Raw genomic sequence first — 72089 nt, 5'->3', positions numbered from 1 at the left:
AATGGATGACCACAACAAAAGTAACAATGATTGCAATTACCAAACACGAAACACACTCATACTATGTCATAATATTGAATGAATGAAGTTTTGAATGTGGATTCTCTCCAGAGATGGCTGAGGGTGGCAGTAATGAGGTAGATGAGGTAATGGATGGATGGATGGATGGATGTCTGGGAGTTGGGTCTCTGTTTAGGGTTGTATAGCTATACGCTGTGCTCCTCTAGAGGATACTGTTCACATAGTCTAGGATATAAATCTCACTGCCCAGAGCTGTTCACTAGACAACCTGCATGACAGTGCATGGTGGCCATGGCATAGACAATTGCTACAAAGTCTTATACCATTCAAGTTACCAGACACAAGTTTAGCTAGCAACAGAGGTGGGGACCAGGAGAGGACTATTCCTGGACAGCCCAGGGAGAGAAGACCAGCCTGAACTAAGACTAAAAGCAGATTGGAACTTTAAAAGGAAACAGACATCTCCAGAAGAAAGAGGCACCTGGGCCAGAAATAACTGAGGTAGGTGGATGGCAGCAGAGTGCACACTAAGTCCTCGGCACAGCTGCTGCTCCAGCCTTCGGGGTATTTATAAATCAGAGGAGAAGGTGTGCTGCTTAAGTTTATGTGTCAACTTGGTTAGGCTACAATACACACTTACTTAATCAAATGCTAACCTGGGTGTTGCTGTGAAGGTATTTTTGTAGATGTGGTTAACATCTATAATCAGTTGACTTTAAGTGAAGAAGTTACCCCTCAATAAGGTAGGTGGGCTTCAGGCAATCAGTTGAAGGCCTTCAGAGCAAAAACTGAGGTTTCCTGGAGAAGAAGAAATTCTGCCTTAAGACTAGAGCTTCAGCTTAGAGTTTCAAACCTGCCAACCTGCCCTACAGATTTCAGACTCGCCAGATATTGCAATCATGTGGGCCAGTTCCTTAAAATTTCTCTCTCTCTCTCTCGATTGGTTTTGTTTGTTTTCTTTTTTTAATTTAGAATCTTGTTAGCAATACAGTAGCGTCATTAATAGAAAAAAAAAAAAACACGCCATTTACACAGTAACTCAAAACTAGCATTTTAAGAAAATAATGTAGTAATCAACCACTACCAGAGAAAATAGTTCCTCTCATTTGATTCTGCGGGCAAGTCCAGGTGATACCGTATATGTGTATCCCAAATATCTATCTATCATCACCTATCTATCTCATCTATCTATCTACCTACCTATATCTATCTATCTATCTATCTATCTATCTATCTATCTATCATCTATCTATCTATCTATCTAATCTCCTAGAGATACATCTTTACCTCTCCCTTCAGGAGGGCCCTAGAGAGTTCTCCTTGCTGAGCGAGGCCCCCCCTAGCCCAGCCCCGGAGCCTGGAGCCCCGCAAGAAACCGCTGCGGAGCTCCCTGCCACGCTGGACCCCCAGCGCAGGGTCTCCCGGCCTTCTCCCCGCCTCCCAGTTCAACCTCCCCTGCACTTCTTCAGCCTTACGGCGGAGGAGGTCAAGCAGGCGCAGAGACTCAGGTCCGTCCCGGAGGCTAAGGCCTGGAGCTGGAGGAGAAGCAGAGAGAAACGTTGCGTCCAACTGCGCAGCGCTGCCGCCCGCTAGGGACCTGTGCCTCGTGGAGGAGGGTGCTGCAGGCTCATCAGGGGCTCCTGCACAGCTGCCTTCTGAGCTACCAGCCTCGGGAGAACAGAAGCTGTCAGAGGAAGAGAAGCTGGCCTTCAGTGAGCGCGGGCTGGTACATTTCCGCCCCTGGTACATATCCACAGGAAACCACGTAGAACCCATGAATAGCCTTCGTTCAAGTCAGCACGTCTTTATTGAGAGCCTGGACACTGGATGCCGCCTTGTGAGTGATGCTGCGGAGAAGGAAAGCAGTATGAGATGGATTATGAACCACGAGGACGTGGAGCTGTCCCTGCTCTGAAAGGAATAACAAGATTGAGATAGGCAGCTGAGGCAGACCCGCTTTTGCTTCAGCCCAGGAGGCAGCCATGCCAAGTTTGCAGAAAATTTACTTGTAGGTGGAGCGAATCTACACCAAGGAATGTGCTGAATCACAAGACTAACCATCGTACCTTGTGCAAACTCATTTCCTTTTCACTTGTTCACCCATTATGTTAAACATACGTGTGAAGAAAATTTCTTTCATGGTTGCTGAAATCTGGAGTTCGATTGGGTTTATTTCAAGTTACTAACCGCTTTCTTTTCTGATTCGAATTACTGAAGCAGCTGAGAATCACTGGTTTCCTTTGATCTTTGCAAGAGAGAAGCTATTTGAAATGGTTGGGATCCCAGGAAGGTTGACCCACCTTCTTGATGCATTCAAGAATGAGTCAAATACCAAATGTAAAATAGATAGCTAGTGGGAAGCAGCCGCATAGCACAGGGAGATCAGCTCAGTGCTTTGTGACCACCTAGAGGGGTGGGATAGGAGGGTGGGAGGGAGGGAGACGCAAGAGGGAAGAGACATGGGGATATAGGTATATGTATAACTGATTCACTTTGTTATAAAGCAGAAACTAACACACCATTGTACAGCAATTATACTCCAATAAAGATGTTTAAAAAAAAAAGAATGAGTCAAAGATTAGGTTTGGAGGATCCTATGACAAATTCTGAAGACTGTAGGAGCAGATGTCCTATTTGTTACCCTCTCTTCCTACTCACTTTCCAAAATGGATAAAATGCTGAAATGGCAAGGATTAGGGTTTCTAGCCTGCAGAATCTCAGCCACTATCAGCAACCCCAAATAGCTCCTGTAGTAAGGAGCAGGCCATGGGAGGTGCATAGACGAGAAAAAGCACAAGGAAATTCATCATCTTACATTTGCATCCTGGTAGGGGATTTTGCTTTGGGGTCATTTGGATCTTTTAAGCTTTTAATGAAATGCAGGACTGATTATTGAGGTTGGAAATAAAGTGAGGAAAGTGCTGAACTTTTGCTTTCTTTTTTCCCCCAGCTTTATTGAGATACAATTGACATATAACTTTGTGTGAGTTTAAGGTTTACAGTGTGTTGATTTGATACACACATACTGCAAAATGATTACCACCATAGCGGTAGCTAACAACTCCATCAAAAGGGTTATAATTTGTTTTCAGAGGCTGAATGATATTAAGTGGGTCTCCAGAAGAATGAGTGCTTTCATAGCGGTGGACCTGCAGTTATAAAAGAGGAGGACCATCTCTATGTGTTGATCTGGGGAGATCTCCAGGGTACATATATTGTTAACTTAAAGAACAAAGTAAAGATTAGTATATATAACATGATTGATTTTATTGGGGGAAAAGATATCTATAAGAATGTATATGAGGGGCTTCCCTGGTGGCACGGTGGTTAAGAGTCCGCCTGCCAATGCAGGGGACATGGGTTCGAGCCCTGGTCCGGGAAGATCCCACATGCCACGGAGCAACTGAGCCCGTTCTCTGCAACTAGAGAAGCCACCTCAATGAGAAGCCCGCGCACCGCAACGAAGTGTAGCCCCTGCTCGCCGCAATTAGAGAGAGCCCGCGTGCAGCAACGAAGACCCAACATAGCCACAAAATAAAAAAAAATTAAAAAAAAAGAATGTATATGTGAATTTGCTTGTATTTCATAAATATGTAAGAAAAAAGTAAACAATAAACTTCTTAAGTGTTTACCCCTAAGAGTCATTGTGGAATCAGGTGGAGGGTATAGACATGGGATCAAGGCATTTCTCTCAATGTGCCTTTTCACATTTGACTCTTTTTTGGTGGTAAAATACCCATAGCATAAAATCTACCATTTAAACCATTTTTAAGTATACAATTCAATGACATTAAGTACATTCATGATATTTACAACCATCATATCTATCTAGTTTCAGAACTTGTATCACCACAATAGGAAGCCCCATATCTACCTCTCTTCCCTGGAAACCACAAATCTGTTTTCTATCTCTATGAATTTGCCTATTCTGGACATTTCATATAAATAGAATCCTATACTGTGTGGCCTTTTGGGTCTGGCTTCCATAATGTTTTCAAGGTTTATCCACCTTGTACATTGCTTTGGTATTTCATTTCTTTTCATGGCTGAATAATAGTCTATTGTATGGATGTAACACATTGTCTTTATTCATTCATCCATTGATGGACATTTGTGTTGTTTCCATCTCTTGCCTATTGTGAATAGTGCTGCTATGAATATTTGTGTATAAGTTTTTGTTTGAACACTTATTTTCAGTTCTTTTGGGTTTATACCTAGGAGTAGAATTTCTGGGTCATATAGAAATTCTATGTTTAACTTGTTGCGTAACCACAAACTTCTTTCCACAGAGGCTACACCATTTTTCATTCCCTCCGGCAATGGCAATGTATGAGGGTTCCAGTTCTTCCACATCCTTGCCAAACCTTGTTAATTTCCTTTTTTTAAACTAAATTATGGCCATCCTTATTGAGTTTGAAGTGGTATAGCACTATGATTTTGATTTGTATTTCCCTAATGACTATGTTGAGTATCTTTTCATGTGCTCATTGACCATTTATATACTTGCTTTGGAGAAATGTCTATTCAGATTCTTTGCACACTTTTAATTTGGTTGTCCTTTTATTGCTGAATTGTAGAAGATCTTTATAGATTCTAGATACTAGACTCATCAGGTATATGGTTTGCAAGTATTTTCTCCCATTTTGTGGGCTGTCTTTTCACTCTTTTGATAGTATCCTTTGGCACACAAAAATTTTTAATCTAAATGAAGTCCAATATACCTATTTTTTGCTTTTGTTACTTGTGCTTTTGATGTCACTTCTAAGAATGCATTGCCAAATCCAAGGTAATGAAGATTATTCCTGTGTTTTCTGCTAAGAGTTTTATAGTTTTGGCTCTTATGCTTAGTTCTTTTATTTTGAGTTTATTTTTTTTTATGCTTACATAAGGATCCAATTTCATTCATTTGCATGTGGATATCCAGTTCTCAGCATCATTTGTTAAAGAGACTGTTCTTTCCCCATTGAATGGTTCTATCACCCTTGTTGGAAATCAGCTGATCATAAATATTTGGGTTTACTTACGGACTCTCAATACTATTTCATTGATATCTTATGTCTATTTTTATGCTAGTAAGTATGTTTTGAGATCAGGAAATGTTAGTCCTCCAACTTTGTTCTCTTTTTCAAGATTTTGTTTTAGCTATTTAGGGCCCCTTGCAATTCCATATATCTTAGGATCAGCATTTCTATTTCTTCAAAAAAACTGGGATATTGATAGGGATCACATTGAATCTGTACCTCACTTTGGTGAGTACTGCCATCTTAACAATATTAAGTCTTCCAATCCACGAATAGCAAAAGTCTGTTTAATTAGATCCTCTTAAATTTCTTTCAGCAATGTTTTAGTTTTCAGTGTACAAGTATTTTGTCTCCTTGTTACATTTATTCTTAAGTATTTTGCTAGTTTTGATGCTTTGTAAATAGAGTTGTTTTAGTTTCATTTTTGGATTGTTCATTGCTGGCATATAGAAATACAACTGATTTTTTGGTATTGATCTTGTTTCCTGCTGAATTCATTTATTACCTTTAATAGTTTTTTAATGAAAATTTTAAGATTTTCTATATATAAGATCATGTCATCTGTGAATAGGGATAGTTATACCTATTCCTTTCTTCTTTAGATGTCCTTTATATCTTTTTCTTGTCTAATTGTTCTGGCTAGAACTTTCATTATCATGTTTAACAGAAGTGGTAAGAGTGAGCATCCTTGTCTTGTTCCTGATCTAAGGGGGAGGGACATTTTTCAGCATTGATTATAATGTTAGCTGTGGGTTTTCCATGTATGACTTTTGTCATTTTGAGGAAATTCTCTACTATTTCTGAGTTGTTGAGTGTTTTTATCATGAAGGAGTTTTTGGTTTTCTTAAAGGCTTTTTCTGCTTCAATTGAGATGGTCATGTGTGTGTATGTGTTGTGTGTTTCCCTCATTTTATTACTGTAGTGTATTACTGTAGTATAGCCACCCTAGCTCTCTGTTGGTTGCTATTTGCATGTGATATCTTTTCTTTTTACTTTCAACTACTGTGTGTCTTTGACTCTAAACTGGATCTCTTTTAGACAGCAAATAGTTGCATCCTGTTGTTACTTTTTAAAATCTGTTCTACCAATCTCTGCTCTTAAACTGGAGAGTTTAATCTGTTTACATTTAAAGTAATTTCTGATAAGGAAGGGCTTCTGCCATTTTGCTATTTGTCTTCAATAAGTCATATCTTTTTCTTCCTCAATTCCTCCATTGCTGTCTTTTTAATTTGATTTTTTGGTAGTGTACCATTTTGATTCCTTTATCATTACCTTTTCCATATATTTTTAAATTATGTTCTTAGTGGTTATCTTGGGGATTACAATTAACATAACAACCTAGTTTGAGTTACTTCAAACTTTGCTTCAATAGTATACAAAATTCTACTCCTATACATCGCTATCCTTCACCTTTATGTTGTTATTGTTGCAAATTACATCTTACAAAATACGTGTGCACCTGTTACATGTATTTATAATTATTGTGTTATACCTTTGAATTATAAGTCATATAATTAAAAAAGAGGTGTTACAAGTGAAAACACAATAATACTGGCCTTTATATTTATCTATGTAGCTACCTTTTCCACTGTTCTTTATTTCTCATATGGCTTTGAGGTACTGTCTAATGACTTTTCATTTCAACTGGAAGGACTCCCTTTAGCATTTCTTGTAGGGCAGGTCTGCTAGCAATGAACTCCCTCATCTTTTGTTTTTTTGGGAATGTCTCAATTTCTCCTTCATGTTTTAAGTATAGTTTTGCCAGATATAAAATTCTTGGTTGACAGTTTTTTCCTTTCAGTGCTTTAAAATATGTTGTTCCACTGCCTCCATGGTTCCTGTTGAGAAATTTGCTGTTAATCTTACTGAGGATCCTTTGTATGTAGTGCATTGTTTTTCTCTTGCTGCTTTCAAAGCTCTCACTTTATCCTTCTCTTTCAACAGTTTGATATTATGTGCCTCAGTATGGATCTTTTTGTGTTCATCTTGTGTATTTAGGGATTTGTTGAGCTTCTTAGATGATTCGTGTTTTTTACTAAATTTAGGGAGTTTTCGAGCATACTTCTTCAAATATTCTTTCTGCCTCTTTCTCTCCTGTCTCTCTGGGATTCTCATTATTCATATGTTGCTACAATTGATGGGGTCCCACAGTTACCTTAGGCCCTGTTTGGTTTCGTTCTTGTTGTTCTTCTTCTCCTTTTTTCTTTCGACTCCACAGACTTGATAATTTCATTTCACCAATCTTCAAATTTACTGATTCTTTCTGTCTGCTCAAAAATCTGTTGTTAAAACTCTAATGAATTTTTAATTTCAATTATTGTACTTTTCAACTCCAAAATTTCTATTTGGGTTTTCTTTATAATTCCCATCTCTTTCTTGATATTCTTTGTTTGGTGAGAATTTATTGTCCTGGTTTCCTTGTATTCTTCATCCTTGGTTCCCTTTGAGCATATGTAATGCAGTTGATCTAAAATCTTTGTCTAGTATTCCCAATGTCTATGCTTCCTCTTGGGCAGTTTCTGTTAATTAATTTTTTTCTTTTGAATGGGCCATAATTTCTTGTTTCTGTGCATGCCTCATAAGTTTGAATTGAAAACTGGCCATTCTGAGTATTATGATGTGCTAACTCTGGAAATCAAATTCTTTCACCTTTCTAGGATATTTTGTTATTGCTTACTGTGGGTTGCAGGTTGTTGTTTGCTTGGTGGCTTTTCTAAACTATTTTTGTAAAGTGTATTTCTTGTCATGGGAAGCTCTGAAGTCTCTATTCTTTTAGCTTACTTCTCAGCTAGTGGTTTATTTGACAGACATATCCTTAAATATCTGAAGCCAAGAAAAAGAAGAAAACCTGGAAAATCAAAGAAAAAATTCTCCAGGTCTTTTTAGATTGGCTCTGTGTTAGGGCACTTCTTCCTTAGGCCATTTTTTAACTCTGCTTTAGCCTTCACCTCCTGCTTGCACTGAGCATAAAGGTCATCTAGAGATGAAAGCCTCTGACTTTTTCTATTTTTTCTGAGCATGTGTCCTGCCCTGGGCATACACATGTCTTTCTAGATTCCCTAGTATACATGGGAACTTTTCAGAATGTATTCCCCTCAAAAATCTCACTCTTCAACTTTTCCTCCTGTATTTTTTCTGTGTCTATTGCTTTCCAAACTGTTACTTTTTACCCCAGACAGCAGTGGCTTGTTCTTTATCTTTCAGTGTTTTGGGGGATGTCCTCCATGTAGCCACTCAGCCCTGGTAGAGTTCCAAGTGAGGCAAAAAAAAAGGTGGGGGAAGCCCCTTGCACCAGTTCTCCAGAGAAACCCTAACCAGGTCAAAACAGACAAACACAATTCCTCAGGAACAAGATGTTCTCTGCTCCCTCTGAAACCTGGCTCCTGTACTGGGACTATGGGCTGTTATCTTTAAGACTACTGCACTGCCACACTGGGGACAATGGCGGGGCTAAGGTAAGTGAAAATGTCACCAAAATTTCCTACCATGTTTCAGCGGCCTTTTCTTGGTTAAGCACTCAATGATTACTATAAACCTCTGGTTAACTCCCAGAGTTCAGTAAGGTTAATTCTGATATTTTTTTCCCCAGATTTTTGTGTTTCTCGTGAGCGACAGATCCCAAGAGCTCCCTACTCCACAATTTTTACTGATTTCCCGTGGACTTTTGAATCATGTGACTGTATTACTTATAAAGAAGAGTCATTTATTTAAAAAATTTTTAATGAACATTTTTATAGTTAGAGTCTTATCATCTAATATCTTAGCAGGCTTAAAATTTGGTCCCACCTAATAAATTTTGCAACTAGTCTTTCTCATTTTCTTTCATTTTAGACAAACACAAGGAGAGTACTCAAGTGAGAGCCCAGATTAGTTTGTTAGTCAAGGGTTCACTCTGGTCAAAACTTTGAAGTACTGAGTCCACCTCCCATAGACACCCTCTCTCCCATCCTTCTTCACCTTTATTCTTTTTTAAATAACTTTATTGAAGTATAGTTAATTTACAGTGTTGTGCCAATCTCTGCTGTATAGCTAAGTGACTCAGCTATACATATATATACATTCTTTTTTTAAATATTCTTTTCCATTATGATTTATCACAGGATAAATATAGTTCCCTGTGCTATACAGTAGGACCTTGCTGTTTATCCATTCTAAAGGTAATAGTTTGCATCTACTAACCCCAAACTCCCAGTCCATCCTCCTCCCTCCCCCCACCCTCTTGGCACCCACAAGTCTGATCTCTATGTCGTGATTCTGTTTCTGTTTCGTAGATAGGTTCATTTGTGCCATATTTTAGATTCCACATATAAGTGATATCATATGGTATTTGTCTTTCTCTTTCTGACTTACTTCACTTAGTATGATCATCTCTAGTTGCATCCATCACCTTTGTTCTTTTTTATTTTCCAAACTAAGCTGCTATTTCACATTCCTTCATACCACCTTCCATGACAGAACAATATTTACTGGTTAAAACTTGGTAACCCTTTAAGGAGATGAGCAAGTTTCTGTTCCACAATTTGTTTTAAAGTTTTGGTATTACAAGATGAAGTAGGGTGCAGGTGTCAACTTATTCACAAATATGAATGAATGATGCTAATTTTTTTCTTTCTAGAAAGCTGGTTCTGAAGCTTGGAGAAGGTAAAGGGAATTAAAAGAGGAACTGAGATGCCTTGGGAGAGGGAAAAGGGCAGCAAAATATGTTGCTGTTGGTTAAGCATCACATCGTAATTTTGTCTAAGTCAGTGCTACATAACGTATAGTCTACAGATGTGCTGACTCAGCATCTGAGTGGGGCCCAGAATCATGTTAACCAGCTCTCCAGAGGATTCTTATATGTGCTAAAGTTTGAGAACTACTGGTCAAAGTTACATTTCCTGGGTTTTTCTTGCTAGTATAGTAAAATAATAATATTCCCTTACATTTCTATAACAGTAATCTTAATTGTTATCACAAAAGCCACAGGATCATTTTCCTCTTTTAATATATAATAAAACTGAGTTTCAACGAGCTTATCTGACTTTTCCACAGTGGATATTCAAACACAATTCTCTTGACTTCAAATCCATGGATCTTCTAATTTTGCCCCAATGCAAAAAAATTAAAAATAAATAAAAGCAAAAAGGATGCACTTTTCCCAATGCTCAGCTGTGTCATTCTTTTGTTTCTTCACTGATTCACCCACCATTCAATCTCTTTATATATTCAGCCATTATTAGTTACTCACTTTAATAAATAGGTCATGCTGTGTGTATATGCAGGGCTATCTAAAGTCATACTCAAAGATGATGAAAATTTCTCTTCATTGGTTTGGCTAGAGTGATGCACTTTTGATCATGTATAATTCTATTACATACATTCTCTTTAGTAATTTAGTCACTAGTCTCCTTATGGGCAGTTAGCCTAGTGGTGCTCTAACACTGATTCTATTAACATCATCAAGATCTTTTAAAAATCCCCAAGGCCAAGCCTACCTACAGACCAGTTACGTTAGAATCTCTGGGGGTAGCCTTTGAATGACTGCTTAAGGAAGTGACTTCAGGACCAGGAAGAACAAGGTTTGAAAACTGGCTTTCTCAGTTACTGGCAGAGGGCCCCAGGGCTTGTTTCTGCATCTCTCTGAGCCTCAGTTTCCTGTCTGTAAAACAAGGGTAATAATGCTTTCCAAGGTTGCTGTGAGCATCAGAGGCAAAATATGTAAACTACCCAGTGCCTGGCACACTGGCTCTCAACAAATGGAGTTATATTGATGATGCTTCCTCTGTCCCACTGGTCTTAAGCTCCTTTATCCTTTTTCAAAGCATCTTTGCCTTCATTATCTCATGTAATCTTCTCCACAAGGGAGATAGATAGGCTAGAAGTTATCTCTGGGTCACAGAAGAGCAAGCTGAAGTGCCAGACAGTTAATGGAATGAATTCAGGAGACGATTATGCATTCTCTTCATAAAACATGCTTATAAAGGGAAAAATCCTAAGCAGCAATCTAATTGGGGAAAAGAAACCAAAAAAACCCAACAACAACAACACAGGGCTAAATGCAGTCATCTGCTTTGGTAGATATGAGAATGGATCCAGGGTGAGCAAAGTCAACAGGAAAATATGCATTTAGCATAAAACTTGCATTGTTAAGTGAAGGGGGCTGCTGTGCTTGGGTGGCAGGATGGGGAGAGATAGGTCTTTTTCTTTTCTCTGTTCTTTAATTTTAATCTTCTTGTCTTATCCCTTTCCTTATTAGATAAAACTTGTAATGCCAGAGAGGAGATGGCATACGTATATATAAATATATATGATTTTTCTGTAAATCGAATGCCATGTTTTTTTTCTAAATGGCAATTGTAAACCATCCTTGATTTGGACATTCACCATGGAAGAGAAGCAGGGATCCCAACCCCAAGCCTAGCTTGATGACTCAGTTTCTCCCAATTCAGATCACCCAAAGAGTGATTGATTGGTATCTTGAGTCAGCAACATAGGGTTATCATAGTTCATTGTACATAAAATCACCTAGAGAGATTTTAAAATCCCTGTGTCCAGTTCTAACACCAGACCAAATGAATCAACATTTCCAGGGATGGAATTCAATTATCGGTATTTTTTAAAGTTTGCCAAGTAATTCCTATGTGCAGCCGAATCTAAGAACCAGTGTTCTAGAATCGTGCTTCTGATGTCGTAGGTTTGGGAGGGAGACTGGGGATTCTGCATTTCTAACAAACTTGCTTCCCAGGGATGCTAATTCTGTTGGTCCTTGGACCACACTGACTGCGTACCAAGGCTGTAGAGAAATTCCTTTGCCTCTGTTTTAGAAATATTCACACATGGGCTATACAATCATTTGAGGAGCCTGCTTCATTTATTATGAAAATGAGCACATGGGCTTGATCGGCTCTGAGTTGCCTTTGCCCTTCCAAACTCACCTGTGTTGTTTCCAGCCAGGCCAGGCATCTCCTATGTTACTCAAGGGGCCAGAAAACTTCTGCTTCCACCCACGGTCTCTTGAGCACATGGCTGTCAGGCTGGAGAAGACTGAATTCTGCTCCCCACAGAGCAGACTGAGGCAGGGCTGCTCGCACCTCTGTGTGCATCAGAATCACATGGGATGCTGTTTTAAATGCTCTCGGGCCGGACTTGCAGAGGCTGATTTCACAGGTCTTGGTTGGAGCCTAGAAAGTCGTGGTATTAACAGTAATAACAGTTCACATTTATTGAATATTTGCTTTATACCAGGTACTGTTCTGGTAATTTTATAACCTAAGTCCATTGAATCTTCACAGTGATCCTATGAGATAGGGATGAGTATTTATTATCTCCAGTTTACAGATGAGAAAACTGATAAAGAAAGTCTATAATTGACCAAGCCCATACATTTAGGAAATTGCAGACATGGGACATTCAACACAGTTAGATATTGGGGCCCTTTCCTCAAAGAGTTCCGGATTAGAAAAAGAAAATTAAAGAAAAAAAAGGAAGCAGTCATATTGAGAGTGGGCAGTGGAGTCAGGGTTCACAGCTCAGGAGGCTGTTTCACATCTGGATCCAGCTGGTACTGGTGCAGATGGCTCCCAGGTCACAACTTAAGTTCCCATTTACAATGTTGCTGAGCCATCGGGCGAGCTGTGTAGGGCTTTCTGGGGACCTTTTAGAGTAGAGTTTCCTAAATTCCCCTCCCCCATACTTTGATTCCTTGAAGGCCCAGGAATCTGCATTTTCTCAAGCATACTCCACTCCCAAGTGATTCTGATGCTCAGCTAAGTTTGAGAACAGTTAGGAGAGCAAGATTTTGAGGCAGGTAGACTGGATGTGTATCCTAGCTCTGCCACTTAGTATCTCTGTGTCCTCACTCATTCATTCGCTTAACAATGAACAAATATTCCAGTAGTGGATGCTAGAAATTGAATAACCAACAAAACAGGCAAAAATCCCTTCCTTCATGGAGCTTACACTCTGGTTTATCAGAAGGAGATAAATGCAAAGAAGGAAAATTTAGCAGTGAAGTGGGTCAGGAGGGTTACAACTTTAAATAGAATGGCCAGCAAAGGCCTCTTTGGGAAGATGACTTTTGAGTAAAGATTTGAGGAGGGAGAGGGTTGTGTGGGATCTGTGGGCACAGTGTTCCTGGCACAGGGAACAACCAGCGCAAAGGCTCTGAAGCAGGAGCGCGCTTGGTGGGTTGAGAAGAGCAAGGCCAGGGCAGAGGAAACAGTAAGTGAGGGGGGTAGAAAGAAACAAAGTCAGGGAAGTGACAGAGGACACATCGTCTAGAACTCTGCAGGCCACTAAAGGACTCTGGATTTTACTCTGCGTGAGATGGGAAGCCTTCGGAAGGCTTTGAGTGGAGTAGCCTGAACTGTCCTAAAGGCTTCCCTGGCTGCTGGGTTGATAAGAGATAACATAGCAGGATGAGGGCAGAAGTGCAGACACGTCAGGAGATGACTGCAATCATCCAGGTGAGACATCGTGCTGGCCTGGGTCAGGGTGGTGTTAATTAAGGTAGTGAGAAATGAACATATTCTGGATATACGGGGAATGTAGAGAAAACGGGATTTGCCGAAAGATCGGGTTTGGGTTATAAAAGAGAGAGGTCAAAAATCTTCCATAAAGTGTATTCAGGGACTTCCCTGGTGGTCCAGTGGTAAAGAATCCACCTTACAATGCAGGGGATGTGGGTTCGATCCCTGGTCAGGGAACTAAGATCCCACATGCCGCGGGGCAACTAAGCCCGTGAGCCACAACTATGGGGCTCGCGCACCTCAACTAGAGTCCGCGTGCCTCAAACTACAGAGACTACGTGCTCTGGACCCCGCACGCCACAACTACAGAGCCCACATGCCCTGGAGCCTGCACGCCACAACTAGAGAAGAGAAAACCTGCATGCCACAACTAGAGAGAAGCCTGCGTGCCACAAAGAAAGATCCTGCATGCCTCAATGAAGATCCTGTGGGCCGCAACTAAGACCTGATGCAGCCAAAAATAAATTAAATAAATAAGTAAATAATAAATAAATCTTTTTTTAAAAAAAAATGTATTCAGTGGTTGCCAAGGGAGGGGTGAGGGAGGGATGGATTGGGAGTTTGGGATGAGCAGATGCAAACTATGATGTATAGAATGGATAAACAACAAGGTCTAACTGTATAAGCACAGGGAACTGTATTCAATATCCTGTGATAAACCATAATGGAAAGGAATATGAAAAAGAATATATATATATATATATATATATATATATATATATATATATATATATATATATAAAACTGAATCAATTTGCTATACAGCAGAAATTAACACAACATTGTAAATCAACTATACTTCAATTAAAAAATAAAAAGTAAAAAGTATTCATTGATGCCTTTTAAGGAATCTTTGCTGGGCACTGTGACGCAAGCCATCATATCCTGGCCCCTGTGGAAAGCCTTGGAGTGTGTTGGTAACTAGAAGGATGGTTCCAGCCCTTGTGCAGCTCACATTCTAGTGACACGAGGATAACTTGTGCCCAACTCTCCAGGTGGTTGTGACAAGATATGGTGCATAACACAGAACCTGACACACAGCAGGGCTCAGTACATGATAGGTGTTATTATTATACTGGATGCTCAGCAAAACAGTAATACATTTAGGTATAGAGAATGTAGGTTTGTGCTAGTGAAATACAGATGAGAGGAGTGAGCAAAAGGGAGTGGGATAAAGAATTAAATTGGTTCATATTCCTATAATTTCCCAAATAATCCAACGTTCTTGGTTTTTGATTTTCATTTCAAGATGGTAGATGGTCCAGTAGACTAATACCAAGAAGGTCAGGAAGCCAAAACCATGGGGCTTGTGCTCTGGGAAAGGCCTTGATGCCTTTTGGGATTAGAAGAGCACAGTGGGGGCTTCCCTGGTGGTGCAGTGGTTGAGAGTCTGCCTGCCAATGCAGGGGACGCGGGTTTGAGCCCTGGTCTGGGAGGATCCCACATGCCGCAGAGCAGCTGGGCCTGTGAGCCACAATTACTGAGCCTGTACATCTGGAGCCTGTGCTCCGCAACAAGAGAGGCCGCGATAGTGAGAGGCCCACGCACCGTGATGAAGAGTGGCCCCCACTTGCCGCAACTAGAGAAAGCCCTCGCACAGAAACGAAGACCCAACACAGCCAGAAATAAATAAAAATAAATAAATAAAAATTAAAAAAAAAAATAAAAGAAGAGCACAGTGATGTGTTTGCTAGGACTAGATCTCAACCAGGGACATTTGGAAATGTCTGGAGATATTTTCAGTTGTCATGAACAGGGCGATAGGGGAGGAGGAGGCTACTTGCCTCTAGTGGGTAGAAGCCAGGGATGCTGCTAATGTATGCTGGACAGCCTGCCCTCCCCTCCACAAAACAATTAGCTGGTCCAAAATGTAGACAGTCCCCAAGACTGAGAAACCATGAGATGAAGAACAGAAAGGTAAAATTATCATCCAAAACCCCAACGATGTGGTCATAAACAAAGTTGGTGGTTTGAGAAGAAAAGTGTCCACACTCTAATAAATGTGATGGACTCTTGAAGGACATCATGATGTCGCTAATAAAAAGGGATGCTCAGAAGAACAAGTGTGTGCTGCTTTTAGCCTTATTTCCCAAAATGGCTTTCCTTGCAGGCAATGATCAGTTCATCCTTCGTCTTCCCAAAAGGTGTGGGAATGCATTTTCTTCTGTTTTAAGGTCCTGTTTGCCTAGACTGGGATGGGGAGTTCTAGGAGCGAGGAAAGTCTGCTTGAAGATGTTTTATTCTGGGAAAATTAATGGGCCAGACAATGCAAAGGAAAGGAGACAAATTGTCCTTTTGGTTCCAAATAAATGCTTGTTTTCTGACACTGCCTGAATTTCAATGGTCCTCAGTTTGACGGTGAAATTAACACTTCTTTGAGGTTAGCTGTGGGGATGGGGTGGGTGCCATTCATACCCCTTTCAGAGCTATTGTCTGTCTGGAATGCCAGGCGCAGCTCTGGCACGTGGTCCACTTCACCAGCGCTTGCTCCTGCATCTCCTCAGCCTCATCCAAATATCCCAACCCAAAGAGGCAGGCATGACTCATACTGCTACCGGTTTCCCACACTCGTCTCTCATACACAAAGCACTTAAGGCAAGTCCATTGACCTTGAGCAGGTCACTTCACCTCTCTGCACCTCCATTTCTTCTTCTCTTAAATGCAGATGTTGGACAAGCTCCCTGAGGTCCTCGGCATTGATCTCGGGTGGCCTCAGCCTGCAGCAGCTTGAAGCAGGGTTTCTGTTCCTGGCCAGAGATTGAGGTCAGGTCACAGTGGTGAGAGCACCAAATCCTAGCCACTAGACCAGTGGTCAGTGACAAGGCCCTGGCCCTACGGCTTTGCAGAAAAAGAACTCCCATAAAGACGGAAAGTAGTGACACAAGTAAAGTATTTATTAGGAGAAAAAAGAGTACAGTACGTGTGGATAGACACACGGGGGGGCCCAGAGAGAAAGTCACACCCTTGTGACGGTTTAAATCACTTATATGGGGGCATTTCTTCCGTGTTTTCTTTGGCCAATCATTTTGATTTGCCTGGTTCAAAATCCGTATTTGGTATATCTCAGGATCTTCCCATGTGTGCGTGCGCATCTCTTAGCCAGGATGGATTCTACCAAAGAGGCCTATGGGTAGACTTAGCCACTTAACATCACTCCCCTTTAGCCTCCAAGGAGTCTTTCTGAGCATGTGTAGTCGGGGAGGTCTCCTGACTTCAAGAATGAGGAATATGTGTTCTCTTATCTTCTATCTGGGCAGGGCCAAGCCTCCTCTCTCAATTGTCCTGTTATTCTTGTCTCAGAGTATGCGTCCACAGGGAACAAACTCCAACTGTTTGCCCCAGGGACCCATCGATCTCCTGTCTCAGCATGACCAAACAACCCATTTTCACGGGGAGCTACCTCATTACTGAGTGCACTGGTTTCGTGTGAAAGATGCTAACTCATAATTACAGAACCATCAACCACAAAACGGCTTCTTCAGTTATTACCTGGAGGACCATGGGACAATCTTCTAAACTCTTTAAGCCCATCTACTTAGACTTTTCAGTTTCCTTCCTACTCTAAAATGCTGTGATTTTATGGATCCGAGAATCATTGGAAGGGATCTGGAACTCCAGTGCAGTGGCTCTGAAGTTATGTCATGAAAGGATAGTAAACAAATGGGCTTTTGTCCATTTTTGTGCAAATCATTTTTTGTTTTCTTTTGAGTTTTCACTCAAAAGAATGAAAACTCTTTTGATCATTCTTACATATCGTTAGGATTCTTTCCATAAAAATGGAACCCATTTTAAGTCCATCATCAGTAGGTACATATGCCAGTTTTTCCATATCCTATAAACCAAATAGCATTTGATTTTATCATTTTAATAGTTTTGGTAAGAGTAACTTTAGAATATTTAAATTTGAGTATCTTCAGCTGTTAAGGAGCCTGTCTACAGACCCCTGTATTCACTTCATGGACACTGACACTTGAACATTTTGAAGCTGATAAGGAACTCACAGCTTCTTGCCTTGATTTTTTCCCCACAGTGAAGATTCAAGGAAGGGATATTGAAGCTACAAAGAGAATGTTATTCTAGAGGAGAATTTGGTCTCCTCCCAACTAAATTAAGAAAAAAAAGGAAACTAAAGGAAATATTAGATACCTTTCTTAAATTTATTATCAAAGACAGCTATCAAATCTACTCTGCAGGTCTTTACTGGGAGCATAAATTCTCCGCCTACAGTGAAGGAGTAAGTGCAGAAGTCTTTAAAAACAGAAGAAGGACCGAATTACTCACTGCAAGACACCAGCCATCTCTGCTTAGACTCCTTTAAAAAGTTTGGAGAACAAGGATAAAGAAAATGCACAAGAAAAATTCAAAATTGTTCCCAGATAATGTTTTACTAAACTTATTTCCCTTCCTCATCTTGCTCCTAAATTCTCTTACCAACTTACACATCTCCCATGTCTATTCTCAACACAAAACCATGACCCAAGCAAACGAAATCCTAGCTCATTTTTTAAATTGTTTTGGTTACAAAAATATTATATGTTCATTGTATAAAAATTAGAAAGACAGATGATGAAAAGAAGAAAATAGGACCCACCCATCATTCCATATCCCAGAGATAGCCACTGTTATACCTCAGTTATATCCTTCCAGATATTTTTCTGTGAATACATTCTTTAAAAGAAGTCATACTCTTCAAAATATCTTTTACCCCATTTTCTTCATTTAATATGTTATGTGCACTTTCTGGGACAATTTTTTGTTCATAGAAACCCACCCTGATTTATTTATAAATCAGGTTACTTCTATTGTAGAATCCTAACAATGCTTCTTACTTTCTACTGTTATAAACTTACCTGTAGTTCAAACCTTGTCATTTCTTTTTTTGTGTGCTTCTTTAATTACTTCCTTATAGTAAATTCCTGGCACTGTTGGATGGAATGAAAATGCCCACCTTAGGCCCTTAACACACACTGCTGTGTCTTTAAAATTCATATTATGGTTATTGCATCTCTCCAGCTCCAGGTGATTGACAAAGGTGCCTGAGAGGTCTGTGTGGCCTTTCAAACACAGAAGGTCTTTGGAAATACAGTGATGATTTAGGAAGTGTGTGTGCCTCAGTTGACCGATGGCCCACAAACCATCACAAAAGAAGTTTCAAAGGTGATATTTATGGAGAGTGACTTTATCACTGTACTATTACAATTTCTGGTAAAGAAGTGGGTGAAAGGCAAAACAGCAAGGGCTTTCCTTTGAGGAGAAAAAACCAAGCCTCACACAATAACAAATCCAGATTTCATTCATAAGGCTAAAAGCACACTAAGTGCAGGCTGAATTAAATTACAGATACATTGAAAATTGAAAATGTACACATCGTACAACTTGGAAATTCCATTCCTAAATGTAGATTATTAAATTCTAAATATTAGAGAATTCTTGCTTATAATAATATGAAACTGAAAAAATGAATTGGGAACAAACTAAATGTCCATCAGTAAGAGAATGGATAAATTAATTGCAGTTTATTCATGCAATAGAGTATGATATAGGAGATAAAATAAATATCTCTATATAAATCAACATGGATTGATATTAAAATATAATTGTAAGTAAAAAAAAAAAGAAAAGATAGATGCAAGTAGAGCAATAACACAGAGAACAATACTATATATTAAGAAAATATATATAATTATGGCCTGAAACACACACTAAATTTATGATAGTCTTTGCCTCTGAAGAGTGAAGGAAAATGAGACTGGCAGGGGTGAGGGTAGGGGCAGGGGAGAAAAAAAGTCTTTCAATTGTATCTGTAATGTCATATTATTTTAATAGTAAAAAAGCATGCTGTTATATAAAATCTAAGATGATATCAATTATAAAACCCATTATTATTTTTTGAATCACTCAGGAAAGAAAGTTGCCACAATATGCCATTAATTTTAAAGTGTACCCAATTTTAGAGATGCTAAGATGAGAGGGAAGAGTGTGTAAAATTATATATAAGGCAAAAATGCAAAAGATTCAGGTCTGCTAATTCACGAAATCGTTGGGGTATATGGTTATAGGTTATGTAAATCTGTGAACTTTTAAAAACTTTTCCAAAGGAAAAAAAACACATTAAATATTATAGGGAATGGAATTACTCCAAAATATGTAGCATTTTAAATATATACTGCTCATGTAACAAGTATACAGCTCTAAAGCTTAGCTGCCTTCTTACGCATATTCCCCAAATGAACTAGAATATGGTGAAGGTGGGAGAGAGATCCTTGAAGCTTTGTAACTCGAGAAGCATCTGGTTCATGACTTACATACTTAACATTGACTCGAGAAAGCCTTGTTCCCTAAATTGACGTTCTCCCAGTTTAAAAGAACAATCTCAGAAAACAAATCTTTTGTCTGTTCTATAACCCACGTGCTAAGAATTTGATGCTGCAGAATTGAGTATCCTGCTTCACAGCTCATCTCATCAGCTGAGAAAGCTATGAATGTTCATCATAAGGTTATTCCTTGGGAGAAGCAAACTGAAAACAGCTCTATTCACCCTACCTTTAACCAGCAAACTGAAACCATCCTAGCTCCTCGGTTCAATATGAATTCATCGTCGTAGGTCGCAGGATGGGAACTAACGTGCCTGTACTCCTTTATTTCTCCCTGTGGCTTCAAGAAAGTCTTTCTCTGGAAAGTATACAGAAGAGGAGAGGAAAAAAGATCTACAGTTAGCATTGCCAGATGAAATACAGATCCAGTTAAATTTGAATTTCACATAAACAATGAATAATTTTTAGTGTGAGTCTGTTCCATTGAATTTCAGATAAGTAACATGTCACTTTTTGCTATGCACATGTGCAAATGTTACATTGAACGTACTAAAATTTTTTCACTGTTTATCTGAAATTCAAATTTAAATGTATTATTTTCTAAATATGGCAAACTTATTAAGAGAAGTAATCTGACCTAAAGAAAAGAAGAAAAATAGAACTGGAAGCTAAGTCGGGGGACAAAAGATAGAGAATTAGTTGAAAGTGGCTGCTAGGGAAAAAACAAGACACCCAGGAGCTGCCCTGAAGGACATATATTTAATTTGGAGACTACATATGTTTTCTATTGTCTATTTGCACACAGGGTTTCATTCTAAATGATGTACATGTCAGGACGGCTGAGTGATGACTGTGGTCCAGCAGCCTGGGGTATCACCGTGTCCCCGTGGAGCCCCCTGGTAACACAGACTCATCTCAAACCTGAGCTCTGTTGCCACCTTCCCCTTCCCCGAGAAGTAAAAGTGTCTTGGGGTCTTTTTGGAACTTGGGCTTTGATTGTCATATGCAGTGTGAGTTAGCGCTTCCTTGTGCAGCTGGAGAGGAGGTGGCAAATGTCCCCCAACCTTCTAGGGGATGACTTGTAGGACAGAAGCCCTTGCCCTAGGTCAGAACCATTTTCTGTGACAAGCTCACAACCATACCAGCTTCTAGAACACAGACAGACCCCAAGTGCTGAAAAACACTTAAAAATGTTAAAAAAAATACCCCTTCCTGTTCTTCTCTAAGTTATAAAAATAGAAGGAAGGGGGTGGGGAGGCAGAGAGCGAGGTGTGGGGCAGGCAACCCCTGGTCTGAAGGAGGCAGGGGCGAGTCTGTGCGGGTCTCACACCTTCCCTGGGTCTGTGCAGACAGCGGGGCTGCTGGCTTGTGCTGCCTGGAGAGCGTCCTAGCTTCTCGTTCCTCTTTGGTTTTACTTACAATGGTTGTCGAGGTGAGAATTTAGTTACTGGGTTTTTTTCACCTTAGGTTTTGATCTCATGGGGTTTAAAGTTACTTTCACTTTTGCAAACCGTCAATCTGGGCCTCCTGATGAAGTAGGCCTTGGGAGAAGGCGTCTCCACTGTGCTCAGGGTTGAGTGGCAGCTCTGACCATTCGCCTCCTTTAACTTCCTGTCACAGTGATGCGGTGGGGGAGGCAGTGTTAGCCCCATTTTACGGATGAGGAGACTGAGGCAGGAAAAAAAGAGTGGGTCATCTGGCCATTTACACTTAAAAGATATTAAAATCTCTGCAAGCGTAATGAGAGGGAGAAAACAGTATTTTCCAAAATTTCCTTCAGAGAAAGCCATTCAGGGGGATGAGAATGTTGCTTTAATAAGCTGCTTAGGTCATGCAGCTCTATGTCAAAAAAACAAACAACCCAATCAAAAAATGGGTGGAAGATCTAAATAGGCATTTCCCCAAAAAAGACATACAGATGGCCAACAAGCACATGAAAAGATGCTCAACAACACTAATTATCAGAGAAATGCAAATCAAAACTACAATGGGGTATCACCTCACACTGTTCAGAATGGCCATCATTAAAAAGTGTATAGATAACAAATGCTAAAGAGGGTGTGGAGAAAAGGGAACCCTCTTGCACTGTTGGTGGAAATGTAAATTGGTACAGCCACTATGGAAAACAGTATGGAGGTTCCTTAAAAAACTAAAAATAGAATTACCATATGACCCAACAATCCCACTCCTGGGCATATATCTGGAGAAAACAATAATTCAGAAAGATATATGCACCCCAATATTCATTGCAGCACTATTTGCAATAGCCAAGACATGGAAACAACCTAAAAGCCCATCGACAGAGGAATGGATAAAGAAGATGTGGTACATATATACAATGGAATATTACTCAGCTATAAAAAGAATGAAATAATGCCATTTGCAGCAACTTGGATGGACCTAGAAATTATCATACTAAGTGAAGTAAGTCAGACAAAGACAAATATATGGTATCACTCATAAGTGGAATCTAATTTTTAAAAAAATGATACAAATGAACATATTTACAAAACAGACTTACAGATATCCAAAACAAACTTATGGTTACCAAAGGGGAAACGTGCGGGGAGGGATAAATCAGGGGCTTGGGATGAACATATATACACTACTATATATAAAATAGATAAACAACAAGGACCTACTGTATAGCACAGGGAACTCTACTCAATACTCTGTAATAACCTATATGAGAAAAGAATCTGAAAAAGAATGAATATATGTACATGTATAACTGAATCACTTAGCTGTACACTTGAAACAAACACAACATTGTAAATCAACTATACTTCAATAAAATTAAAATTTAAAAAAAAAAAAGCTGCTTAAGGAAGAAAAGGGTTGGGGAAGGAGGGATACCCAGGAGCTTGCAGTAGGTGGGGCTCAAGCTGCCTGCTAAGAGAGATGGAAAGTTTGGGCTTTCTGACTGGGGTTTGTAAGTTTCAGATCAGCACAGAATTGCTCTGGACCACAGAGCAAGGGTCCTGTCCTGCCCTCCTAGCACCCTGCCCTCCTGGCCTCTTCTCCAAAGAGCATCTTTTATCAATAAGGAGAGCAAGAAAGAAAATTATCTACCTTCCCATTGACAGTATTCTCTTTTTTGAAGAATATCTCTTCTTTGACTAACACAACATTGTAAGTCAGCTATACTCCAATAAATTTTTTTTTTAAAAGTCCATCAGCTGATGAATACATACATGAAAAATGGTGTCTCCATAAAATGGAATAGTGTTCAGGAAAAAAAAGGAATAAAGCACTGATATGTACTACAACATGAATGAACCTTGAAAATTATGCTAAGTGAAAGAAGAAAGACACAAAAGACCACATCTTGTATGATTCCATTTATATGGACTATCCAGAGAGAGAAAAAGTAGATTAGTAGTTGCCAGGGGCTAGAAGGACATAGGGAAAATGGAAAATGACTGCTAAAAGGTATGGGGTTTATTTTGGGGGTGATGAAAATGTTCTAAAATTTATTGTGGTGATGATTGCACAACTCTGAGAATATACTAAAAACCATTGAATTATATACTTCAAATGGGTGACTTGTATATGAATTATACCTCTATAAAGCTGTTACATTAAAAACAATTTTTAAAGAATCTCTCCTCTTTTGATAGTGGTAAAATTTTGGACGCTGGAAGGCAGGAGGACATGTAGTGACTGACTTAATACATCCAAGAAAGCTAAGTTCTTCAATACAAGCACTGTACTGGGTGAGCTAAGGATCACCAGACACCTGAGGAACAAACACCACAACGTGAGAGTCAGTCTAAGCAAGGCAGCAACAGTGAACAAAACTATTAATATTCTCTGAGAGAAAAGATACTGCATAAATGAAGTAAGACAGGATTCTACTCTTTAAAAAATGATCACGCAGATAATAAGAGTGGGTTTTAGAAAATAAAAATCCGAAAGCAGAAATAAATATCTCAAAGAAGTGCTAGAAGATAATTTTGAGGAAATTTCTTAGAAAGTAGAGTGAAAAGATTAAAAGATGGAATATAAGAGAGAAAAGATTCATAAATTAGAAATTAGAGAGTGTCCAGAAAGCTAAACCTCCAAATGAAAGGAATTCTAGAAAGACAGAACAGGGAAAACAATCAATTAAATAGCTAAAGAAAAACTTCCAGAATTAAAAGTCTCATCAAGTTTCACCACAATAAATTAAAATAGATCTTTATCAAGGCTATAGAATCATAGAATACTGGAGTCAAAGAAAAAATCCCAAAAGCTTCCAGAAAAGAGCAAAAGTTTACTTACAAAGGACCAAAATTCAGAATGGTTTCAGATTTCTCAATAACAGTGGAAACTAAAAGACAATGGAGAAATTCTGAGGGAAAATGATTTCCAATTTCCAATACTATGCCCATTACAATTAAGTTTCAGTGTAGATTAGACACATTTTTAGATGTACAATTTCTTAAAATTTTAAAATCTCCTACATACTTCCTTCTCAGGAAGTAATTATAGGAGGAGCCATCAAAACCAGGGATGAAGCCAAGAGAAAGATGGATGCGGGGACCTGACTCAGAGAGGCAAACAGAAAACCTGAGCGATGCAGCTAAGCCAGGCTAGAATCCACGGCCACCAGCTCAGATTTAGAGCCCTTTTTATTTTATTTTCACTTTTATCAAATGATCATGCACATGACTTAACAACAATTCAACAAGATTTATTATGAAAGTTATGGGCTCCCTGAATCATCTTTTTTCTCTCACTACTTCCTACTCCCCAGAAACAACCACCTTCATCTCATTTTTTTGCTGTATTTTTGGCATTTGCCTTCAAATCATTAAATAACATACTCATAGTCCTATGAGTTTTCCATTTTAGTCATTTCCTATTTTTTTCTCTGCTCTGGAAGCTAAGGCTGTATTCCCCTTTCACCCCCCCAACAATCACATGTCCCCCACTTTTTGGATGGGTCTGCTTATTCTGAAAGCTGTTTCTTGCCTTAATTTCCACAGCTTTGGTTTTTGTTCCCTATCACCCGGGATAGTATTCTGTGTGGTGTGTGTGTGTCTGACGTGTGTGTGTGTGTGTGTGTGTGTGTGTGAGAGAGAGAGAGAGAGAGAGAGGGAAAGACCTCTCTTGAGATGATTGAATCAATGGGTTTGAAGTAAAGCAAAGATAAGGAAGCAGTAAAAATAAAAATTTCTGTAATCAAGACAAGCACATAAATGTGTGAATAAGATTTTTAACAGAAACCTAACACAGACCATGCAGGATATAGGGCAAAGTAGAGAAAGTGATAATAAGTAGATTTACCAAGGCAGCACATGTGAGAAATAAAAGTAAGTTCAAGATCAAAGAAAATACTTAGCCTTCCTACTTTAGATACAAATTGGCAATTAGCCTAGATCACCTTTCACAGCGACCAAAGAAGGGCTATAGGATCCAAAAAGGGAGAATCAGCCTCAGAAATTTTTTTAATTTATTTTTTTATTGAACTATAGTTGATTTACAATGTTGTGTTAATTTCTGCTGTAGAGCAAAGTGACTCAGTTATACATATATATACATTCTTTTTTATATTATTTTCCATTATGGTTTATCACAGGATACTGAATATAGTTCCCTGTGCCGTACAGTAGGACCTTGTTGTTTACCCATTCTATATATAATAGTTTGCATCTACTAATCCCAAACTCCCAGTCCATTTCTCCCCCACCCTCCCTCCTCCTTGGCAACCACAAGCCTGTTCTGTGAGTCTGTTTCTGTTTTATAGGTAGGTTCATTTGTGTCATATTTTAGATTCCACATATAAGTGATATCATATGGTATTTGTCTTTCTCTTTCTGACTTACTTCACTTAGTATGATAATCTCTAGGTCCATCCATGTTGCTGCAATTGGCATTATTTCATTCTTTTTTATGGCTGAGTAGTATTCCATTGTATATACAGAATATTGTACTACATCTTCTTCATCCATTCCTCTGTTGATGGACATTTAGGTTGTTTCCATGTCTTGGCTACTGTGAATGGTGCTGCTATAAACATAGAGGTGCATGTATCTTTTTGAATTAGAGTTTTGTCCCAGCCTCAGAAATCTTAAAAGCCCTGATTCCAACTTCTATCTTTGATCTGCCCAGTGCCAGTCTCTCATGGGGACGGACCCTTTTCTTTCTGAGAAGCATGCCACCTGTGTGGCTCTTGCAGGAACTACTTGTCCAAGACAACTTACCCTCCAGCCATGTTGATGGAGCCAGAGGTGGACATGTGATCCAAAGCCAGGCAAATTCTAATCCTTCCCTGTGATGTTAAATAGTCTTATGGAGAAAAGAAGGTCTTTCTTCACAGTGCCATGTGCCACCTAAAAATCAGAACTTCTAAAATATATAAGAAAAAGAAGATGGTTATTAGGGGGCAACCAGTTGCTTCTGCCACCATTGCCTACTAAGAAGTCAGTGCAGCAGGATGTCCTCATTGGAACTTTCCCTGCCTCATGTTTGACTGAGGCCCTGTCAAGGGGTAAGACACAGACTCTTCCCAGCTATGCTGGTTGCTGCAATTTTTTTTTAAATTTTATATTGGAATATTGTTGATTAACAATGTTGCGTTAGTTTCAGGTGTACAGCAAAGTGATTCAGTTATACATATACATGTATCTATTCTTTTTCAGATTCTTTTCCCATTTGGGTTATTACAGAATATTGAGCAGAGTTCCCTGTCCTATACAGTAGGTCCTTGTTGATTATCTATTTTATATATAGTAGTATGTATATGTTAATCCCAAACTCCCAATCTAGCCCTCTCCCCACCCTTCGCCCCTGGTAACCATAAGTTTGTTTTCTATGTCTGTGAGTCTGTTTCTGTTTTGTAAATAAGTTCATTTGTACCATTTTTTTAGATTCCACATATAAGCAATATCCTATGATATTTGTCTTTCTCTGTCTGGCTTACTTCACTTAGTATGATCATCTCTAGGTCCATCCATGTTGTTATTTGTTATTTTGTATGCAATTGTTCCTTCACATGTGAGGAAGACGGAGTAGTCAGAAACAGGCAAAAGCAGAATTTTGGAGAGAAATAAGAGTGGGGAGGAGACAGCTGAGTTTAGCAAGCAGGGAGTTTGCACGTGTTTGTATAAACTGATGAGCTTTCGCGAGCTAGGAGGTCAGGATGGACATTTTATATTAGAATAAGCCCAGTAAAGGTATCACAGGAAACAATTTTAATTGTTTATGGACTCTCCAGAGAACCTTGAGAGTTTAGCTGTGGCGTCTCTGGCTCATGCCTACCTGCCTTTCCCATACGCATCAGCCTTACTGAGGGCAGGTCCACACCATTTTTCACTTTAGAATTTCTCAGCACCCATGGGATAGAGTTCAGATTATGCGGATTTACAAAGGAAATGGATTTGAATACTCATCCTAAGACCTTTGAATGCCTTAGGTGATTCAAGGATGTGACAAGAGGATGAGAGGGCAGAAGGAGGGAGGATGTGGGGAGGTGGCTAACACAGAAGAAAGCTCTGCTGAGAGCCCTGTGGGCCCCTCCCCACCTGAGGCCTGTGTCGGGGGAGCAGGCCTGTGCTTGCCTCTTCCCCCCAAGTCCAGTGAGGAAGCATCCCTGGAACACTGTGAACAAGACTAAGAGATTTGTTTGGACAGAGCTGTTGTCATCAGGGGCACCCTACTCCACCACCCTCCCTGGGGGAGAGCTTGAAAAACAAGGGGTCAGAAGGACCCCTTGAAAAACCTTAAGTTGGGAGATAGAGAGCACTGCCGCTTGGCTCACCCCTGAAAAAATCAAAGTAGCCTGTGGACTGGGGTCTGACTCCCATTTACAAAACCTAGAGTGAGAAGGGCTGCCCGAATGCTTTGCTGGCAGCACTCAGGAGCAGCCTCTAGGCTGGGATTCTGTGGAGCCAGGGAAAGAAGCTTCACGAAGCCAGCTCAGGCTTTTTGAAAGGCCTCTGTAAGAGGCAAGGAGAACCCAGAGCCTGTTAACACAGAGGCAGGTCACAGTGGAGTCTGTTGGAAATTTCATTCAGGAGCAGGAGAAGACAGACCCACTAGGGAAAAAAAAAAGTTTCAGGGGATGGAGAAGACAAAGGTGCTGTTTTATGGATGTACCCACTCTTTCCGCTCATTGACCTATTGCTTCCTTAAGATGCTAGTAATAACTTGGAGAGAAAGTTTGTCCCTGGGAGGCAATGACCCGGAGTGCGCAGGACAATGAGAGGGCCTGTCTCACCCTTAGGCACTGCACTGTGCATTAATTTAGTACTGGGAACATCCTGCTAGGACCTGCCTTCCATAACGCTCAAAGGAGTCTGGGAAGCCCAGCAGTAGCCTTACAGATATCCATTAATATTTTCTACTTCTGTGGCACATCTGTCTCTGTGCCCTTTTTGTCATGGTAGCCCAGGCGCTACTACACCAGCCAGAGGCAACCTAATGGTTCCTGGGCCCCAGAGGAAACAGGTCTGCCCAGTAGCATATTTTACACTGATATGACCAGAAAGGGCTAATCGAATCTCCCCTTGGAAAAATCAACACAGATTTCTCAACTCTGGGGAATCTGTGTGTTGGATTCACCTAAGAGCTTTCAAAAATACTGATGCTCAGGTCCTAACCCAGACCGAGTAAACTCTGATCTGTTGAATTGGGGCCCAGGCATACTGAAATGGTCCTGAAGTAATTCCAGCGCTCATCGTGGGTGGAAAAGCCACTGGCAACAAAGCAATGGGAAGACAGCGCTCAACTAGTTTGATCGACAGTGAGCACGTCCGCTGGCTGCTGAAGGAATCTATCTGGGAGGAAGGCTGCTTTCCCAGTCTTTTCAAGAAACACTGGCCCCCAAGGAATATTGAAACAGTTCTTTAAATTATGGTTTCAAAACCATACAGGGTCAGGGCGGCTGCAGACCCCATATGGGGACATCTCACTTTCCTGGTGGTCAGGACAGGGTAGGAGACTTTAAAGGAGGTCCCTGAGCCTTCAGAGGTGCCCTGGGGACCTTCCAGGTTCCCTAACATTCATCTTCCTCTCTTCACTTGTCACTGTCTTTAACGTTTAGCCCTCCTGTGTGTCTGCCCCACCAGCCCTGCCACTCCCATCCCTCCATCTCTGTGCCGTGTGGTTAGGTCCTAACCACGGGGTCCAGTGGAGCCCGTGGCTTTTCTCCTCCATCACTTCCTGTTGGTCTGCAGCCGGTAGGGGCGCTGTCTGACCCTAGAGCCTGAAGGTGCTAGAGGGTGGGGTGGGGAAACAGGGTAGGAGAAAGAGGGAAGGAGGGTCTCTCCTTGTGGCTTAGGAAACGATTTCCCTGAAACTAAACCTCACTAAGGGAACTGTCCTTCCGATGGCACTTGTAAGTGTACTCTTGCTCTTGGTTACCTAGGACCCACGTGCTCTTCCTGACAGCAGCCCTACCTGGTTGGTTACCTATGATACATCATCTCAGTTGTAAACTCCCTGGAGGTGCGCGTTCAGGGACCACACCCTCTTGAGCCAGGCCAATCAGATGCTCCCACCTGAAATAGGCACGGTGAGAGCAGACTGACCACGCGCATCACAGTCAGCCCAGCCTGAGTCCCGCTCACGCGGCTCCGGTCCCGGCTCCAAGCCTCCCGGCTGCCTCTCTGAACTCCCAAGAGCCTCGCAATTTCCTCCTTTGTGGTTCTTTGTTTTGCTTGTGGATTGCTTGATTGAGAGTTTTTCATTTGCTTGTTGTTGTGTTTTAGTTTTATTTTATTTTATTTTATTTTATTTTGTTTTTGCCTAAATTAGCCAGCGTATATTTCTCCAGTTTGTAAGCAAAGAAACCTCTCTTAATCAATTCTTCCTTTAAAGTACATGAGAAATCCACGTTCCTTTTATGCCCTCTGTTTTTTATGAATCAACACACGGGTCTTATTAGGCTAAAAAAAGTCTACCCCTGCACACCAACCACCCACTTCCCATCCCAGGTAGATTTCAAAGTTCTCTTACATTAATTGATAATGGATGGTACTCATGACCCGACTCGTCTCCCTAATGTCTAGGGGCAGGTGAAGGGCAAGCAGAGACACTTAAGTCAGCCTTGCACTCATCCAAAGCCTACTGTGTGCCAGCAATGAGGCTCAGTCTGACATCTCTTTCCACCTTGCATATCATCCTACATTTCCACGACTGTAAGGAATCTGTGGTCATTGACCTTGGTAACCTGAGCAGCCACCACCGGCTGGTCTGCATTACCTGGGTTCTAGTTCTATCATATGATCTTGAGCAAGTCACTTCACCTTTCAGACCTCAGTTTCTTTACCTATAAAATGAAAGACGTGGAGAACATGATGCCCAGGTGTCACATTTACTGGTCACAGGAAATAGATATCATAAAGTCTGGTTTTGCGATCACTCAGAACTTGTGATTCCAGACGGGGTGAGGCCTGGAGACTGGCTCATCCTCTTTGGCATCTCCTCAGTCTGTCTGCTTCTCTCTGTCTCTGCTGCCACTGTGACCCTCTCTATTGTCAGGACTATTGCAATAGCTTCCTCAAATGTCAGTGCTGGCCTCGTCCAAACGCCTCTGCACAGCAATCAGAGATCTTTCTGAAGGTGAATCTGAATACGTCAATCCATTTCTTTTAGGATAAAGAACAAAACTGTTGATCTGACCTGACCCCTTCCCATTTCTTCAGTTTCATCTCCTACCACTCTTGCTCTTGCCAACTTTCAGTTCTTCCCAAGACTGAAGACTCTCCTTGCCCCAGGACCTTTGCACAAGCTCTTTTCTCCAAGTGCCCTCGCCCAGTAGATCTTGGCTTAAACATTTAATCCTCAAAGAATTCTTTCCTAACCTCTCAAAAAAACCAGGTAACCCTGTCAATTGATCCCTCTACTTCCCTGCAGGGTCCTTATTGCAGTCATTAATTATAAATTTAATTATATGTTTATTTGAAAGGTGTTATTTCCCCCCACTGTTTTCCTCATCACTACAACCCCAATACATAGCACAGTGTCTAGCACACAATGGATGGGCAGTAAATGCACCTCTTAAATGACCAAAGGAGTGTAATTGGGATGTGTCTAAGCATCTCACCTCCCGTTCCTGGTCTGTGAACTCTGGGTCAGATCCATATCACCACCCAAGTCAATGTCCACCTACCTCAATCAACTTTTTCCTTATCCTTACAAAACATGCTCTTGGGAAAAGCTAGAATAAATTAAAATGAAACTCACCATCAATAGTGCCTGGGGTGTTATATATCTACTGGCATTTTATTTAATAATGAATAATGCCTAGATTTAGCTTGAATCCAAGGAATATAACTGTGTTAACAGAATTTCAGAGGTTCAAAGACCAGCCTCTCTTTGTGACATCTGTTTCTTCCTGGTCCCTTGGGCCCTCACATTTTCCACATTAGAGGGTCTTCTGATCAATTGGACCCATCATTAGAAGGTTACACATGATATTCTCCCCATCCCATCCTATCCTACTTCACTGATGTGGAATTCCTTCCAGAAACCCTGGAGCCACCTTTCTGCACAGCTTCAGTGCTTCCTTCCCAATAGTTCCTTCCAGCTCAGTACAAATAACGATATGCCTTTCTTCCTTTCTCTAGGTGGCTTTCATTAGAACCACAGACTCACACAATATTTGAGCCAGAGGCTTTGGCAACCTATCCCATGGAGTAACAGACAATCTCCTTGAACTCCATGAGTGATCGGAGGCATCAGAAGACAAACCAGCCCTGGATTTAGTGGAAGGTGAGACTACTTCATGAAGCTTAATGGAATCCACGGTCTTCTCCTAGCTCTGGGAGGCAGATGCCATAGTGACTGAAGAACCCAGGCTTGGGAGCCAGGCAGACCTGGGGTTAGTTCCTCCTTCTGTATTTGTGAACTTGAGCAAGTGACACCTCTGTATGCCTCAAGCTCATCATCCATATAATGAGAACCATAATGCCTGCCTCATGTACTAAGACACAAAGCAGAGTCCCTGGAGCAAGAGGGGAGGCTTAAAAAGGCTAGAGTTCTCAAGTTTTCTGGCTCTGAGGACATGGAACACTAATATCAAGAAGGAAACTTTTGCCCTCAGTCTGCTATGTCCATATGACAGTACACTATCCTAATATCCACCTTCCGTGAGAGAGACAAGTTTTTGTTTAGGCTTTACTGTTAATTTACTGGGTATTTCCACACAGTTTGCTTTGCTAGTCTGTGCTTTCATTGGCACCTTCTTTTTCTGTCCTAACATGTATATAAGACTGATAAGGAAGACTTTAGAAAAATAATTCCCCCATTATTTTATCTCATTGCTATTAGGATGATTTTTCTAGATAAGTTCATCCAACATCCCTTAATTTTTCCTTCCTGTCTAAAAGACTGTAATGATCATAGTCTCATTTATTCATTTAGAGTAGTGGTTCTCAACATGGGTGATTTTGCCCCCAGGGGACATTTGGAGATATCTGTAGATATTTTGATCATCACCACTGGGGAAAAATATGACTGGCATTTGACAGGTGGAGACCAGGATGCTGCTACATATCCTACGATGCACAGGATGGCCCCCGCGACCCAGCCACCCAACCCCACATGTCAGCAGCGCCAGGCTGAGAAACACTGGTTTGGAATCGGGCCAGTCAGCTTCTCAGCAGCAAGAGAAGCTGCCCTTGAGCTTGGCAGTTCAGCAGCTTCAATTCTAAGAGAGGCCCCTCCCATTAAACTTCTTTGATTCCCTCCCTCCTCTCCAGCTCTGAAAAATAGCTGCTTCAAAATAGTAACATGTAAAGTCTATCTTAAACACATGGAGTCAAGAGATTTAGAGTTAAGGTTTAAAAATTCGAGGCTAGCACTCTGCTGTTAAAATAGACCAAGCCTGAAGATAGGTGCCAGGGTGTGATTTGGAGACAAACTGTCAGGCCAAGCTTTCGACTCCAACCCTGCTGCTTTTGGCTTTTGTGGGCTTAGGTCAGACTCTCTCTGTTATCCTGGGGTGGTTGCTCTGTGGTTTCCTTCTTACTTCTATAGAACTTAAAGAAACAAACACTGACAATATTCAGAGCAGGCCTCAATAGGGGGAGGCGTGAGCTATTTAAGGTTTGGAATCTAAATTTGTAAATCATATCTCTGATGAAATCACTAAGATGTGGCACTTCATGTTCTAGATTCTTCACACTTACAACACACTATTGTTTGTGTCACTTGCCTGTTGAGTAGAGCAATTACTTACTAATTTTGTGAGGTGCAGAAGATAAGGTGGCATAGCCCAAAACACAGTATTGAGAGACAGAACAGAACAAACCTCAGCCCAGCCTCTCCTGCTTACATTCTGAACAAATTACATAACTTCTCTGAGTCTTTCCTTCCCCTTCCATGATATAGAGAAAAGAATCTCTATCTCATGAATGGACACTGCACACAAAATACCAATCAAGTTCTAGAACAGAGAGGCCCTTCCTACATATGAACCCTTTATCAAAAGGAGTCTGTCTTCCAGTTGAAAAAGTAAAACCAAAAATATTCTAGGTCATGTATGACATGGCAGCCTGCCTTGAGATTCAAGAGGATTACAAAGAGATCACCCATGACGATTTAACCCAGTGCCAATAAATACTAGGTATATGTTTATTGGCAAGAAGACAAAAAGAAGGACCAGGATACTAAAGGTAGAAAAGCCAAGGGCATATTCAGGACGATCAAGTTGTCACGATTAGCTGGACTACAGCATTTTCACAAGACTGTAGTCAGATGTGAAGCTGGAAAAGTAGTTGGTCTATACTAGTCAGCTATTTCCACAATAATGGGGTATAGTAAAGCACCCTGACATTCAGTGACACACGTCACCAAGCACTTGTTCTCATGCTTATGGGTCAGCAGCTCAGTAAGGTTTGGTTGATCTCAGTTGAGCTTGGTTGGGTAGCATTGTTTTTCTCATGGCAGATCCTGAGCATAAGAACCAAGCCAATCCATGAAAAATACACTTAAGACCTTTGCTCCTGCAACATCCATTCATATTTCATTGTCAAAGCAAGTCACATGGGCTAGGGAAGTAGACACCGCCTGCAGTGGGAGAGCAGAGCAAAGTTACAAGGCAAATGTATGGATGTATAACCCTATTACAGTGGAGTGGAGAATTGGGACCAATAATCAAATCTATCATAAGACCATATGAGGGCAGATCTTAAAAACAGAAGTAATGAGCTGTTAAAAAAAAGATTGGTCACAATAGGAAATCTTTGGAAGGAGTGAAGTGTTCAGAGCTGTGGCTGCCAACATGTGTGGAATAGATTGGAGAAAGGAGAACGGATGCCAGAGGCAGTTAGAGAACACTCTGTGCCCAGGAGGAAGGGTGCCGTGTGTTTCAGAGGAGGCACTGGACAAGGAGATGAAGGGCGATGAGAAGGGGTAAATGATTTCATTATTGATTGGCCATTGGGTGGGGATAGTGGCTTTTGCTTTGACTATGAAAAGGAGTCATCAGAGAGAAATTTGGAAGTCGAAGGTTTGGACCTTAGAGTCTAGGAGAACGGTAAAGCTACTCATAATAATACCATATACATTTTATTGAGCATGTATTGTTTACCAGACACTGTACTAAAAATGTTTTTGACATTATTTTATTTAATCTTCACAATAATCCAATGAGATAGGTATAGTTTTTATCTGCATTTTTAGGATGAGGTGACTGAAGTAACCTGCCTGAGATTACATACCTAGAAAGTGGTGGGATCAGGATTGAGAGATCAGCTGTCACCTCCAGAATCTATCCTATGTCACCATTCATTCATTTCCTCATTTCTTACCCTGCCATATTGCTGAAATGTTCATATTTTATATCATATCTAATTACACACCAAACTATTTCTCAGTGACCAATAAGATAGTCTGAGTGGCAAGTGGAATTCTTTGAAATACCTGGATTTTAGGGTTAAAAGGTGTAAGATGATGGGGACAGCAGGAATAACAGATGTCCTGGTATCCAGAGTGGTCATGACTGACATCAGTCACATCTACAATTATTTTATGGAACAGACATTTATTTGATCTTTCTGGTTTTGTAGTCCTATTTCTCACTCCCCGTAGCCTAACCACTTTCCAGGGACAAATAAAAAGAAGACGCTGCCGGTAGAAATAAACACCACCTAACTTTAAAATGTGCTTCCCCCGAGTCTCAGAACTGAGCATCCATTCCGTAACTAGGAAATGCTACTTTCCCTGAAACTGGAAGGAGGACACCAGCTCACCGAGCGTGCAGAGTTCACATCTGACTCATCCCCAGGTTCCTGCTCTCCTCCCCTCGCAATGTGGGGGATGAAGCCTCCACACTGAAAGGTTCTCTGAGTCTATGGCCAAGTCATCAGCACCACGTGCTTTCAATTCCTCCATTTCTTCCCAAATTTTCAGCCAATCTTTGAATCATATTGGCTATCTTTGGGGAGCAGTAAACATAGAAAAGTGGAAAAAGATTTTAAAATATCCTCTTTAATGAGTTTCTTTAAATATCCTCTTCAATCAGTAGCTTGATACTTAATTATTCCCTTTTAGAAAAGCCTCTTTCAGTGACTGAGATCCAAGGAGAGCATTCTGGATTTTGATACTGAAGGAGAAGGAACATAGGGTCCTGGGATTGTGTGTTTCAGAAAGAGTGCTAGAAGTGGTTTCTATAGGTTACATTGAAAAGATTTAAATGGAAGATCTTCCTGACTCCTACAGGAAGGAAGAAAAGAATGCTATTTTTCTTTTTCTTCCTAAGAATCTGTAAGCTTCTTATGCTGTCTTCCTTGATGAAGGGGTAAGCCCAGCACTGTCTTGAGGAGGCCAGTAGACACCAAAGCCGATATCAAGGTCAGCCGCGCAAGTTAGCACCTGCCAGGTAACATGGCGGGTGACACCTCTGACATCCCACCTCAATTATTTCCTAAGCAGGTTTTTGTTTTTCTTTTTCTAATACACTGCCAATTTAAAAGGTGAAAATGTTGACAACCTTCTTGCTCTTTCTAAAAGAAGGTTGGGATTGGGAGGGAGGCAAAGATGAAGATTCATCTGTGGCTCGTAGAGATGATCTCATTTTAGTTTCATGGAAATCAATGAACTATTCAATTACAGATGGAAGCAAGTTTGCTTCAGGGTTCACCATAGATGCCTTAGAAAAAGAACTCAGGACAATATGGGAAGGAAGACCAATGATGGGTTAAATTTTAAAAAGTGACAGTAAATGTGTAAGTGTGGCCAAACTATATTTATAAGGATGACTTCTGTGATGCGCAGAGTTTCAAGAAGCAATCTCTTCTAGTGATGAGTGATTTTAGGCAAGTCATTTAATTTCCTTGCCCCTCAGTTTCCTTCTGTCTCAAGTACAGGCAGTAATAACTTCCCTGTTCATTTCTTTAGGTTATTTAAAATTTGAAAGTGCTTTGAAAATTGTGTAGTGCAGAGTATCATTATTCATATTATGAAAATTACCAAAGTGGGCTTAGCCTATTTTATCTAAGTTTAATTAAAATTCCTTAAAATAATATTTTACCTGAATTTATAAAATAAATTAATGCAACCTGTTTTATTATGAAAAACTATTACAATAAGCATGATTTGGTAGAAAGAGTAGTGATCTTGGAGTTAGAAGACCTTGGTTTAGGTATTACTCCCTTCAATTTTTAGGGTATATGGGGAAGCCTTTGAAAAGGATAGAAAGGATAGAGAAAGGACAGAGTTCCACAGAAGTGGAACTTATCATTTTGCTGAGAATATGAGTTATCTGCGAGTTGGGTGACAAAAATTTTACTGAAAAGATAACCAGAAGCGCTAAAATCTGCGTACACTCTTGCATGAACTTTCCCCTTACACCATTACATTTTCACTAACTAAGTTAGAGAGGGAAATATTAAATATACCTTATCTCAAAGATGTTATTCTCAGAAGATATAGCAACAGATGTTTGCTGGTTTCTCCCCATCCCCCTCCCTATTAGCTCCTGCTAACACATATCACAGGTCCCCATAAACCCTTCCCTGAGTTACTCCCAACCCAAGAGTTTCCCACGTGGGTCCAGTTACTACATGACATCTGCACTCTGCCTTTTCCCCAAACATTCTCTTTAGCACTCTCATGCCCTCAGGTGCCTCTTCCATTGGGTACCACAGCCCCACTGGCCATGATTCCGGGCAGCACTGTCCCACCTGGGCTACCACCTGTCTGTGGACTATGAGTTCTCTGCTGCTGTTTGTGCGCTGGCCCTCAAGCACCCAAAGTTGCAGAAAGCTCTGTGTGAGCTGGGCACAGAAGAGGCAAGATGCAGTCTGCCACTTTAGACTTTAAACAAAGATTATAACTTGGAGAAAGCTCAGTCCTGGGGAGTTTTAATGATGGGGAGCCCTACTAGGTTCACACTAAGACACAGCTAAATTAAAGGTACCATCCCAGAATGTAAATTGGTGCAGCCACTGTGGAGAACAGTATGGAGGTTCCTTAAAAAACTAAAAATAGGGCTTCCCTGGTGGCGCAGTAGTTGAGAATCTGCCTGCCAATGCAGGGGACACGGGTTCGAGCCCTGGTCTGGGAAGATCCCACATGCCGCGGAGCAGCTGGGCCCGTGAGCCACAATTACTGAGCTTGCACATCTGGAGCCTGTGCTCCACAAAAAGAGACGCCGCGATAGTGAGAGGCCCGTGCACTGCGATGAAGAGTGGCCCCCACTTGCCACAACTAGAGAAAGCCCTAGCACAGAAATGAAGACCCAACACAGTCATAAAAAAAAAAAAAAAAAAAAAACTAAAAATAGAGCTACCATATGATCTAGCAATCCCACTCCTAGGCATATATCTGGAGAAACTATAATTCAAAAAGGTACATGCACCCCAATGTTCATTGCAGCGCTGTTTACAATAGTCAGGACATGGAAGCAGCCTAAATGTCCATCAACAGATGAATGGATAAAGAAGATGTGGTACATACATACAATGGAATATTACTCAGCCATAAAAAAGAATGAAATACTGCCATTTGCAGCAACATGGATGGACCTGGAGATTATCATGCTAAGTGAAGGAAGTCAGACAGAGAAAGACAAATATGATATGATATCACTTATATTATGAATCTAAAAAATAAATGATACAAATGAACTTATTTACAAAACAGAAACAGACTCACAGACTTCAAAAACAAACTTATGGTTACCAAAGGGGAAAGGTGGGGGTGGGGGTGTGAGGGATAAATTGGGAGTTTGGGATTGACATATACATACTACTATATTTAAAACAGATAACCAACAAGGACAGGGAAATCTGCTCAGTATTCTGTAATAACCTAAATGGGGAAAGAATTTGAAAAAGAATAACTTTGCTGTACACCTGAAACTAACACAACATTGTTAATCAACTGTAGCCCAATATAAAATAAAAATTAAGAAAAAAAAAATGTACCACCCCAGACTCTGGATGCCCTACCCTCAGAAAATCAAGATAAGGTGGATCCTTCTCGAGGACACAGCATTGCTTCCTTCAGAGAGCCTTCTCCTAAACCAAAAAACCTGACTCATCAAAGAGGTCAAGAGAGCCTAAGAGCAAAGCTTCAAACTTCAAGTTCCTTTATATGTCTAAGACTTCATTTCATTCCTTAATTTCTTTGAAGCAAAGTCTTGTATTTTACACTCTCTGTTTTACATGCTTTGGAAAGATAGAGCAAAATCTCCACCTGTTCTAATGAACAAAGCATGACAGATGACCAAAAGTGTGAAAGCCAAAACCATGTGAAAAACTGCCTAAAAGATGAGAAGCCCATTTGGAGGGAAAATATGTGGGTTGCTACTGGGAGTTTCTCACTATTCAATTTTTTACATAGGCTTTTGCAAAGCGGAAAATGTTATGAGGAGGTGAAGTGTGGAGATCTAGCCAAGATTTCTTTAAAACTTTTTAAAAGTCAGATTGCTATTGATCTATGGAACTATCACTTGCAAATATTTAAAGTCCCCTCCAAAATAACCCCCAATTCAATCTGGTTGGAAAACATGATATGCAAGAGCAAATCAATCACATAAAAAAGCGATGGCAGACCCCTACAGCTCAGAGGGTGACAAGAAAGAGAAGGGTGAACCTGGTGGTTGGTGGTTGGGAGGAAGAAGCAGAAATGTTGCTTGGAATCTCATTTCTCATCACTAGAACAATGATAACAACTGTAGTAGGATCTTTGAAGTACATCACCAAAGCTTTGAAATCCTCGTTTCTTGGTGGCAGTCTTCACAGATCCTTTCTTTACAAAATGCTGAAATTTATTTTCATCATAAATACAATTTTATTATTATCTTTGAAGATTGATGTTGGAAAATAGAAATAGAATTAGTTTAAGATTTATCATGGTGGGATGCAACTAGAGATGATCATAGTAAGTGAAGTAAGTCAGAAAGAGAAAGACAAATACCATATGATATCACTTATATGTGGAATCTAAAATATGGCACAAATGAACTTATCTACAAAGCAGAAACAGGCTCACAGACATAGAGCAAAGACTTGTGATTGCCAAAGGAGAGGCGGGTGGGGAAGGGATGGATTGGGAGTTTGGGATTAGTAGATGCAAACTATTAGATGTAGGATGGAAAAACAACAAGGTCCTACTGTGTAGCACAGGGAACTGTATTCAATATCCTGGAATAAACCATGATGGAAAAGTATATAAAAAAGAATGTATATATATGTATAACTGAGTCACTTTGCTGTACAGCAGAAATTAACACAACATTGTAAATCAACTATCCTTCAATTAAAAAATAAATTTAAAAAATTTATCATGGTGAATAAATTCCTACATGGTATTTCTAATTGGTTTCATTTGTTCCAATTTTTGTCAGATTTATCAATGAGTGCATTTATTCACCAAAGGGAATAAGGAACCCACACAATGCAGAATTGGGCACAAAACTCACTGGATTTCTTCAACCCACTCCTGTACATTTTGCTTTTTTGGTTTTTCTGAAATGGATCCATAATTGAGACTGATGGGCCATGTACTATGCTGCTAAAGGTGACATTTTTTAGACAAAAACAAGTCATCCTAGGGCTTCCCTGGTGGCGCAGTGGTTAAGAATCCGCCTGCCAATGCAGGGGACACGGGTTCGAGCCCTCATCTGGGAAGATCCCACATGCCGCGGAGCAACTAAGCCCACGTGTCTTAACTACTGAGCCTGCTCTCTAGAGCCCACGAGCCACAATGACTGAGCCCATATACCACAACTACTGAAACTCGCGTGCCTAGAGCCCATGCTCTGCAACAAGAGAAGCCACCGCAGTGAGAAGCCCACGCACCACAATGAAGAGTAGACCCCACTCGCCGGAACTAGAGAAAGCCCATGCACAGCAACAAAGATACAACGCAGCCAAAAAAAGAAAAGGAAAAGAACAAAAGTCAAGATATAATGGCAGAGCAAAGCCAGATCATACACCAAAAACCTAATTAATTGAAAAAATAAAAGGTAAAACAAGGTGTATATGTATATAATTTGTCTAGGTGTCATGGTACGCATGGTTTTATATATATATAAAAACTTAGACAAAGTACTTCATATCATGCTTTCGAAACAGAGAGCCATACTTCCCAGTGATTTACAAAGCTTCCAAAATCTAAGAAAACCCACTAAGAATGAAAGCAACATAATTTGAAGCATCAAGAAAGAAAATGGACTTAGCCAAAGACAACGTCCCAGTCATAGAGGAAAGTTTTCAAATGATCAAAGATATTGCAGGAAAAAAAATGACAAAGAGGTTAAAAACTATTAAGGAGATGAAAGATAATAGATATGGAAGATCACAATGATTAAATATACATATAATTTGCTATTTGAAAACAAAAATAAAACTGATGGAATTGAAAAAATATTTATAAAAGAAGCTATTCCCTAAACAATGGGAGACCTAAATCTATATATCAATAAGGAACAAGAAAGTTCAGGAAATTTAATACCAAAAAACCAAAAAACGAGGGGAGCTGGAAGAGGGAGAGAGAAGGACGGACTCTTGAAGTCACTGTATTGAAAAGTGCTCCTGCGTGTGCACATGAACATGTGATGGACACAAGAGGAAACCCACTGCCTTCAGAATCCTCCAGAACAATGGTGGCATTCAAAATTAAAGAAACAAAACCTCTCAAATGTGCAAAAACTATTTGACGGCAAAATTCAGCTAAAAAAGGGATGAGTCAAATTAAGAAAATTAGAAAGAAAAAAACTTGCTTTAAACAATTTGTCATAATTTTGAACCTAATAAAGCAAGGATAAACCTCATTTTGGGAATAAGAGAGAACAGAATGAACATAACTATGGCACACCCATATGCAGCCACCAAACAAAATGAGGAAGAATTTTCATAAGCTGAAATGGAAAAGGGTGCATGATATATTCAGTTAAGAAAGATATGTGAAAATAACTTTATGGTTTGACTAATTTGTAGAGGTAGAGAGAGAGGGAGGTAGTGTCTGACATATAGTAGATAATAAATATGTAACAAATGATTAAATCTCAAATATGTCTAAAAATTTTAAGAAGGACACAGAAAGACACTCTTCATTTATACTCTTCTGTTTAATTTCTGCTGGATAGTTTCTGAGAAATCAAAATCTTTATGTTCTTTAGGAATTGTACTTAAAATACTAAAGCCATTGTTTATTGAATTGACAGAGGTTGCCACCAGGAGCTCAGCCTCCAAAGCACCAAAGCAAAGAGTAAAAGGGACCCACGGTGGTCTGGGGGGAGCACTGACGTATCTGCTACAAACTTCACCTTAAACAACATAAGAATTTAAAGTGTCACACTGACGGTCAACGGAACAGAGGAGAAAACCCATTCAGAAGCTCGTTTTTACTAAGAATTTAGGATAAAATAAAAATGGTGTTTCAAATTAGTAGGGAAGCCAATAGCCAAAAACTAGTGGGTCAATCTGGGGGCAAATAGTTATATACCATGAGAAAAATAAATTTTGCAATAATTTGCAAAAATAAATTTCAGATGTGTTAGAAATGTTGATGTTTAAGAAACATCAGAACACTAACAGAAAATTCCACAGGAGAGTTGTTTTTTTTTTTTAACATCTTTATTGGAGTATAATTGCTGTACAATGGTGTGTTAGTTTCTGCTTTATAACAAAGTGAATCAGTTATACATATACATATGTTCCCATATCTCTTCCCTCTTGCGTCTCCCTCCCTCCCACCCTCCCTATCCCACCCCTCTAGGTGGTCACAAAGCACCGAGCTGATCTCCCTGTGCTATGCAGCTGCTTCCCACTAGCTATCTATTTTACGTTTGTTAGTGTATATATGTCCATTCCACTCTCTCACTTCGTCCCAGCTTACCCTTCCCCCTCTCCATGTCCTCAAGTCCACACTCTATGTCTGCATCTTTATTCCTGTCCTGCCCCTAGGTTCTTTAGAACCATTTTTTTTTTTTTTTTAGTTTCCATATATATGTGTTAGCATACAAAAATATGGAATGCTTCACGAATTTGCGTGTCATCCTTGTGCAGGGACCATGCTAATTTTCTCTGTATCGTTCCAATTTTAGTATATGTGCTGCCGAAACGAGCACCACAGGAGATTATTTGTATAATCTTTTTTTTTTTTTTAATTTTTATTTATTTATTTATTTATTTATTTATTTATTTATTTATTTATGGCTGTGTTGGGTCTTCGTTTCTGTGCAAGGGCTTTCTCTAGTTGCGGCGAGCGGGGACCACTCTTCATCGCGGTTCGCGGGCCTCTCACTATCGTGGCCTCTCTTGTTGTGGAGCACAGGCTCCAGACGCGCAGGCTCAGTAGTTGTGGCTCACGGGCCTAGTTGCTCCGCGGCATGTGGGATCTTCCCAGACCAGGGCTCGAACCCGTGTCCCCCGCATTGGCAGGCAGATTCTCAACCACTGCGCTACCAGGGAAGCCCTGTATAATCTTTGAGTAGGAAAGATCTTACTTTAATGTGATCCTATGAACAACAACAAAAATTTTTTAAACATCTTTACTGGAGTATAATTGCTTTACAATGTTGTGTTAGTTTCTGCTGTATAACAAAGTGAATCAGCTATAAGTATACAATATGTCCATATCCCCTCCCTCTTGCATCTCCCTCCCACCCTCCCTATCCCACCCCTCTAAGTAGTTACAAAGCACTGAGCTGATCTCCCTGTGCTATGCGGCTGCTTCCCACTAGCTATCTATTTTACATTTTGTAGTGTACATATGTCAATGCTACTCTCTCACTTAGTCCCAGCTTACCCTTCCCCCTCCTCATGTCCTCAAGTCCATTCTCTACTTCTGCATCTTTATTTCTGTCCTGCCCCTAGGTTCACCAGAACCTTTTTTTTTTTTAGATTCCATATGTATGTGTTAGCATACAGTATTTGTTTTTCTCTTTCTGACTTACTTCACTCTGTATGACAGTCTCTAGGTCCATCCACCTCACTACAAATAACTCAATTTCGTTTCTTTTTATGGCTGAGTAATATTCCATTGTATATATGTGCCACATCTTCTTTATCCATTCATCTGTCGATAGATACTTAGGTTGCTTCCATCTCCTGGCTACTGTAAATAGAGCTGCAATGAACATTGTGGTACATGACTCTTTTTGAATTATGGTTTTCTCAGTGTATATGCCCAGTAGTGGGATTGCTGGGTTGTATGGTAGTTCTATTTTTAGTTTTTTAAGGAACCTCCATACTGTTCTGCACAGTGGCTGTATCAATTTACATTCCCACTAACAGTGCAAGAGGGTTCCCTGTTCTCTACACCCTCTCCAGCATTTATTGTTTGTAGATTTTTTGGTGATGGCCATTCTGACCGGAGTGAGGTGATACATCATTGTGGTTTTGGTTTGCATTTCTTTGATGATTAGTGATGTTGAACATCCTTTCATGTGTTTGTTGGCAATCTGTATATCTTCTTTGGAGAAATGTCTATTTAGGTCTTCTGCCCATTTTTTGATTAGGTTGTTTGTTTTTTTGACATTGAGCTGCTTGTATATTTTGGAGATTAATCCTCTGTCACTTGCTTTGTTTGCAAATATTTTCTCCCATTCTGAGGGTTGTTTTCTCGTCTTGTTTATGGTTTCCTTTGCTGTGCAAAAGCTTTTAAGTTTCATTAGGTCCCATTTGTTTAGTTTTGTTTTTATTTCCATTTCTCTAGCAGGTGGGTCAAAAAGGATCTTGCTGTGATTTATGTCATAGAGTTGAACGAAAATTTTAGAAGGGAATTAAAACGACTGCACAGCAAAAGGAGCATTTAATAAAAAACATAATTGACAAATAACTGAATTGCTCACTTACCACAGGCACTAAAATTGGAATCACTGAGAAAGAGATGAGACAAAAGTGTTCAAAACTTCCTCCTGCAGGTAGTGGAAGCAGTGACAGCAGGCTGGGTCTCCCACCGCATCCCCACTATGGGAGCCCCGGGGAACAGACTGGGAGGAGACCCAGAGATCCTGAAATCGAAGGGTCTCTTTCACAGAGGAATGCACTGAAGCCCAGAGATGGTGAGTGACCTGCTATTGGTCAAACACGAGCCAGACATCACTTTTCAGTTTCTGTTTTTACCCATGAGCTCTCATAGGAGTCAAGACAGTCCTGAGAACCATTCTTTTCCCTCTGCCACTGGATCACATGGAATAGCGATCAGGAGGTTCAGGCTTTTGGTTAAATTTCATAAGGAAATTAGTCACGCCCAGGATCAAAGTATAACTAATAACTCGCTGTAACTTTATTGACACCTTAGGTATCTGCATGTTCACCACAGTATCTCACAGATAAAAGGGGACTAGCTTTATGAGCCCCAATCACCCCTAAGGCACACTTGGAATCCCAGGGACCAAGGTGAAGGTAGGTGTCAATTTCCAGTGTGTGTGTTGCGGGGGCAGTTTCTCTCTGACCCCAGTGGGGTGTCCTACAATTCAACCCAGTCCTCACAACGGCTACTCAGAGGTGGCATCAGATCCCACAGGGTAAGGGGTTGTCACCTGTTCTTCTGACCCACTGGCTACAGATCAGGTGTTCCAACAACCCCCTCCTTGGATTCAATTAGTTTGCTAGAGCAGCTCACAGAACTCAGAGAAACACTGTATACTTACTAGATAACTGGTTTATTAGAGAAGGATACAACTTAGGAACAGCTGGATGGAAGAGAGGCCAAGGGCCTAAGGGCCTCGTTTGGGGAAAGGGCGTGGAGCTCCTGTGCCCTCCCCCAAACCTCCATGTGTTCACCAACCAGAGCTCTGGGGTTTTATGGAGGCCTCATCACAGAGGTGCGATTGATTAAATCTTTGGACATTGGTGATTGATTGAACTCAATCTCCAGCCCCTCTTCCTTCCACAGCGCTTGTGGGAGGAGGGGGAAACTGAACTCTCCAATCACACGGTTGGTTCCAGCCCCACCCCCAGGTAAGGTCCAAAAGTCACTTCATTAACATAACAAAAGACACCTTTGTCACTCTTATTTAGGAAATTCCAAGGGTTTTAGTAGCTCTGTGCCAGAAAAGGGGACAAAAACCAAATATATGTATTTCTTATCCTAAACCACAATATGACAAAGGATATCTCCCAGGGTTCAGAACGACTCCAAAAGTCTCAGATGGCTTGGTTTTGCAGATTCTCCCCAGTACCTGTACCCAGTCTCTGGGTGCTTTGTGACCTGACCAGTTTGTCCATACTGGTGGAACATCTGCACTCCCCTTTCCCAGCCTACTTTATGTCTTCCCTACAATGATGCAATCACACCGTTCATAAAAAGCAGGTGAGAAGCCAACCTGCCCCATGTTGGGGTAAGCTGTAAATTACAGTGGTGGTTTGGCAAGAAACCACATCAGTGAGAACATCTTGTCTGTTTTGGTCCCAGCCGGCAGGACTGAGAGAAGGCAGCCACCCCGGGGCCCCGACCCCACTAAGCCAAACCGGGCAGAGCATCTGCTGAGGACTCACTGCTTTCTTCTTCCCTCTCCCCTCCTACCTTGATGTCACTGGCTTTGTTTTGCTTCCCCACCTTCTACATATGTTTATTGACTGTGCACAGAGGCACTGGGACTCCAAAGGGACCTCCATTCTACAGAATCAAACGTTGTCAGGCACAAACCCTAGTCCTGAAAAGTCACTATAGAACCAATTACACTTGTTGGTATGATGGTGGCATGCCAGTGGTCTGCCACTACTCACAGTCACTGCCAAAGTCCCCTGTGGGATCTGATCTCTTTCAGGGACAGTTAAAAAAGTGCAAAGATTTAAATGCTTCTTCTGCAGGTACAGACTTTTTTAAAATTAATTTTTACTTTATATTGGAGTATAGTTGATTTACAATGTTGTGTTAGTTTCAGGTGTACAGCAAAGTGGTTCAGTTATACATATACATATATCCATTCTTTTTCAGATTCTTTTCCCATATAGGTTATTACAGATTACTGAGTAGAGTTCCCTGTGCTATACAGTAGGTCCTTGTTGACTACCTATTTTATATATAGTAGCATGTATCTGTTGACCCAAGTACAGACTTTAACCTTTGCTGATTCTCAAATCTTCAGGATTCTAGCTCTGCCCATGCCTTTGCTTTCCACTTCTCTGTGCACAGGCTTCAGAGACTGGACCAACTGCTCCTCTGCAACTAGATATACAGAATCTGCCTGTCCCTTCAAAGGAAGCCAAATTTCTGACCATTCCTACCAGGTTTGTCTTAATAGACCCTTGCCATCAGCTTGTAAATATCCTTATACTCCAGCTGGCTGCAGGCCTACATCACTGCTCTTGAAAAAACAGGAAGCTCTCCCCATTGGCCCAGGGTGATGTATTACTTCTTCTGCAATTGGTACCACACAGGCGAACACCTAGTGTGTGCTGCTTCTCATGGCTTTGTCTTTGATCTTTGCCTCTGTTCCTCCTCGTTGATTTCCACCATTATTGTTGTCCTGGGTGCTCTTTGGTCTTTGCCTCAATTCCTCCTCAAAATCCCACCTCAAAGATGAAGAATGCACAAATATTGTTTGTGCACCGTCAACATGGACCACAACAGCGATAGTGGCTGATGGGGCCAGACATTTACCATAGACCAAGCTCTGCTGAGCACCTTACTTGCATCACTTCACTCCATCTTCACAGGAATCCCATATGCACAGCTTTTCTAAGCACCATAGGTAAGTGTCTTAGTTTGGGTTCCCCCAAAGCAGCCCCTGATGTGAGGATTTGGGTATCAGTAGTTTATTTAGGATTTAGGAGGTGGTCCCAGGAAATAGAGTAAGACAGTGATGACCTGGGAAAGGGAAGGTAAGAAAGCCATGAGGGTGCACTATATGTGGGCAACCACTGCCAGCAGCTGGGCTCAGTCCTCTGGGGGCTTCTGAGAGACTGTGGGCTGCACACAGAATTATTCCACCAAGAAGCAAGGAATCTGGAAGCTATCTACCAATTCCCATCTTTTATTGACCAAGGGTCATCCTGGCAGATTTGACTCTTTGGAGAATGTCCAGGACACGAGGACCAAGCCCTCACCTATGGCAGAGCCAAAAGAAGCACTGTGTAGACGGGAACTCTCTGTAACTGATTTTGGAGTGGGCCGAGGTCATATGGATGAGCCACTGATGGTGTCTGCTTGATAATATGGGGGAGAAAGAAGAAAAAGGACAGAGATGACAACAAACAAGATCTGATCTCATCCTAAGTTTATAAGAATATCTATACACCCTTAAAAGAATTTAAAATTCATCCATTTCACTTAGAGAACAGACTGGTGGGAGGGGGTTGGGGGAGGGATGGAGTGGGAGGTTGGAGTTAGCAGATGTTAGTTTTTTATAAAGAATGGATAAACAACAAGGTCCTACTGCATAGCACAGGGAACTATATTCAATATCCTGTGATAAACCATAATGGAAAAGAATATTTTAAAAAAGAATGCATATATATATATATATACATATATATGTATATATATATGTATAACTGAATAAATTTTCAGTATAGCAGAAATTAATACAACATTGTAAATCAACTATACTTCAACTTTTTAAAATTACAAAAAAATAAAATGTATCCTTTTAATAACTGTTCATTGAGATACCACCATGGTTCCTACACTGGGCATATAGAAATAAGCAGAACAGTCATCAGCCTCATGAAGTTTACCTTCTAGAACACAAGTGCTAAACAAGTGTTGCCATCCAGAGGTCCACAAAGGCCAGAGAAGGGAGATGAGTGTGAGCTGAGATGGGCAGGAGGGCTTCCTGGAAAAGGTGGGCTTTCTGCCATCCTTGAAGAGGCCTGGACAGTGAAGGGAGCTCTGGTACTGATTGTTCCCCTAAGTTAGAGCTTAGGACAATGACCACCACATCAACACAAGGAATCTAGCCCCTCATGTGCCCTGGTTCTCCCTGTGAGCTTTCTGTGTGATACTCTCCACATGAGGTCTCTGGGTCAGGCCCTGGAGATGATCAATGCTGCCCGTAGGGTCCTTGGTCCTGGTCCTTCCAAGTCCTTCCTGCTTGACAGCTCATTGACCTGGTTTGTGAGTAGAGGGCTGGACTTGGGACTTTGAACCCACTTTGCTTAGTTTTTGTGTTCAGAAGTGGCATTTCAGACATGAGAAAAACCTCCAGCTAGTCCCTAACTGGCAAGTGAAACCCACAGCAGCCTGCCAGGCTGCCTCTTGCTGTCATTTATAGATGCTCAGTACCTCATACGGAGATTAAATATGGAGTGATTTGGTACCCACGACGCATCCATGTCTGTCACTTCTTTTTTGGGCATTTTGTTGAAGTCTCTGGTGCTTCCACCTTGCTTTTTCTCTAAGTCACCAGCATGTTCCTTCCAACCCCGAAAGTGCGAGACTCAGGCTTGTCAAACCAGCTTCTGAAGGTGACACCCACCCATCCTGCCTTGTCACTCTTAGGTATTGTGATTGCCTGTCACACAGACCCTTTAGCACCCAGCAAACCTCATAAGACACCCACTCTCTCTGTCCCTGGTCTGACCTTAGAGGAGAGAGATTGGGCCGTCCTGAGGATGGCAGAGCAGGGCAGGCCTGCTGGGAGAGATGGCTGATATCCCTGTGCACCACTGGCTGCTCAGCCGAACCGTGGCAGTAGCGTCATACTAATCTCTCCACCTCCTTTCTGAGCTCCTTCTGAATAAACCTGAGTCCTTCCTGGCCAGGACCTACAAACCTTCACATGACCTGGCCCCTCCACCTCTCTGATCTCACTTTGGACCACTGCCCCCACCCCTCATTCTGCCCCAGCTGCTCCTCCATCAAGACAGGACATTCCTGCCCAGGAACTTTGCACTTTCTGGTCCCTCTGCCTGGAACACTCTTCCCCAGATGCCTGCATGGCTCACTCACTCCCTGCTTCATATAAGTCTCTACCCAAATACCATCTCATCCAGAGGTCTCCCTTGAGCCCCCTGTAATACCCAGCACCCCCCTCCACTCCATCACGCTGCAGCCCCCAGACCGGATCCCATGTTCTGCCCTGGTGTTATCACACATTGTTGCTTGTTTGTTTCTTCTCATAGTGTCTGCACCAGGGACTTTGCCACTTCCACTCACTGTTCTGTCACCAGTACCCAGAACAGGGCTTGTCACATAGTAGACCATCAATAGATATTTGTCAATGATTAAAAATAGGGATTTAGTGAGTGTATGCATGTGAAAGGGACTGAACGTAGAGATATGACAACTTGAATATTAAATATTTACAAATTCACCCATACAGATGTCTCTCCCATTGTTTCACTGTGATAGAATTTTCAAGCAATCCTGGTAAAGGCAATTGTCCATTGACTCTTTTGGGAAAATGATCAATCTTATTAATAATTAGGGAGCTGCCAATTAAAACAATAATAAGATTTTCCAACTCTTTTAGTCACCAATGCTGGGAAAGCTGGAGTAGGGAGGGGATTGTTTACACCTCTGGCCAGAGTGTGGATGCAGTCAGCTTCTCTAAGTAGTATTCATGAAAAGATTCAGAATATGCAGTTTTTGAAATGTTATGTCTGAAGAACATTTATTCCTATGGGATTCGTTATTTACAAGAACAGGGTAAATAAGATACGTAGAGTACAATCCCATTTTTACTTAAGAAATTCTATAAATTTGGATCCCAAAATATTGAGTGCCTATCTCTAGGTAGCAAGATTTCAAGTCACTTTATATTTTTTCCTTTTACTTGCCTGTATTTTCAAAATGTTTTGTAAGGAATTTGCATGAGTTTTTCACTTTTCTATTATGCAAGCATTATATGGGAAATTGAAAAATAAAGAAGCAAATAAAGCAAAAAGAGCAAATAAAAAGCAAAAATAAAGCAAAAATAAAGAAGAATAAATAAAAATCATCTCTAATAGAGATAAATACTAGTAATAATATAATAACAATATTTTATTTTAATAACAAAAGGTAATATATTTTGATGCTGGAACACCCCCAGCTCTACAATCTAGCCTTCCTTATGACAGTATTACAATAAATCAGACAGCTTCAAACTCTTCCCTCCATTTTGTAAAATGGAGACCTCAAGGGCCAAAAGCACAAAGGAAAATCTGTAAGGAGAATTACTTCTATCATGACAAGGAACATATCTCTACAAGGTGGATTTACAAATTTGAATCACAGGTTCTTTTGGTGAATGATACAATGAAAGAATGACCCATTTCTATCTTCTTTCAGGCTTGACTAGACTGTGGAAACCGTGTCACATGACAATCAAAAGTGAGAAACAAATAATGACCCGGTAATTGAGCAATGTCTTAGACTAATTCTTCCCCAAGACATTCGCTAGTGTGAACGGCTACAAAATTAACACACAACTACCATAGCTTTTCCGTGTAAACCATAACTAGTTAGGAAATACAATTGAAGAAATTATTCCAATTACAGTCTCATCAAATAAGACAACATAGCAGAGTAATCTACTCTAAAAGTGCCCAATCTCTAGGAGTAAAAAATTCTAAAAATCTACAGAGAGACACAACAGAAGACTTGAATAAATAGAAAGATCACCCTATTTTTGGATAGTGTAGCAAACTATACTTTCTAAAATGTCCATAACGATATTTCCCTTCTCCCATGATGTTCTTGCAGCGATGCTTTAAAACCCCTTCCATTGAGATGTGAGGCCTTTGTTTCTTCACCTTGAATCTGGGGGCACTTGTGACTGTGGTAGCAGTGACACTATGTGACCTCAGAGGTGAGGTCGTAGAGGCAAACCTGCTCTACCTGCCTTCCCCGTTGCACTAAGTAGTGTGAGCATCCCCTCCAGCCGTTCGGATGCGACACTTAGGAGTCTCGCCTAGATTCTTTCCTCCCTCACCCTTACCTCTGCTTCCACTAGCCCAGCCTCAAGTCCTCTGCCTCCGAAATGCAATTCCTGTTCCTGCATTCTCTGCGTCACCTGCACCGACATCACCTTCATCTGAACGACAACTCCTCACTAAGCTTACTAGCCCCATTTCTCCTCCAGCTGCCTCTAAACCACTGTTACACATCAGCAAGGATAACCTTCATAAATATAAAGCTGATCAATTCTATCCTATTTAAATAGCCCAATGACTTTCCACTGCAGTTAGAGTTCCATCGTAGTAATCTTAGAAGCGATCCAGAAGGCCCTAAGTGAGCAGGCCTTCCCTGCCCTCCAGCCTGTTGCTCTCCCTCTAACCCATCCTGCTCCACCAGCTGCCGTCCAGCTCCCCAGGCACACCAGGCACCCTCTTAGCACAAGACCTTCTCTCTCACTGTTCCTTTTACATGGACCACCTCTCACTCCTTGACTGTGTTCCAAATCCTGCTTATTTTTCATGTCTCAGCTGAAATGTTGCTTTCTTGAAGCAGCCTTCCCTACTTCCCAAACTAAATCAATATCCTGAACTGGGCCCTTTAGATGGACCCACTCCATGTCCATGCTTGGAGAGGACGGATGTGCTAACTGCATTGCTGACTCCCTTGCAGCTAAGGTTCTGGATGCTGGCCTGGTTCTACCCGGCAATTGCTATTGGCGCCATCATGAGAACATGAGTTTTTTCCATACCGTCTCAGTTTTCAGATTCCTGACAGTGAAGAGGGAGAGGGTATAGTGACATTAGTGGTCATGGTGTCTCTTGATCTACCTTCCTAAATTATGGATCATGGCCCTGGGTATCCACTCAGCAGCTCCCCAGGTGTTCAGGGGCAGCTTCGATAAGACACCTATGTGGTTGGCAGTGAGTTCTTGACTCTGGTCAAGTTCCACTGTGGTGGCGGCCCTGGTGAGACAGTTCTACAGTGTTCTGGGAGACACTCCTGAAACCCAAGATTAAGCTGCTCCTTCATCCCCTCCACTGATTTCTCCAAACACCCAGTTCCTTGTATTAACTTACATCCAGTTTAAAATACCTAGATTTTTTTCTGGTTCATACACTGGAAACTGACTGATGTAATCTGCCTTTGAACTCTTTCAGAATCCTTATCACAATTTGTAGTTATATATTTATTTGTGGGGTAGTTTGTTTCTGTCTGGGTCACTGTTGTGTCCCCAGCACCTAGCACAGACCTTGATGTACAAGAGTAGATGAATAAATATTGGCCAAACCAATGAGAGAATTTAGCACTTTCAAATGTATGGGTAATTCACTCATCAGCTGATCCCAGAGATAATTAGACTCATACCCCAGTTACCTCCTACATCTTTAAACAACAACAAAATTGCAAAATGTCTAAAAGGAATACAAATACAGTTCTGTTTTTTTCAAGCACAAAATACTTAGAGCTGCAGCCTACAGCCCCAGTAAGAGAGATGGTCCTAGAGAGCTGATTAAGAAACTCCACAAATTATGGGAGTGTAAAATGGTACAGCTACTATGAAAAATAGTATGGTGATTCTTCAAAAAATTAAAAATAGAATTACCATATGATCCAGCAATTCCGGGTATGTACCCAAAAGAATTGAAAGCAGAATCTTAAAGAGATATTTGCATATCCATGTTTATAGCAGCATTATTCACAATAGCTAAAATGGGAAGCAACCCAAGTGTCTATCAATGAATGAATAGATAAGCAAAATGTGATATATACATACAAGGGAATATTACTCAGTCTTAAAAAGGAAGGAAATTCTGACATAGGCTACATACAACATAGATGAACCTTGAGGATATTACGCTAAGTGAAAAAAGTCAGTCACAAAAAGACAAATACAGTATGATTCCACTTATATGAGGTACTTAGAGTAGTCAGAATTGGAGATAGAAAGTAGAAAGGTGGTCGCCAGGGACTGGGGGCAGAGAGGAATGGGGAGTTACTGTTTAATGGGTATAGGGTTTCAGTTTTGCAAGATGAAAAGAGCTATGGATATGAATAGTGGTGATGGTTGCACAATGTTATGAATGTATTCATACCACTGAACTGTATATTTAAAGTGATTAAGAGAGTTAATTTTATGTTATGTATATTTTACCACAATAAAAAGAATAAAGAAAAAAATAAAAATAATAAAAAATAAAATAAATTTAAAAAAATTTTTTTAACTAAAAAAAAGAAACTCCATAAATTAATCCTCATCAAATCTGATCCGACCTAATGCCTACTCAATCAAGAGACTTTGTAGGCTCACTGCAAAAGGACAATCGATGTAGTGACCTGGGCAACTCCAATTATACTATTGTTAAATAAAAAGGCTTGTCTGGGCCAGGTGGTTCTAGGTGTAAGGTCTGCAAGTTCTCGGATCAGAAGGAAACTTTGGTGTTGGACCAAAGAGTCTCCAACCTCAAGTGTGAGATTTGAAAGAAAGAAGGAGTTAATCCACCCTTGAATTCAATCAGTGTTTTGGTTTTATCGTTTGTTTGTTTGTTTATTTTATTGCGTCTGAACACTGAAAAGGAACATAACAGCAGATGAGCATTAGTATATGTAGGTCCAACCAAGGTGATGTTCACAAAGCATCAGTTTCAGGCAGGCGCTGCCGCATGGTGGCCACAGCACAGGCTTCAAACCACACCAGCCTGGATGCAAATGTCTCTGCCACTTATGAGCTGAAAAACTTTGAGAAACTCATTCAGTTTCCTCATTTATAAAATAAAAATCCTAGTCATCTGTATGACTAGACACAGGGTTTGTCTCTGGGAGTTACATAAAGTCACGTGTATAAAATACTTAGCATGGGATTCAGAACATGTCCTATGTGTGCTTGACAAATAATTATTATTTTTACTGTTTAATGCATATATTTTCCTTTTCCTCCATTACAGAAGGTGACATCTAAGCCATCTGTTCTGAACTTGGAAAAGGATTCCCTGGTTCTATTGTTATATTGTTAGTTCCAAGTACTTCTGTTGGGGTAAAAATGTCCAAAAATGTACGGTATCGTCAAGAAAGAACACTGCAACCCCAGAAAGCATTTTCTCATTTGTGGGATTCTTGTCACTGCCCACATCCTTTTGAAGCCAAACCCACTTCACTCATCCCAGGTGGTCCCACCTGGATGCTGTCCCTTTCCTGGGGTGACCACCCGGCATACTTCAACCACTGGACATAGTGACCATTCTGGAGGCTAACATGTGTCCCAATACTGTTAATAGGACACCTTCTCTGAAATTGATACTGGTGTGGACAAAAAGTCTATGTTCTCAGGCACTGCATGCTATAGGGGCAGTGTGGGCTGGGAGGAGCCTCACAGCCACCATCTTTTCTATCTGAAAATAAGCTTATACATAAAGGAAAACACTGCTGAGAAAGAGAGAGAACAAGTCAATGAGTTCAGCGGATCCAACCATCCTTGAATAGGCTTTGTCACCTTCTGACATTGCATTATATAGTCAGTGAACCGACTTTCTTAATTTTAATCTAGGCTAGACTGAGTTAAATTGGATGTGTGCCATTTCTATCCGAAACAATTGTGACTCATACTGGCTGAGTTTGGGGTACCCTCAGAAATAGACCCTGAGACAAGAATTCAAGTACAAGTAGTTTATTTGGGAGGTAATCCCAGGAAATACAAGTTAGAGAGTGGACTAGTGAGTCAGTAAAGGGAAGGGAGCCAATAAATGATTCAGGAAGCCCAAAAAATGGTGTATAGTTGAGCTGGTTATCGCTGTGGGCACCTAGAGTTTAATGACACCAGGGAAGCTCTGGGATCCAGTGTAGTCTATGAGACTCTAAGTGTTCCCCGCAAAAAGCAGGTAAACCAGGGTGTATACAGATTGGTTTCCATCAGTCATTGTATGTAGCCCGATCTGGAGGTGTTAATTCTCTGATATTAACCTGTCTTGTGTGTATTTACCAGGAACTGGCTGCCAGATAAAGCCCTTGGGTGAAAGAGAGGCAAATGCTGCAGTGAAGATGAGCCTGTGGGAGCTACAGTTTGAGGCTCCAGGGGATGTAGATGGACCAGCAGCAGCCACTGTAAACACAGGGGTCAGAAAAATCCAGAGAAAGACCAGTGATAATAGAAGCTTATGTTTACATTAAGAGGGCTTAAAAGGCGTTTTGCCCTATCTTGCTTGATCCCCCAATGCATTCTACTAGGTCACTAACAGGAATCACCATTCCTATTTTACTAAGGAGAAAACCAGACACAGAGAGGTTGTGTAAGTTGGGGAAGCACACACAGCTATTAGGCAATAGAGCCTCAAGCCTGAGTTTTCTAATTCCAAATCCACAACTGTGCAGGACTGGGATAAGTTTGGTTTCAGAGCAACTCTGGAAGAATAAGCCTTTACCAGACAGAAAATTCACCTCATAGGCAAACACATAAGATGGCTGGGAATGTGACATTTTTTTCCTGTTTTCTCTCTTTTCAAAATTCTCTGTGTTGTCAATATATTAACTTTATACTGAAGAATATATTTATGATTACAAAAAAAGATCAGGCTAGTCTGAAAAGATAAAAGCTAAAAAGTCTGCACAATTGAAATCTTTAAAAGTCGTCATCTCTATGAAGTTGAAACAGCCTCTCTGAGCAGCAACCTATGTCAGAAACGCCTGAGTCTGGTTTTCTACTGCGTGAGATTGTAGGGCAAAAGTTAAAGGGAACATGTCTTCAATATTTCATAACTTTGCCACATTTCAAGATGAAAAATCTTCCCAAGAGGAAGATATAACAAGGTCAAAATGTGCCACGCATGGCTTTGGTTTTAAAGGAGTTTACAAACCAAATAGCTTACAAACTTAAGAGGTTTCCAGACACTGGGACAGGCATCTGCGAACGCCCATGGAGCCTCCATTCCTGGAAGACGTCAGAATTGTCTTTGGACCTGGACCTCTCCTGAGGAAGATTAAACATGACCTCAGCAGTAAATATAAGGAGAAGTTTTGAGTGGCTATTGATCTCTGACCACCCTATTTGGTCATTTGGAAATAATCAAAGACATAATACTGTGAGCCTAGAACGACAACAATAACAACAACAGTTGTTGTTAATAGGTAATAACTCATACCTTCAACAAATGTAAATTGAGTTCCTACTGTATACCAAGCAGTGTGCTCAGAGGTGGGAAGTTAAGGGTGACCCATGCCCCCCTGGAGTCATAGCCTTGTGGAACAGAGAGAGGAGGAAGCAAATAGGTGATTGCAAATTGTTGCCAATTCTATAAGGGGTATTATGAAAGCTTGGAATAAGGAAACAGTTTCAATTCAGCTGAGACTTAAAGATTGATTGAAGGGCTTCCCTGGTGGCGCAGTGGTTTGGAGTCTGCCTGCTAATGCAGGGGACACGGGTTCGAACCCTGGTCTGGGAAGATCCCACATGCCGCGAAGCAACTAGGCCAGTGAGCCACAATTACTGAGCCTGCGCGTCTGGAGCCTGTGCTCCGCAACAAGAAAGGCCGCGATAGTGAAGAGGCCCGCGCACAGCGATGAAGAGTGGCCCCCGCTTGCCGCAACTAGAGGAAGCCCTCGCACAGAAACGAAGACCCAACACAGCCAAATAAATGTAATAAATAAATTTAAAAAAAAAAAGATTACTATAAAAAAAAAAAAAAGATTGATTGAAGCAGCCAAGCCAAGAGTGGGCACAATTGGCCGGAGCTTTGGCTTCCTCTGGGGGCCACAGATGACCAGAGCTTTCCTGATAGAAAACATCTATCTGGGATGACAGTGGAGTGACTCCTGTTGGTGTAAAAGCCCAACACCACCATGGCCAGCCCTGGAGGGAACCCTGGAGCAAATAAAACCCACAGAGTAGCTCCAGCATCATTCAGTCACTATCTTGGGCTGTCCCCAGAAAGGGCACGCTGGCAGGTGGCTCCCTGCAGCTGAGGCCAGCTCGGGAGGAGGTGACAGCAGAACAGGAACTGTCAGCCGACCACACTCTCCACAGCTGGGAGCAGCTCTTTGCAGGGAGAGCTGGGTAGCACGTTTGGGTCTACCACAAACTCTGCAATTCTGGAGAGTAAATGAGAACATGTTCTTAAAAACATCTGGCCCTCCAGAGACGTATCATACATGTCAGCTAAATCCTCATCATTATCACCTACTCATCTCAATTCAACAACAGTCAGCGGGTCCCGGCCATCCCCTTCTCAAACATTTTTTATTAAGTATCTGTCCTTGGCATATTCTGCAGCCACAGAATGAAATGCTCCCCTCCCCTAAAACTTAAAAAATATCCATTTCAAATGCTTTCTTCTCCATGAAATCTTTTCAGATCCTATATACTACTTTAAGGGATGTCAATGGTTCATGTGACAAATATTTGTTGAACCCATGGTCTCCTAGGGCTGGAAATACAATGGTAAAAAGCCTCAAGTTTAGGGGCTTCCCTGGTGGCGCAGTGGTTGAGAATTTGCCTGCTAATGCAGGGGACACGGGTTCGAGCCCTGGTCTGGGAAGATCCCACATGCTGCGGAGCAACTAGGCCCGTGAGCCACAACTACTGAGCCTGCGCGTCTGGAGCCTGTGCTCCGCAACAAGAGAGGCCACGATAGTGAGAGGCCCGCGCACCGCGATGAAGAGTGGCCCCCACTTGCCGCAACTAGAGAAAGCCCTAGCACAGAAGCAAAGACCCAACATAGCAATCAATCAATCAATCAATCAATCTTTAAAAAAAAAAAAAAAGCCTCAAGTTTACATTCAAGCTTACCTTCTCTCTTCTGGAACAGTCCCCTGCCCACTCCCTACTCTGGCCGAAGTACTGCGGCACCCAGCATATGCCACCTCAAACCTGCGATTATAGTTTGGGGTTATAGCCTCCCCTATTCCTGCCCCCAAGAGATTCTGTGTTCCTAGAAAGCAGAGATAATGCCTTACTGATATTTGAATTACAATCTCCCTCCCCAAACCCAGCATGCAATGTACATCCAATAATATGAACTTAATTGAGCTCAGTTTTCTTTATTGAAGTGCAGTTGGTATACAATTTTAAATGTTACAATTGTACGATATAATGATTCACAATTTTTAAAGATTATCCTCCATTTACAGTTAGTATAAAATATTGGCTATATTCCCTGTGTTATACAATATATCCTTGTAACTTATTTTATACATAATAATTTGTACCTCTTAATTCCCTACCGTTATATTGCCCTTCCCCCCTCCCCCCTTCCCACTGGTAACCACTAGTTTATTCTCTGTATCTATGAGTCTGTTTCTTTTTTTTTTGTTATATTCACTAGTTTGTTGTACTTTTTTAGATTCCACATTTAAGTAATATCATGCAGTATTTGTCTTTCTCTGACTTGTTTCACTTAGCGTAAAACCCTCCAAGTCCAACCATGTTGTTGCAAATGGCAAAATTTCATTCTTTTTTATGGCTGAGTAGTATTCCATTGTATATATATGTAGTACATATTCCTTATCCATACTTCTGTTGATAGACACTTAGGTTGCTTCCATATCTTGGCAGTTGTACATGATGTTGCTATGAACATTGGGGTGCATGTACCTTTTCAAATTACTGTTTTGGGGTTTTTTTAGATATATTCCCAGGAGTGGGATTGCTGGGTCATAGGGTAGCTCTATTTTTAGTTTTATGAGGAATCTCCCTACTGTTTTCCATAGTGGCTACACCAATTTACATTCCCACCAACAGTGCAGGGATCCCTTTTCTCCCCATTGAGCTGAGGTGAGTTGAATTGAATGAAAGAGAGGAGTATCCTATATCTGGCTCTGGTTTTCCTAAAACAGATTAATAGCTTAGTTTAAAAGGAAATTCTTCCAATTGAAGTACTGAGCTGATTAAATGTTCTATGAAAGTTCTTGCAGTTTATAGTCCTTTATACAGATGGAAAGAAAGACCCCTCAAGGAAGGCCTTGAAGTTTCTTCATTCAGATATTACTGAACAGTATAATTTAGGGGTTAAGGATGCTAGGCTAGGGAACAAGTCTACATAGGTTCAAATCCTGTCTTTACTGCTGTGTGACCTTAGGTAAGGGACTTAACTTCTCTGTGGCTCAGTTTCCTTATCTGTAAGGATATTAAATTGGAAACAATAATATTCAACTTCTAGGATGTTATAAGCATTTAAAGACAATGCAAACAAAATGCTCAGAACATAGTAAACATCTAATAAATGTTAGTTACCATTATCATTGCTATTAACCCAGAAAGCCATGCACATAGAGAGCTGGATTCCCTCCCCATTCACCAGCAACTGTCTTCATGTGGAAGATGAGCTACACGAGACCTGTACAGTTCTTGTTTCAGATATTCTGCTAGATACGACTGTAGAAGTCTATGCATTTCCTAAAACACAAACAGACTTCTCTTATATTTACTCCGTGAGTTCTAGTGTTTTAATACTGTTTTAAAGAAAGAAACAATGGCATTCTTTCATCTTTTCCCAAGAAAAGCTTAAAAGCCCAGAACTTTTTAAACTCCGCCTTCATTACTTTTGTGAAATATACTGTAAAGCGTTATCATGCATAATTTAAATCAACTCCACCAATTAGTCAAAATAAATTAGCAACCATACCTATATTCCTCAAATAGCAATCCGGACTTTGAACTGGTCTCTGAGGTGCGTGTTGTGTGTGTTCAATAAATGACAGATACTGCCTTTCTCTAAATGCACCAGTGTCCATAAATTTAGGTAATTGAGGATTTCACTTTCATATATTTCATGAGTGTTTTGTGTTTGGCTATCTGGAAAGCCCTTTTCTGAGTCATTTCTTTAACACACTGAACAATGTTGCCATACACAGGCAGATCTCCTTTATGGCATAAGGAGGCCTCATGTCTTATCCAAATCGGCTGTTGGGCAAGGCTTGCTGCCAGAACACAGTCACACCTGGATCGTGATCCTATAGGATAAGTAGTAGGTTTCTCTCTTTGGATCCCACGGGTGTCCTGGAACAGGGAATCACAAGGGCTGAGAGGTAAGAAACACAGGCACATGAAAATACACTCAACATCACTAATTATTAGAGAAATGTAAATCAAAACCACAATGAGGTATCGTCTCACGTCAGTTAGAATGGCCATCATGAAAAAATCTACAAATAACAAATACTGGAGAGGGAACTCTCTTACACTGTTGGTGGGAATGTAAATTGGTGCAGCCACTATGGAAAACAGAATGGAGATTCCTTAAAAAACTAAAAATAGAACTACCATATGATCCAGTAATCCCACTCCTGAGCATATATCTGAAGAAAACCATAATTCAAAAAGATACATGCACCCAAATGTTCATTGCAGCACTATTTACAATAGCCAAGACATGGAAACAACCCAAGTGCCCAAAAACAGATGATTGGCTTAAGAACTTGTGGCATATCTATATATCTATATCTATATCTATATATCCACACACACAATATTAATACAAATCAGTCTATATACAAAACAGAAACAGACTCACAGACATAGAAAGCAATTTACGGTCACCAAGGGGAGAGGGAGCAGGGGCGGACAAATTAGGGGTATGGGATTAACAGATATAAACTACTATACATAAAATACGTTAAGAACCAAGGATTTATATATCACAGGAAACTATACCCAATATCTTGTAATAAGCTATAACGGACTATAATCTGCAAAAAAATCAAATCACTATACTGTACACCTGAAACTAACACAATATTGTAAATCAGCTATACTTCAATGAAATAAAAAGAAGCATAGGTGTATTGAGATTGTAAATCAAGCATCTTCTTGGATAAAAATGTGTTTAAAAGTTGGACCTGGAATAGAGTCAAAGCTGGAGGGAGAGGGCTCAGAGGTGAGGCCAGGACAGTGGAGTGGAGGGGGGAAGATCCAGAAGGGCTTTGTGGAAGATGGGGCTTAACCCTAAGGACCTTCAAGAAACTATGAAAAGTCTCTAAGAAAGGGACACAATCAAAGTTATATTGGTTTGTTTCTATCAAAAGTGTAATAAGCATCTTTATCCAGACCCCTGGATGAGCACAGGAGGTATATTATTAAGATTGCTAGAAATGTAGATCTAGCAATCCCACTCCTGAGGGGAGTGGGAGAAAACCATAATCTGAAAGGATGCATGCACCCCAGTGTTCACTGCAGCACTATTTACAATAGCCAAGACATGGAAACAACCTAAATGTCCATCGACAGAGGAATGGATAAAGAAGATGTGGTACATATATACAATGGATTATTACTCAGCCATAAAAAAGAATGAAATAATGCCATTTGCAGCAACATGGATGGACCTGGAGATTATCATACTAAGTGAAGTAAGTCAAACAGAGAAAGACAAATATCATATGATATCACTTACATGTGGAATTTAATTTTTTTAAATGATACAAATGAATTTATTTATAAAACAGAAACAGACTTACAGATATCGAAAAAAAACTTATGGTTACCAAAGGGGAAATGTAAGGGGGAGGGATAAATCAGGAGTTTGGGATTAATGTACACACACTACTATAAGATATATATATAAGATAGATGACTGACGGGGACCTACTGCATAGCACAAGGAACTCTACTCAGTATTCTGTGATACCTATATGAGAAAAGAATCTGAAAAAGAATGAATATATGTATAACTGAGTCACTTTTCTGTACACCTGAAACTAACATAACATTGTAAATCAACTATATTCCAATAAAATTTATAAAACAAACAAACAGTTTGCTAGAAATGTAATCATCAGATTTACTTGTTTAGAATGGCACATTACATTCCATTCCTCTGGAAAAAATACTTTTACCCTTCCTATTTTATAATTTGTTTAAGGCAACTGACCATGTCATAAGGAGGAATTAGGCTAGTATGATTCCTGATACATAAAGAAAGAAGTATCTACACTTTTCTGGAAAGAGATCTTTAAAAATAGATTCCAGAGTATTTTAATCTCCACCACAACTTGGTATGGAAAAAAAAGGCATAGCAACTTAAAAATGCTATCATTAGTTTGTGTATATACAACAATTACTTCACAAACTTTTAAAGACTTATCCTAAACCTTAGAAAATATCCAGCTCAAAAATTGTCAAATGTCTGGTGTCAAGAGCTCTTACACTCTTAAAAATCATTAATGACCCTGTGGAGCTTTTGCTTATGTGAATTACATCTATTAATATTTATTAGAAATTAAACAGAAGAAATTTTTAAAACATAAGAATGCACGTGTTCCATCAGCCATCAGAGCCACGATGTCATCCTGTGTTGTGTAGAAAACACTCCACAAGCTCTTAAGAGAATGACTGTGAACATGTAATAATATCTGGTAATATTATAAAAACAGTTTTACCCTCATGGACACCATGAAAGGATCTTTGGGAATCCTATGGCCCCCTCACTTTGAGAACCACTAATCTACTCCAACTAGAAGATTAAGCCAAAAAACACGCTTCAGATCAGAGCCAGTGAGGGGAAGAGCCAGGGTTCCTGCTTTTTTATATTCTCTCAAGGTTCCTTCCATCTTGGGTTCCTATCACCCTCTGGGGCTTTGGGGACTCTGTTTCCGACCAATAGAAGAAGGTATACCCACTTCTTAAAACCTTCGGCCCAGAAGTGACATCCATCCCTTCTGTTCACACTTCATGATGGGAAGTGGATGGTAATGTAGGTGGGTAGCTGGGGTCTTTGAAAGGGACAATACACATATTGGGTGCACCATTACCACCTTGGCAAAAAAATGATATTATCTAACCATGTACATATAAGAAGGCTGATAGGAAGGTAAGGCAGGCACTGCAAAAGCTACCCCTTGTTCTCAGGGTTATAATAGAAATGAGAAAATAGAGCCCAAGAAAGTGTCAGTGCCCTAAGCAAGTGTTGGTCTCATTTCCAGCTTAATTCCTACATAGAGGATTTGGTTTAAAACAACCAGAACTGGTTGATGAAAGAGCACATTAATTTCTACAACAATTATTCTTTAAGAATATTGACCAGGTCAATCATATTCTAAATGCATCAGGAAAACGCCATACTTAAAGAAATCTTCCCAATGCAAAATAAGCTAATAAAAATAAATAATAATAATAAAAATAGTCTAATAAAAATAATCAAATAAAACCAGAAATACTACCTCCATTTGACCTGTGTGTGTGCGCGTGTGTTGTTTTCTTAAAGTGGTAGGACTCTTCTCATTCTCCACTTACTTCTAAAGCTAAACTCTGATTGCTTTCAATTGTAAACGTCTATCCACCAGGTCCCCCAGCAAAGCCACAGCAGAGCTGAATCTCTCACCCTTGCCAGAGGTCTTCCCACTGAGTTTGGATGTGAAGACAAATTCTAAACAGTGATCCATGAATTCAGAAATAAAAGAACATCATTTCACTGGCAGCAAAGGAGGTTGTGCTGAAGAAATCCTTGTAGGCTGAACTCACCTTTTAACAAAGAAACAATTGCATAATTTAAAATTAATAAACATAGAGAACAATATTTAATATCCTATGATAAACCATAATGGACAAGAATATTAAAAAAAGAATGTATATAAATATGTATAACTGAATCACCTTGCTGTACACCTGAAACTAACACAACATTGTAAATCAACTATACTTCAATTAAAAAAAATAGAATGGAAACAAAAAACCCTCAAGAGATTTCCAAACCCATCTCAAAACAAAACAAAACAAAACAAAAAAAACAAAAAATTAATAAAAAGAAAAATAAATAAGTTAAATGAAAATGAATGGAAAAGAATTTTCACTGTCCATCAAATCTTGCATTTAGCCAATTGAAGATGTTCTTGTTAATAGAAAAAAAAAGTGGAAGCTACTTGAAAACTGCAAATTGCTATGTACACAGAAGATACTGTTATTGGGGGATGTAGCGACATTAAAAAAGGCAAAAGTTAGAAATTTCCTGGAGTGAACAAAGAAAACGTATTTGTATAAATTAGTGTAAATTCAAATTCTCTTTTCCCTAAATTTCCAAATTATAAATAACTACATAAATACATCCCAGACCATATAATCCAAGTTACCTGCCTTTGTTTCTCACATTTCTGTTGCCTTCAAAGTTTAGCAAGGAAAAGTTTCTTTATTTTACAATAACTGTTTTTCCTTGACCTCATATTTTCCCTCCTTGAATAAGTTATAACTTACCTCCCAAACAAGAGCAAAGTCTACAAGTATGTATTGTGAAAATACGTTTATCTAAAACTAAGTGAATTTCCCCAATTTATGATCACACCCTTTCTTTTAACTTATCGGTAGCTGCTAAAAGTAGTATTTCGTTCAAAGTGTAGACTTTGAGATTTGGAGGCTTCATCTGAGTCATATAGTTTTATTTTTATGAAAATAAAACATGATTTTATTTTTACTAAAAATTGATATTCTGGCTCATGTAAATATTAACATACTACTAAGAAAAATAAAAAATATTTTGTATTTACATGGTATTTTCTCTAAGTTAGAAGCATAATATTTAGCAGTACAGCTTCTTAAGAGGTACATTCTTCTTATATCACTGTATAAAATTCTAGGTTGTGTTTTGCTTTTCATGGTACATCACGTCTGAAAGAATTAGTTGCTTACAAAAAACTTTTTAAAAAAATTCTTCTTTGGCTCTGAGATGAAGCTCTTTACTTGAAATATAACTTGCCCAAAGCATGTAAATAGAAACACTGGCAGTTCTTGCCATGTGATTTGCCAAAGTAGTGTTAAGAAATTTCTCTGTTTTTTCTATATGTGTGATTTCAAAAGAAGTGCTAAATTGCTAAAGGAAATTAAAATGGAGGGAAAAAAATGGAATTCTACACTTTGCAGTCTTTGAGCAACTTCTGAGCCCTACATACCCAGTTAAGCTGAAAACCCCATGTTGATAACAGAAAGACTTGCTGGGAACAGGGACATGAGGGAAAAGAAACAATTCAATTAAAACTATTGAGTTTGCTATATTCAGCGGAAAAGAAATGTTACTGTTTTCATTCAGGGGAGTGGCTGTGAATTTCTTTTATTCTTACCTTGTATAATAATCATAATGGAAGAATATTCCAAAACTATAGAAAACCAGAAAGAAAAAAGAAGCCTTTCCACAGGCTCAGGTCCCAAACAACAACCACTGTTATCATCTTGGTGTATTTCCTCCCAATTACAAAACACTTCTAATGAGATGGTTTCTTTCAAAAACAAAAACTGTTTTCTAAAGCTGTTTGACCTTTCTGAGACGTGGATAGAGCTTTTGGTCTCTAAGAGCAATTGGTATTCATTTATTTTGTTTTTCAAAATCCGGGAAGAATAATCCCTTTGATATGCAGTCAGAGCAACAGGTAAAAGAAGGAAACGTTAGTTGGCCCAGCTGAAGCCTGATAGACCTTTGTCAGCATTTAAATGCCCCCTGGGCAGTCTGCCTTCTAAAGTGGAGATTGCCCAACTCCACGATTGAATCCAGCTTCCTTCTTCCTAATCTTCACCTCAGAGCCTCACCTGAGATCACGGATTCATCCCATTTAGCTTTCCTAATTGGTTTTATGATCTAGACACACAGACCTAGCCTCTAATCCTCAAGAGAAAAGAAACCGCAGGCCCTGGCTGAATTCATCACCGGAATCCCCATGATACAGTTTGCAGACGTGTGCCAGGTCCTCCCCAAACCCAGGTGACCCCAGGACTGCTCCCTCTCCCCTTGGTGACCGTAAATTGTTTTCTATGTCTGTGAGTCTGTTTCTGTTTTGTATATAGACTGATTTGTATTAATATTGTGTGTGTGGATATATAGATATAGATATAGATATATAGATATGCCACAAGTTCTTAAGCCAATCATCTGTTTTTGGGCACTTGGGTTGTTTCCATGTCTTGGCTATTGTAAATAGTGCTGCAATGAACATTTGGGTGCCCTCTGGAACCAGGGTGTTATAATTTGTGGAATTGGATTCCAGGGACCCGAAAGTGGAGTAAATATGAACATTGTTCAAAAGTTTGTAAACTTGTTCATGTACTTTTTGCTCATGGGTACATATGGATGAGCTATAGTTGTGGTTTTTTTTTTTTTTTTAAAGGAATTCCTTTTATTTTTATTTTTTATTATTTATTTATTTATTTATTTATTTAGTTTTGGCTGTGTTGGGTCTTCGTTTCTGTGGGAGGGCTTTCTCTAGTTGCAGCAAGGGGGGGCCACTCTTCATCGCGGTGCGCGGGCCTCTCACTATCATGGCCTTTCTTTGCGGAGCACAGGCTCCAGATGCGCAGGCTCAGTAATTGTGGTTCATGGGCCTAGTTGCTCCGTGGCATGTGGGATCTTCCCAGACCAGGGCTCGAACCCGTGTCCCCTGCACTGGCAGGCAGATTCTCAACCACTGCGCCACCAGGGAAGCCCTAGTTGTGGTTTTTAATGTGGCCTTTGTGGAGGAAGGGTGGGGAAAACATGCAGAAAAGGTTAACCAGGCCTGGATACTATAAGGAAACCACTCTTTGAGACTTAGAAGTATGTCTACATCTTAACACGAAACGCACTGAGAAGTGAGGCGGTAGATAGACTATTATCTTGGCATGATGGCTCCAAATATCAGGCTTTTTTTTTTTTTAGTATTTTTAATTCAGTATAATTTATGTATACATGGTTTTCAACCTTTAACCCAGGATACATGTGACACAATTGTCACAGTCCTTTGGAGATATCCACATTTGGAGGGAAAAAATATTTTTTTTACACAAACAAACATTCTTGCATCTAACTATTCATAGCCTCTCCTCTGGCACGGCCCCCAGGCAGTCCAGGGCCTGGTCACCAGTGGTCACCAGGGACAGGACTTGGTGTGAGGATCAGGGACAGAGTGGGGCTGAGCCTCAGAACTGAGAAGCTGGGAAAACTGGAAGGTTGATTTCTATTAAAAAAGACCATGGGACCGTTCCTAGGAGAGAGGCCTGGAAAAGCCAGGCAGGACTTGGAGGGAGGGAGAGAGAGAGATGGGGGCTCCTCAGGCTGGGGGAACTTCAAGGAGAGAAACACCCCAAGAGAACTTTTTAAATTTTTGCTGTGAGAGTTGGAGGGCAGATATCTCACTTTGTTACCTCTTCTAGAGAATTCAGGAAACATGTTTTATTTAAGACTCTGGGGATTGGTACTCATGTTAGAATACCAATCCCCAGAGTACCAACATGAGTACCAATATGAGTACCAACGTTGGAGAGGGAAAAAAAGACCTAGAGTCATTCAGGACGTACTTCCCATCCCCAGGGTTTAAGTACAATAATTCAAGAATGAGAATCACTAACAAATACTATATGATATCACTTATATGCAGAATCTAAAATATGACACAAATGGACCTATCTATGAAACAGACACAGAATCGCGGACATAGAGAACAGACTGGTGGTTACCAAGGGGGAGGACATTAGGGGAGGAATGGAGTGAGAGGTTGGGATTAGTAGATGTAAGTTTTTATATATAGGATGGATAAACAACAAGGTCCTACTGTATAGCACAGAGAACTATTATATTCAATATCCTATGATAAATTGAATCATGTTGCTGTACAGCAATAATTAACACAACATTGTAAATCAACTCTACTTCAACTAAAAAAAAACACTGAGAAAGAGATACCCAGAATGTCTCAGGCCAGCTTAGATGACCCAAAAAAAAAACCAAAGAATTAGAATCATTAAAGCCTTGATAGTGTACAGATAACACTGGCTACTCAGGACCCTCGGTGGATGGATGGCAGGGGTCCCACACCCTGAGGGTCACACCACCTTCTTCTCTTGCTCAAGAAGGCAAATCAAAGAGTACGTGACTGAGAGAGACAGGAATCTAGGAAAATCCCTGACTCTGCTCTCACTTATAATAATAGCATCTTATTTACAAATGTTAGTATTTTAACCACATTGAGAAACATGTAAAGCTGTGTAGCACCTTGGTTTAGAATTGGTTTTGGAGCCAGATTGACTGAGCCTGAATCTTGACTCCAGCCCTTCCTAGTCAGGTGACATTGGGTGGTTACCTAACCTCTAAAGTCTATATCTCCTCATCTCCGACAGGGCTGCTGTGCAGTTTTTAAAAGTTATGTGTATCCATTCCATATATAATAGCTTACATCTGCTAACCCCAGTCTCCCACTCCACCCCTCCTTCCAATCGCCTCCCCCTTGATAAACAACAAGGTCCTACTATATAGCACAGAGAACTATATTTAATATCCTGTGATAAACCATAATGGAAAAGAATATAAAAAGAAAATATATATATGTATAACTGAATCACTTTGCTGTTCCAGAAATTAACACAACATTGTAAATCAACTATATTTCAATTTAAAAAAAAGAAAAAGAAAAAATAAATTTAAAAAAGAGCCATACAACCAAGAAAATCACTAAATAAGTAAATATCACTGATCCTTAGTGCTATGTGTGTGGCAGTAAAAATTAATAAATGTTTGCTATATTTATTGTTGGCAATAAATTACTTGGGAAATATCTCACAACTGATGATAATGAGCCAGGAAGTCCTAATATGTTCCCATAGGCAGTGCTGTGTTTCTCTAATTTATTTTTATATCAGGACTTAATTTTATTATTTTACTCAGGATTTAATTTTAATGTTATTATTTTATCATCAAGTGAAATTTATTATACATCCACATCCCTTTATCCTGTGGTAAGCACTTTATAGTGTAAGCTGAGCAGATCATGTACTTCACCTTAGGAAACCACGGTATGATATGGGCAGCACAGACCAAGATTAATATTCAGGACATATGTAATTTATGCAGCACTAAGGGAAAAATTTTCAGCAAAAGCAAAAAAGAAGAAAAAGAAAGAAGGAAAGAAGGGAGGGAGGGAGGAAGGAAGGAAGGAGAAAGAAAGAAAGACAGCAAGAAAGAAAGAAAGAAAAGAAGGAAGGAAGGAAGGAAGGAAGAAAAGAAAGAAAGAAAGGAAGGAAGGAAGACAGGAAGAAAGAAAGAAATCTGGCAGTGAGATTTTCAATAGAAAAAATTTCAAATATTTTCTTGCTCTCGGCTGCTGGTTGTCTGTGAGAGTCGCTGCGTGCCAGGCATGGTCCAGGCACCTGAGATGCAGCAGTGAACAAAGCAGAGAAAGAGCTCAGCCTTCATGGAGTTTACATCCTTTGAAGTTGGGATATCATCACTTTATTTTTAAAAATAAATCAAAAATAAATCAAAAATGGCACCATGAAGGAAGGTGGATCTGGTACCCGCGATCACTTAGGCCCTTTTTCAAGGCTGGTCCTCTAGAGGTTGTTTATTTCTTCCTACAACCGAGACTTTATGGAGGCAGCTGCCTCCAGGACACAGGAAAGCAAAGGCAATCCTTGTTCCCTAAAACATGTGGCCTTCCCTTAGGCGGGCCAGCTGAATTAAAAAGTAAATTGTATGTCTTTTCTATTGAAAATATAACTTCCTAATAAAACCATCACTTAAAGCAACTGCTGATCTCTAATATAAAATTTAAAGCAAGTTCAATCAAAATGAAAATTCCTATGTACCGTCACATGCTTTTTCACAAATATTCAATGATTGTCATTCACCTCTTAATGTAACCCTGGTTTTCTGCCTAACTGGCATAAAGAAATATATTCACCTTGCATTCCTTATCTAACTAAAAAGCCTTACGTAACACATCGGATGGGAGCCCTGATTCCCTTTACCAGTTGTCAGGGAATTGCTCCCCAGTGCCTAACCCTGGATATGCTACCAATCTGTCAAGTCACCATAAGTAGAAGCTGTGGAATCAAGGGCTATTAGCTAAAGACACTATGCGTCCTAGAAAAAAAAATACATATACAAACATTATAAATGTAGGAGAGAGAAAAAATATAAAGATGATCCTAACAGCTATCTCCCAAGTGTTGTAACTCTGGAAAAAGTGAAGAAACGATACTGTAGCATAGGTAGTTTTAATGAGAATAAAATAAATAGGTCTTCTTCTGTGAACTAATCTTTCCCATGGCCTGAGCCAGTAGGTAGGAAAGTAGACATTTAACTGATGTATTTTAAAACACTGAAACAAAGAAAGGGTTACTAAAGAGAAAAAATAAAAGCGCCAAGCCTTCAGCATACCCCCAGAGGATGTTTAACTGTCAGATGAATAGTTCGGACCTTTTATGATTAATGTCAAATGTTTGATGCTTATAGAGGAACAAAGTAATTCGAGGTGGATGGAGCCTGAGCCTTGGATGGGTGTGAGACAGCCAGGGCCCAGGAGCAGGAGGGTTGGGGAGCTCAGAGCCAGAGCCTCTGGTCCACGTGACCCTGAGTGCATCCTTGAATCCCTGCAGGCTGTCACACCCTCTCCCAGGGGACCAGCTGGCTTCAACTGCTTCTGCCACCACCAGCCCTAGTTTCTGAGTCATCACAAACTGTTTTAAACAGTAGGCAAAACAGATTTCCTTTACAGGACCTGTTCGGGGGCTGAGAACACCCAAGCTCAGTGCGCGACCTTTCAGGGGTCCACACCCAGCCTCAGCCCACAGCTCACCTCCTCCAAGAAGCTGCCTTTAACCAACCAGCTCTCACCCTGGTGTCTCTGTGTCATTTCAGCAACTTTGCATGCTCTTCACATTTTATTTCTTACCCTCTTCTTGCTGGCATCAGTGAATGCTGTGTTTCGGTGCCTGGATTATTGTATGGTCCAGTAGAAAAAGCATGTGTTAAATAATACTGTTTCTGTATATTCTGATATTTCATTATTGAACACTCACAATTTTTGACAAGCAAAAAATAAGAAAAGAAAAGCATGGACACTGGCGTCAGAGGCTGTGAGTTTGAATCTCAGCTTTTTATCATTCTAGCTGCGTGACCCTGGGTGAGTCACTTAATCTCGCTGATCTGTAATATCTCAGTTGGAAGAAGATGGTGAATAATGCTGACCTCTTGGGAATTTTTGAAGATTCCTTGAAATGTTGGGTATGAAATGCCTGGCACAGAGGAGCCACATTATAAAACCCACTTTTCTGCCCTTTCTTGGGAAAAGTATCAATCTTTTGAGGGAAGGGAAGTTATTTAACTTTCTGGTAATTTCAAACATTTAGCACAGTTCTTTGCACGTGGAATGTATCCAATTACCACTAATTGAAGTAAATCTTTGAATTGATAAAAATTATGAGAATTAAGGGTAAAACATAAAGGAAAGGATGCTTGCCCGTGGTTCGGACACCAGACCTCGGCTCTGCACCTGGTTGAGCCAGCTTGTACACTCTGGGTGAACCATCCTCAAAATGGTGAAGTTGAACTAGAGCAGAAGTTGCAAACTGGTGGCCCTTGGACTATATCTGGCCTCTAGACATGTTTTGTTGGCCCACAAAATATGTTCTTCTGAAACTTGACTTATTTGCTAACATTAACTGTTTATAAAATTTCTCCTAAAAAATCCAGATTGCTGAAATTTTATGGAAAGATCTGGCAACCTGGGTCCCTGTTGCCACATGTCAGCAGTGTGATGGAGCTGAGGCCGGCTTCCTTGTCAACGGGACACATGCTGTCCAGCTCACACTGTCACCTCCTGGCTCACCACACCTGTGTGTGCTGCCCACTCATTCCTGGCATTTGATTCTAGAAACACTAGACTAGACAAACTCTAGAATTGCTGGTTGTTCTAATTTTGGGAGCTGAAGAACCAAAGTTGTGGAGGGTATAACTGCTGGTAGGGCCAGCAGTGGTTTATAGGAAAACCTATAAACCAGCAGTGGTTTATAGTGCTATAGGTTTATAACAGTGGTTTATAGTGGTTTACAGAGTTTATACACTGGGCCCCTTGAAGGGCCCCAAAGCTGTGAGCCAGCCTCCTCCCATCTGTCACTGCCACACAGTGACAGACTGAACTCAGAGATTTGTACAATGGGGAAACCAGACAAAGAAGAACTGTTTCCAGCATATTTAGTAAAATAGCTGAAACTTCATTGCTTTCAGAAAATATTAAGGAGGAGGCCATAGCTTCCCTTCCAGAAGCATCTCCGAATGATTCCTTTGGAACAGAGCTAAGTGGTG

The sequence above is a fragment of the Balaenoptera physalus genome (assembly GCF_965194825.1).
Source record: "Balaenoptera physalus genome assembly, chromosome: 11".
Taxonomy (NCBI): domain Eukaryota; kingdom Metazoa; phylum Chordata; class Mammalia; order Artiodactyla; family Balaenopteridae; genus Balaenoptera; species Balaenoptera physalus.
This window is presented reverse-complemented; position numbering follows the sequence as displayed.